The 63,884-nt window shown below is 43.8% G+C and overlaps 2 protein-coding genes and 1 long non-coding RNA gene across 9 annotated transcripts; 1 reads left to right on the top strand and 2 right to left on the bottom strand.

The window, feature by feature from the left end:
- Window positions 1–12,020: 12,020 nt before the first annotated feature.
- Window positions 12,021–25,902, bottom strand: LOC110536303 (elongation of very long chain fatty acids protein 7). Of its 3 annotated transcripts, none has more exons than XM_021622025.2 (8): window positions 25,725–25,902; window positions 15,875–15,963; window positions 15,028–15,218; window positions 13,913–13,993; window positions 13,391–13,447; window positions 13,097–13,202; window positions 12,726–12,862; window positions 12,021–12,559 (listed from the first exon to the last, which is right to left on the bottom strand). In XM_021622025.2, the coding sequence occupies exons 2-8, from the start codon at window positions 15,936–15,938 to the stop codon at window positions 12,284–12,286; spliced, it is 912 nt and encodes a 303-aa protein (XP_021477700.2). In that variant the 5' UTR covers window positions 15,939–15,963; window positions 25,725–25,902; the 3' UTR covers window positions 12,021–12,283. The 3 variants fall into 3 exon arrangements, with proteins under 3 accessions (XP_021477700.2, XP_036792114.1, XP_021477701.2); XM_036936219.1 differs by lacking the exon at window positions 25,725–25,902 and adding an exon at window positions 25,409–25,510; XM_021622026.2 differs by lacking the exons at window positions 15,028–15,218; window positions 25,725–25,902.
- Window positions 18,004–23,016, top strand: LOC118937381. The gene is made up of 2 exons (XR_005034729.1): window positions 18,004–18,077; window positions 22,107–23,016. It is a non-coding gene; the product is annotated as an uncharacterized LOC118937381 (long non-coding RNA).
- Window positions 25,903–40,128: 14,226 nt separating the features above from the next.
- On the bottom strand, window positions 40,129–61,633 carry ercc8 (excision repair cross-complementation group 8). Of its 5 annotated transcripts, none has more exons than XR_002475400.2 (13): window positions 61,234–61,633; window positions 59,956–60,051; window positions 59,602–59,703; window positions 59,388–59,511; window positions 57,257–57,338; window positions 55,797–55,865; window positions 55,245–55,311; window positions 54,345–54,448; window positions 53,925–54,049; window positions 50,234–50,248; window positions 50,051–50,150; window positions 45,996–46,085; window positions 40,129–43,015 (listed from the first exon to the last, which is right to left on the bottom strand). XR_002475400.2 is itself a non-coding variant. In XM_036936217.1 (13 exons), the coding sequence occupies exons 4-13, from the start codon at window positions 59,700–59,702 to the stop codon at window positions 42,953–42,955; spliced, it is 1,023 nt and encodes a 340-aa protein (XP_036792112.1). In that variant the 5' UTR covers window position 59,703; window positions 59,956–60,051; window positions 60,134–60,202; window positions 61,234–61,628; the 3' UTR covers window positions 40,129–42,952. The 5 variants fall into 5 exon arrangements, 4 of the variants coding, with proteins under 4 accessions (XP_036792112.1, XP_021477698.2, XP_036792113.1 ...); XM_036936217.1 differs by adding an exon at window positions 60,134–60,202 and having other exon boundaries at window positions 50,051–50,248; window positions 61,234–61,628; XM_021622023.2 differs by having other exon boundaries at window positions 50,051–50,248.
- Window positions 61,634–63,884: the final 2,251 nt, after the last annotated feature.

Raw genomic sequence — 63,884 nt, 5'->3', positions numbered from 1 at the left:
ACGACCCACCAGGGAGCAGGAGCATCGAGTCTGCTTCAACGCAGAGACTTCACACCAGTGACGACCCACCAGGAAGCAGGAGCATCGAGTCTGCTTCAACACAGAGGAGACTTCACACCAGTGACGACCCACCAGGGAGCAGGAGCATCGAGTCTGCTTCAACGCAGAGGAGACTTCACACCAGTGACGACCCACCAGGGAGCAGGAGCATCGAGTCTGCTTCAACGCAGAGGAGACTTCACACCAGTGACGACCCACCAGGGAGCAGGAGCATCGAGTCTGCTTCAACGCAGAGGAGACTTCACACCAGTGACGACCCACCAGGAAGCAGGAGCATCGAGTCTGCTTCAACGCAGAGGAGACTTCACACCAGTGACGACCCACCAGGGAGCAGGAGCATCGAGTCTGCTTCAACGCAGAGGAGACTTCACACCAGTGACGACCCACCAGGGAGCAGGAGCATCGAGTCTGCTTCAACGCAGAGGAGACTTCACACCAGTGACGACCCACCAGGGAGCAGGAGCATCGAGTCTGCTTCAACGCAGAGGAGACTTCACACCAGTGACGACCCACCAGGGAGCAGGAGCATCGAGTCTGCTTCAACGCAGAGGAGACTTCACACCAGTGACGACCCACCAGGGAGCAGGAGCATCGAGTCTGCTTCAACGCAGAGGAGACTTCACACCAGTGACGACCCACCAGGGAGCAGGAGCATCGAGTCTGCTTCAACGCAGAGGAGACTTCACACCAGTGACGACCCACCAGGGAGCAGGAGCATCGAGTCTGCTTCAACGCAGAGGAGACTTCACACCAGTGACGACCCACCAGGGAGCAGGAGCATCGAGTCTGCTTCAACGCAGAGGAGACTTCACACCAGTGACGACCCACCAGGGAGCAGGAGCATCGAGTCTGCTTCAACGCAGAGGAGACTTCACACCAGTGACGACCCACCAGGGAGCAGGAGCATCGAGTCTGCTTCAACGCAGAGGAGACTTCACACCAGTGACGACCCACCAGGGAGCAGGAGCATCGAGTCTGCTTCAACGCAGAGGAGACTTCACACCAGTGACGACCCACCAGGGAGCAGGAGCATCGAGTCTGCTTCAACGCAGAGGAGACTTCACACCAGTGACGACCCACCAGGGAGCAGGAGCATCGAGTCTGCTTCAACGCAGAGGAGACTTCACACCAGTGACGACCCACCAGGAAGCAGGAGCATCGAGTCTGCTTCAACGCAGAGGATACTTCACACCAGTGACGACCCACCAAGGAGCAGGAGCATCGAGTCTGCTTCAACGCAGAGGAGACTTCACACCAGTGACGACCCACCAGGAAGCAGGAGCATCGAGTCTGCTTCAACGCAGAGGAGACTTCACACCAGTGACGACCCACCAGGGAGCAGGAGCATCGAGTGTGCTTCAACGCAGAGGAGACTTCACACCAGTGACGACCCACCAGGGAGCAGGAGCATCGAGTCTGCTTCAACGCAGAGGAGACTTCACACCAGTGACGACCCACCAGGGAGCAGGAGCATCGAGTCTGCTTCAACGCAGAGGAGACTTCACACCAGTGACGACCCACCAGGGAGCAGGAGCATCGAGTCTGCTTCAACGCAGAGGAGACTTCACACCAGTGACGACCCACCAGGGAGCAGGAGCATCGAGTCTGCTTCAACGCAGAGACTTCACACCAGTGACGACCCACCAGGAAGCAGGAGCATCGAGTCTGCTTCAACGCAGAGGAGACTTCACACCAGTGACGACCCACCAGGGAGCAGGAGCATCGAGTCTGCTTCAACGCAGAGGAGACTTCACACCAGTGACGACCCACCAGGGAGCAGGAGCATCGAGTCTGCTTCAACGCAGAGGAGACTTCACACCAGTGACGACCCACCAGGGAGCAGGAGCATCGAGTCTGCTTCAACGCAGAGGAGACTTCACACCAGTGACGACCCACCAGGGAGCAGGAGCATCGAGTCTGCTTCAACGCAGAGGAGACTTCACACCAGTGACGACCCACCAGGGAGCAGGAGCATCGAGTCTGCTTCAACGCAGAGGAGACTTCACACCAGTGACGACCCACCAGGGAGCAGGAGCATCGAGTCTGCTTCAACGCAGAGGAGACTTCACACCAGTGACAACCCACCAGGGAGCAGGAGCATCGAGTCTGCTTCAACGCAGAGGAGACTTCACACCAGTGACGACCCACCAGGGAGCAGGAGCATCGAGTCTGCTTCAACGCAGAGGAGACTTCACACCAGTGACGACCCACCAGGGAGCAGGAGCATCGAGTCTGCTTCAACGCAGAGGAGACTTCACACCAGTGACGACCCACCAGGGAGCAGGAGCATCGAGTCTGCTTCAACGCAGAGGAGACTTCACACCAGTGACGACCCACCAGGAAGCAGGAGCATCGAGTCTGCTTCAACGCAGAGGACACTTCACACCAGTGACGACCCACCAGGGAGCAGGAGCATCGAGTCTGCTTCAACGCAGAGGAGACTTCACACCAGTGACGACCCACCAGGAAGCAGGAGCATCGAGTCTGCTTCAACGCAGAGGAGACTTCACACCAGTGACGACCCACCAGGGAGCAGGAGCATCGAGTCTGCTTCAACGCAGAGGAGACTTCACACCAGTGACGACCCACCAGGAAGCAGGAGCATCGAGTCTGCTTCAACGCAGAGGAGACTTCACACCAGTGACGACCCACCAGGGAGCAGGAGCATCGAGTCTGCTTCAACGCAGAGGAGACTTCACACCAGTGACGACCCACCAGGGAGCAGGAGCATCGAGTCTGCTTCAACGCAGAGGAGACTTCACACCAGTGACGACCCACCAGGAAGCAGGAGCATCGAGTCTGCTTCAACGCAGAGGAGACTTCACACCAGTGACGACCCACCAGGAAGCAGGAGCATCGAGTCTGCTTCAACGCAGAGGAGACTTCACACCAGTGACGACCCACCAGGAAGCAGGAGCATCGAGTCTGCTTCAACGCAGAGGAGACTTCACACCAGTGACGACCCACCAGGGAGCAGGAGCATCGAGTCTGCTTCAACGCAGAGGAGACTTCACACCAGTGACGACCCACCAGGGAGCAGGAGCATCGAGTCTGCTTCAACGCAGAGGAGACTTCACACCAGTGACGACCCACCAGGGAGCAGGAGCATCGAGTCTGCTTCAACGCAGAGGAGACTTCACACCAGTGACGACCCACCAGGGAGCAGGAGCATCGAGTCTGCTTCAACGCAGAGGAGACTTCACACCAGTGACGACCCACCAGGAAGCAGGAGCATCGAGTCTGCTTCAACGCAGAGGAGACTTCACACCAGTGACGACCCACCAGGGAGCAGGAGCATCGAGTCTGCTTCAACGCAGAGGAGACTTCACACCAGTGACGACCCACCAGGAAGCAGGAGCATCGAGTCTGCTTCAACGCAGAGGAGACTTCACACCAGTGACGACCCACCAGGGAGCAGGAGCATCGAGTCTGCTGTTGAAAAAAATGGTCCTGACAAGCTTACATCCTATGTTTTTGCTGTTATTGAGGACGCTGCAGTACGAGCATTCCTTGATACAGGCTCAGAAATCTCCCTTATTAGTGAGAGCCTCCGCATGTCAATCCCCTCACTTGGGAAGAATCCACTCCAAAAATCCCATGTGTTAGCACAGTCAGTGACTGGCGAGTGTCTTGATACCCTAGGTACCCTCTCCATTGCTGTTAGAATAGGAGAAGAAATGTTCACCCTTAATGTACTAGTCAGAAACTAGTCAGTCATTCATCCTGGGATGGGACTTTTTGCTCACATCACGCTGTAATAGATCTGGGTTCTCTCCCAGATTACGGCTGTGGAATTGGACTGGTCCCTTGCTGTGTTCTAGACACAATGCCCCACTCAGATGCAATGCATACTTTAGCTCCCCTGTGCATCCCCACCATGTTCCAGATGAACATTTTAGCTAAAGTACGACCCCCAACTGAGCATCAGTCAAGGTCCTCCAACTACGTTGGTCTACTTGAACCTGAACTTAGCAGCTTCCCAGATCTGTATGTGGCACATACTTTGTCCCAAGTCAAAAAAGGTGTCACATTCATCTGTGTAATAAACCCCACCAATGAGGAACGTCATATCCCAAGTGACACCTTGCTAGGAATACATTGTAGTTGAGACCGCCTTTAACAATGTGCAGGCAAAGCCACAGGTTCTTCTTAAACTTGACCTCCAGCACTCACCAGTGGACAGTTAGCAGCGCCAGCAGCTGGACAGCTTGGTGCACAAATACACTCTCTTCAGTGCTCATGATCAAGACCATGGACACAAAGATCTCATCAAACACACTATCAACACAGGAGACTCCCCGCCCATCCTTCACTGTGCATCCAGGACGTTGCCCAAAGTGAGAAAAGAACTGGACAGGCAAACTGAAAGCTGTTAGTTCCAGACCTTATTTAGGAGAGCAACAGCCTCTGGGCTTCTCGGGTTGTGCAAATGCCTTGATTTCAGGAAGCTGCCACGGACATCATCCCCTGCCACGGACATCAGATGCTTTGGACAGCTTATCAGGTGCATGCTGGTTCAGTATAATGGACTTATCTAGTGGTAACTGGCAAGTTGAACTAGCTAAGGAAGACAGATGACTGCCTTTACGACTGGCAGCTCCTTGTACCATTTTAAGGTCATGCCGGTGGGCTTCACGGTTGCTCCTCCCACTTTTCAGAGATTAATGGAGCTTGTACTCCGTGGCCTACATTTGAACATGTGTCTCATCTACCTTCATGTGTGGGCGGCAGGATAGCCTAGTGGTTAGAGCGTTGGACTAGTAACCGAAAGCTTGCAAGTTCATATCCCCGAGCTGACAAGGTCTGTCGTTCTGAACAGGCAGTTAACCTGTTCCTAGGCCATCATTGAAAATAAGAATTTGTCCTTAACTGACTTGCCTGGTTAAATAAAGGTTTAAAAAAAAAATAATGTTTGTTTTCAACAGGACCTTCATGGCACACCTACAGGACTCTGGAAGAAGTGTTGATCCGTGTTGATCCGGTTCCAAAAGGCTGGCTTGAAGCTCAAGACAAGCAAGTGTCATCTTGCTTACACCTAAGTCACAGGCTTGCAGCCTGACTGAAAGAACCTGGACAAGTTCAAAGACTGGCCCACACCCAGAATGTCTTCTGAAGTGCAAGCCTTCACAGCCTACTACACAAGGTTTGTTAAGAACTTTGCTTTCTGTTGTGCCTCCATCGAATGCTCTGACACAGAAAGGGGTTAGATTCCACTGGAGCTCTGAGTGTGAGGAAGCATTTCACACACTTAAAAACACTCTCACTAACCCCCCCATTGTGGCACACCCAGTGTTTACAGAGCCATTCCTACTCTACGCTGACACATCACAGGCTGCCGTTGGGGCAGTGCTTGCACATTGCCAAGACAACCGGGAGTGTGTCATAGCATACGCCAGTCACACCCTCTCATCATCAGAAATTTGGCCACCTATGACCGTGAGTTATGGGCTGTTGTGTGGACTGTCCGAAATGTTATGCATTTCCTGTCCGGCAGTTCATTCAGTTATAACAGACCACAAGCCTTTACTCAGCCTCAAGAAAAGTCCAGTGGATAGTGACCCCACAGGAAGGACAGGACATTGGATCTTGGAAATGGATGTGTATCACTATGTCATGGTACACAGGGAAGGAAAATGACGCGCAGACACCATGTCACGGAGACCTGAACACACACAAATCAGCAAAGAGGTACAGTGTTAAATCACTCACCTCAGCCCTGGGACTGAGCCTCCTCTTCCCTCCACTCTTCCTCCATCTGAGGCCCTATACACTCTGCTGCACACTCTGCTCCTATTTCAGACACTTCTGAGACACTAGCCATTGACTTGGAGGAGCTACGGCGACAACAGCAAACGAATGCGTGCCTCAGCACAGTAATGTAATTGAAAGACGCAGGGGGACATAGACCATCACTGGGGTACCTCAAACATTCCTCTGCAGCAATGAGGAAACTCATGCTTAACAATACAGAGTGGAGTCTTTTATGTAGGAAAGTCACAGCTCTCACTCAGAAAACAGTCATCTACCAGGTACTGCTTCCAAGGCACTCATCCCAAAAGCTCTGACTTTCCTGCATGGCAAAGTGTTCAGTGGAGCGTACTTTGCCGAGAGCTCGTACACTGTGTTATTGGCCCTACATGTCTCGTGACATTCACAAATATTGTGCAAACTGTCTCCCATGTCAGACCCGCAGCTCCCCAACTCCCACTTCGAGGGCCCCGCTGCAGTCCATCAATGCTGGGCGGACATTCCAGAAGGTCGCAGCTGACATCACTGACCTGCCCATCACCTCCCAAGGCAATAGGTATGTGTTAGTTGTAACAGACTTTCACACGCTTTGTTAATCTTTACCCCCTTAAAGAATGCCACTAGTGTAGCTTATTGCATATTTCAAGACTACATACGCCAGCATGGAATTTTTGCGTCCATTCATACTGATCTCGTAAAACTATTATGCAAACTACTGGGCATTGAAAAAACATGCACATCCCCGTATCACATATCTCTACATGTGATGGCATGTAGAGAGGCAGAACAGGACTCTGAAGGACCACCTTGCAAGTACATTAGTCAATACGGTGGGGAATGGGACAAGTATATCCCTCAGGTGGAGCTGGCCTACAATTCATGTGTGCACTCAAGTACAGGCTTCACCCCTTACTTTCTAGCTCGTGGCAGAGATCCTCGTCTGCCAGTGTCTTTTTTTTAAAACTGTAACTCCTCTTTCATAACCAACAGCCCCCACCACACCTGCTGCTTATGCCCAGGACCTGACCACACAACTCACACAGGCCCTCATATGGAGGAGGACCAGCAGTCTACAATGGCAAAACTGCAACAGAAACATCATTACGATGGAAAGTTGGTGTTCTTGCTTGTACAAGGAAGGAGATTTGGTTTTCTTGGATGACCCAGCCCAGCACATGAACAAACTTGCACAAAGATGGAAGGGTCCATACCAGGTGCTGACTCTATCCCTTTCCGGACTCTATCCCTTTCCGTGTGCTAGTGTATGCTCCAGCCCCTGTCCCTCCACCTGCCCCCCCTCACTTGCCCTCTGGGTATCAGGCAATACCTCCACCCTCCAAGGGTCACCCTAACCCTGCATATGACGCTGAATCCAAGTCCAGTTTTTAGGACTTTGCTACTTCAAATGATTAGGTTGACAGGGTGTTCTCAAGTTGTCCTTGAAATGGGGACATGTCCTTTTCTAGGGGGGACAACTGTAGCCTTTTGTTATGACTTTTATTTTGGTGTAATGTATTGAGGCACTTATTTTGTACCTTCCAGACTTTTATTTTGAAAGCAATAGTATTCCCAGGGCCACCTGCACCTGTCGGGTGAGGGTGGGAAAAAAGAAACAAACAAACAAAAGGCGCAGAGTGAATCTTCGTGACTGCTTGGCTGTATCTCTTGGTCCAGGAGAAATTCAACCACAAGTAATAGTTTTCCCTGTGGACACATTTTTTTAAAACGTGTTTTATGTGTTTCTGTCGAACCCACAAGTCCTCCGGTGGAGATAGTGTTAAATACCTACAACAAGAAATAAGGGTTAAAATTGCTGCTAGAACTGACACGTTAGTAAACCTGCTACAATCATGCAGTACAGTCAGCAAGAGTTCCAGTGTTGGATAGCTATAGCCAGCTAGGTAACATACCATCCCTCACTCTGCACCTTTTATTTCTTTCTTTTTTCCCACCCTCACCCGACAGGTGCAGGTGGCCCTGGGAATACTATTGCTTTCAAAATAAAAGCCTGCAAGGTACAAAATAAGTGTCTCAATACATTACGCCAAAATAAAAGTCATAACAAAAGGCTACAGTTGTAGCCAAGACAGTCGTGAAGAGTGCACGACAAAACCTATTCCCCCTCAGGAGACTGAAAAGATTTGACATGGGTCCTCAGATCCTCAAAAGGTTCTACAGCTGCACCATCAAGAGCATCCTAACTGGTTGCATCACTGCCTGGTATGGCAACTGCTCGGCCTCCGATCACAAGGCACTACAGAGGGTAGTGCATATAGCCCATTACATCACTGGGACCAAGCTCCCTGCCATTCAGGACCTCTATACTTAGCAGTGTCAGAAGAAGGCCCTAAAAATTGTCAAAGACTCTAGTCATAGACTGTTCTCTCTGCTATCGCATGGCAAGTGGTACCGGAGCTCCAAGTCTAGGTCCAAGAGGCTGAACACCTACTCAAATGACTACCCAGACTATTTGCATTGCCCCCCCCCCCCCCCCCCCCCCCCCTCTTTTACACCGCTGCTACTCTCTGTTATCATCTATGCAATAGTCACTTTAATAACTCTACCTACATGTACATATTACCTCAACTAACCGGAAGCACATTGACTCTGTACCGATACCCCCTGTATATAGTCTTGCTATTGTTATTTTACTGCTGCTCTTTAATTACTTGTTGCTTTTATTTCTTATTCTTATCTGTATTTTTTTTAACTGGAGTGTTGGTTAGGGGTTTGTAAGTAAGCATTTCACTGTAAGGTCTACTACACCGGTTGTAAGTAAACATTTCACTGTAAGGTCTACTACACCGGTTGTAAGTAAGCATTTCACTGTAAGGTCTACTACACCGGTTGTAAGTAAGCATTTTATTGTAAGGTCTACTACACCGGTTGTAAGTAAGCATTTCACTGTAAGGTCTACTACACCGGTTGTAAGTAAGCATTTCACTGTAAGGTCTACACCGGTTGTAAGTAAGCATTTCACTGTAAGGTCTACTACACCGGTTGTAAGTAAGCATTTCACTGTAAGGTCTACACCGGTTGTAAGTAAGCATTTCACTGTAAGGTCTACTACACCGGTTGTAAGTAAGCATTTCACTGTAAGGTCTACTACACCGGTTGTAAGTAAGCATTTCACTGTAAGGTCTACTACACCGGTTGTAAGTAAGCATTTCACTGTAAGGTCTACTACACCGGTTGTAAGTAAGCATTTCACTGTAAGGTCTACTACACCGGTTGTAAGTAAGCATTTCACTGTAAGGTCTACTACACCGGTTGTAAGTAAGCATTTCACTGTAAGGTCTACTACACCGGTTGTAAGTAAGCATTTCACTGTAAGGTCTACTACACCGGTTGTAAGTAAGCATTTCACTGTAAGGTCTACTACACCGGTTGTAAGTAAGCATTTCACTGTAAGGTCTACTACACCGGTTGTAAGTAAGCATTTCACTGTAAGGTCTACTACACCGGTTGTAAGTAAGCATTTCACTGTAAGGTCTACTACACCGGTTGTAAGTAAGCATTTCACTGTAAGGTCTACACCGGTTGTAAGTAAGCATTTCACTGTAAGGTCTACTACACCGGTTGTAAGTAAGCATTTCACTGTAAGGTCTACTACACCGGTTGTAAGTAAGCATTTCACTGTAAGGTCTACTACACCGGTTGTAAGTAAGCATTTCACTGTAAGGTCTACTACACCGGTTGTAAGTAAGCATTTCACTGTAAGGTCTACTACACCGGTTGTAAGTAAGCATTTCACTGTAAGGTCTACTACACCGGTTGTAAGTAAGCATTTCACTGTAAGGTCTACTACACCGGTTGTAAGTAAGCATTTCACTGTAAGGTCTACTACACCGGTTGTAAGTAAGCATTTCACTGTAAGGTCTTTTTTGAGTTTTTTGTTCAAAACTGTTCAACTATTGTCTTCTCTCGCCATGTCAACTACTCACCACTTTTCATGCAGTACCTTATGCTTTCAGTACTATATTCATTCTCTGGTCCTTTGATTGGGTGGACAACATGTTAGTTCATGCTGCAAGGGAGGTAAGGGAATGGCATGAAACCATGTGTTTGGTGTATTTGATACCATTCCGTAACAGCCATTACAACCAGACCTCTCCAATTAAGTTGCCACCAACCTCCTGCTGTGGGCAGAGACAAACACGAGCCTATTGGAGCATTCTAGCATGTATTTACGTTAGGGAACACCTACTCTGGGAAGTGCAAAGGGTAAAGTCTACAAAAATGTGTCCACTCTGTTCGTAACAGATTTTCATTTTAGAAACAACTGTATTGAGATCAAATGTTTCATCGATGAGAAGATTAGCAGAATGTCATTCATTCTCCCACTGCAGGCCACCAGCTTCCTCTCACCACCATCTTTGGTAGTGAGTGGAAACGCCAACTTTATACATCCGGTAAATTATCGGTCTCATTGTTCTGTGCTTCAGCCATTGAGGGAACACTCCTTTTGCAATACTGCCCGCATTGCGTCACGTCCAATGGCAGCGTCCAAACTCAAGGATCGCCAAGGTTTAATGCTCAATGGCTGGCATCTGGTGTGTCAGGTAGAATGTTGATAATGCTGCCTTGTAAAAGGTCAAGATTCACCCATTTTAAAGAGTTCTTACTACCACTAATATCTGTCCCGCTAAATAGACAGTTAAATATGCTCAAGCAAAGCCTTGAAGGGAATTTCTATCCTTGCTAGGAATTAAGCCCCAGGAATAGAAAAATCACACAGGTGATGTATAATAACAGTATAAAGAGCATTTATTTTTATCATAAATACAAATATTACATTTACAAATGACTTTTTATACAGAATTATTGTGGCATCATGTCTGGAGGACACTCATAACTACATCAAGGAGCTGGAGGGGCTCTGACAAAGGCACTGAACGGTACGTAACCCACATGGGTAACATCAGCAAATCATTTGCAGATCAGCTAGATCGCTGTTGCTTATTGGATTCAGCCTGCACCCAAGGCACTGGGGTTTCACTACACCTGTGGAGGCCCATCCTACACTCAGCTAATGCTGTGTCCTCAATCACCAGGGGAGCACCAAATATGAACACACAATGAGAAAGTCCACTTTAAACTGTCATAAGCATGGCATAGCAAGTCATAACTGAACTGAACTCAATTTGGAACAGAAGATTTAACGAATATGCATGTAGTGGTAAACAACGACTACTGTTTTTCAAATATTGTGCCATGCTTGTGACAGAGCTAAAGCTAAACTTGTGCTCTACTCCGGATCCTGCAAGAACAGTACTGCACCACCTCCTTCCTATCTGGCTTCAAATTCACACCGTCATTTCTGTTGGACATAAATACAGTTTTTAAAGTAGGCCAACAACTCATCAGGAGCAGGTTGGCATTGAACATTTCTCAGCACCAGTAGAGGCTGTGGCTCAAACCAGAGAGGTGGGTGAGGAATTTACAAAAGAGGGGGTCACCACGAATATGCTCCACTCAGTATACACGTAAACATCAGTTCTTACTGGCACAATGGTTTTCCTGTACCCCTCCACCATTACAGGTGTACTATGGGTAGGGCCCAGAGTTTTTCCCAGCCATGAGAACAGGCCCAGGAAATAATTCAGGCCCTTACTGGGAGATGGCCGATAGACAAAATCATCCTCAAGGCTAGACTCAATAACATAATACAGAAATGTTTATAATTAAATGTACAAACAAATGTATAAAAACTACAGGTATTGAAAAATAAAAAACAGCTGAAAGCAAGGTCACAAAGCTGAATCCTGCAGCCAAAACTAGAGAGCTTCAGCACCAATTCTAAACAGCAGGTCATAGGAAGTGTAGGTTATTCAGGCTGGTTTGACAGAACTAGACAAAGCTACTGAACGGTCTCACCATTGGCTAACCGAACACTTATCTAACATTCAAAATCTGTTTATTAAAAACACAGACTCACCCTGAACAGGAAAGGAAAGCACAGGTATAAAAATGGAAAATATGTAATAGAAAAGTACAGTACAGCTTTGGGTCAAAGCTTTGAGCAATTGCCTTGGCAGAGAGAACAGAAGAGATTGCCTTGGCAGAGAGAACAGAAGAGATTGCCTTGGCAGAGAGAACAGAAGAGATTGCCTTGGCAGAGAGAACAGAAGAGATTGCCTTGGCAGAGAGAACAGAAGAGATTGCCTTGGCAGAGAGAACAGAAGAGATTGCCTTGGCAGAGAGAACAGAAGAGATTGCCTTGGCAGAGAGAACAGAAGAGATTGCCTTGGCAGAGAGAACAGAAGAGATTGCCTTGGCAGAGAGAACAGAAGAGATTGCCTTGGCAGAGAGAACAGAAGAGATCAGAAGGTCCAGAGGGTTGGTGTCAATTATCTTTGAATTCAAAGGTGTGCTGACTTATATTGGAAATCCATGTCTAATTTCAGTTGCTGAATAGGCTGATATTCAAATGCATTCAACCCCAAATCCTTAGCCTGATTTGCTGGACACCCTGTCACTTATTCTTGTCGTGATGGAAACCATTCCCGTTGGTTATTTCACTATTGTATTGGCCATTAGTTTTATTGTAGGGGTGGGCCCAAGTTTTGGCTTGAAGGACTTTGGGCAGCCTCTTGCCCTTGGTGTAGGCGTGGTACCAGAAGTTGAGGAAGAGGAGGAGAAAGACCAGGCCGTAGAGGCCTATTATGTAGATGAAGATGGGGAACTGGTAGGGACAGTCCTTCATGAAGAAATACTGCCAGATGTGGGTGGTCACGATCACAAACTGGATCTGAGGACAGACAGGAAGGTTATATATTACTTGTTTTGAACATATAAGACCACCATCCCAAGAGGCCCAACAGAATATCCTTGTCCATAAAAACTTATGGGTGGCTCTCTCGTATTGGTTCAAATTCAACTCCCCCACTAGTGTAGTAGTGAAGTGCAGTACGAACCAGCTGAATGGTGGTGAGATACTTCTTCCACCAGAGGTACTTCTGGTAGGCGGGGCCCAGGGCAGACAGGCCGTAGTAAGAGTACATGATGACATGGACCACACAGTTCAACAGGGCATGGAACGTCCCCTGGCCACCTGGAGGACGACACCAGCAATTAGCAGTCATGGTTTGCTGTTCTATTGGGCAATGCTAACCCTAGATGGACAGGTTTCCAGGTTCCACTTCCTACAACAGCTCCTAAGGAAGATGACCTGCTGAATACTGACATTTTTCTGGGACAGTCAATCACTACATACATCTGGTAGTATGCCCATTTGTAAGTAGTTTAATACAGTCATGGGAGTAACTCAAGTTCTTGTCTACTGTACCTGCAGCGAAGCGGACACCAAACCACCAGGTAAAGGGCATTATGGAGTGATGGTAGACATGGAGGAACGTAATCTGGCTGTTCTTCTTCCTCAGAACAAAAAAGATCTGACAGGAGGGAGAATTCAGCCATTTAGAACAGAACAGGAGTGAAAATGACAGAAGGGAAAGGGGAAACCTAATCAGTTGTACAACAATGCAGTCAACCAAAATATGTCTTCCGCATTTAACCCAACCCCATCTGAACAAGCGAGACACAGATAGTCAGAAAGCTGTACTAAAAAGAACCAACTTACCGTATCCAACATCTCTATGAACTTTGAGAAGTAGTAGAGCCAACATGTCCTTGCCATCTAAGGAGAGAGAGGTTATTAGTGACAAGTATAACTACGTTACTTACAGATAAGCAAAGCGTGTACCTGTCACAGCACTGAACTTTTAAAGTAAATAATATGAGTTTCCTGTTTTATATGCATTTACACAATATGAGGTTAGAATAATACTGTGAAAATGACAATGCCCTTTCAGTGTAAGAGCTGTTTGAAAAGACTGCTGGAATAGTCAGCCTGCTTTGGTAGGATGGTGGCGGCCTAACAGGCCTCACCACACAACTAATGATATTATGCAACACAGGAAACGTGGTGTGAATCACTCCTATGGAATGACCTGCTCTCAATGCTTCTTTGTTCCAACAGCTTGTTGGCATGCTAGAGTCAGTGGGGGATTCCACAGGTGAATGGGTGCTCATAAGAGAGGAACGACCAGTAGTAGTTCTCTGCCTGTCTGTTGCAGGTAGAGTCACATTCCACAGCTCTTACCCTCACTGCCTGCGGCGAGTCCGAGTAGTCCACTAGGTCACAGTGGAACGTGTAGCCCGTCCCCCAGCCCGACATCACATACTACAGGAAGAAGAGGCAATGAATTAAAAACATACTCCAAATCACAACACACTAGTTGTTGCATGGCTCTCCTTTATGCAAACATTAAACATCAATAAAAATGTATCGTCTTCACACTGAAACTAAAGAAAGTATGACGACACCCCCCTCCCCCACACACGTTTCTTAATACCAAGTACAAGTTGGTGTTTGGTGACAACCATTAAACCTTGACAGTCTGACAAAAGAGTGGAACAAAAAATACATTTCACTATATGGCCTATGGATCATGACCTGCATTTCCTGCTCAAGACAGGTTCTGCACACCAGTCAACAGGGAGGAATTTGTCCCCAAAAGGCATCCTTTCCTGTTTCCTTGAGGTAAATCACTGATCTGTGCCCCTACAATGAACTAGTGTCAATGGAAAACCCTCAATCTACTTCCGTTTCACGCATGTGTTATATGAACTCAGAGGGTGGTGCAGTCTGCCCAACGCATCACCGGGGGCAAACTACCTGCCCTCCAGGACGCATATCTTTATGTACATATTCTTCATCCCTTTACACTTGTGTGTATAAGGTAGTTGTTGTGAAATTGGTAGGTTAGATTACTTGTTAGATATTACTGCATTGTCGGAACTAGAAGCACAAGCATTTCGCTACACTCGTATTAACATCTGCTAACCATGTGTATGTGACAAATAACATTATATTTGAACACAAGCATTTCGCTACACCCGCAATAACGGCTGCTAAATATGTGTACCGTATGTGATTTGATTTTGAAACATTGGTATAAAAACACCTTGCAAATAAAAAAGGCTCCAACTATTTTGAGATTAAGTTTGTCTTGCCGCTGACAATGTAATGATCAGAAGAAAGTAATTAAGTATGAAATGATGCATCATTGTGATCCTGAAGCATAGCCTTCTTCATATTAAACTTGAGAAATCCCAACTGCTTCATTTTTTTGCCGCTCGTCTCAGACTGTCCTGCTTGACGAGGCAGTATAAAACACTACAGCCTGTCAGAAGTCCATTGAGAAAGAGACCCACCTCATAGCACATGTAGAGGGACAAGGCAACGACGCTGAAGTTGTAGATGATGAGAACTTCTTTGAGGTGGAAGGCCTTGCGTTTCTCCATGAGCCTGGGCCCCAGCCGCGTCACAAAGTAGATGTACGCCACGATTACTACGGTCTGGGGGAGCGGCGATGACATGAGAAACCAGTCTTCTGTCCTGGGGTCTTGACAGCAGAGAAGGGTTGAGTATATGATTCAATAAAATAAATCAGTACATCATGCCATCTAGCCAAGCATTCAACTGTGATGCACCAACAATATGTTTAAGAGGGTAGGTTACAGTTGATTCTCATGGCTTGTAATGATGATGATCAGCGCTATTTCATCAACCCCAGAAGACCAACCTCGGCTAGATACACAGCCAATATCTGTCTACTTCCACCAAGGAAAACATAGGAAGAGAATGTTGCATAATGCTTTCATTCGTTATACTTTGGCTTCTACTGAAAACATACAAAAGTATATCCATTTTTTTTTATTTAACCAGGCAAGTCAGTTAAGAACAATTTCTTATTTACAATGACGGCCTACCCCGGCCAAACCCGGACGACGCTGGCCTACCCCGGCCAAACCCGGACGACGCTGGGCCAATTGTGCGCCGCCCTATGAGACTCCCAATCATGGCCGGATGTGATACAGCCTGGATTCCAACCAGGGACTGTAGTGACACCTCTTGCACTGAGATGCAGTGCCTTGGACCGCAGCGGCACTCGGGAGACCCATTTGCCTGAAACGTGTAGCCTAAAACCCATTTGCCTTTTTAATACCAAAACTCAATCTATTCATTGTTGCTGGACAGCAGTTAGTGATGGATCCTCACCTGCATTATTCATGAAGTTCCCATACCAGAGTCCGACCCTGGTCGTTAGATCCCTGAACTCCATGTCTCCCGGAGCTCCTTTAGCTGTCCTGGAGGAAACACTGGGGTCATAGGTTAAAGGCCCAATACAGCTGTTTTTCAAATAATTTATGGCTAACAGAAAATACATTAAGGTAAACCGTTACCTTACTGTGTTTTCAATTAAAATTGTCAAAAATAAACAAAAATGGCTTCTTAGCAAAGGGCAATTTCTCAAGCAAGAATTATTTTGCTTGGATTGTCTGGGAGTGGTTTGAGCGGGGAGGGGAAAAACAAAAATGAGCTGTTATTGGCAGAGAGTTCTTATTGGTCTATTTACCGCCTGGTGTCAAGCAGGCAGGCCAAAACTCCATCACACCAAACAGGCTGAAGTTTCAGGCAGTCTTTTCAAACCATTCTTACACTAAAAAGACCAGAATTTTCACAATTTCACAGTATTATTCCAACACAATTGTGGAAATAGATATAAAACACTGGGGGGGAAAAAAATCACATTTTCGACAGAGGTAATACAGAGCTACACATTTTAGGCAGTCCTACAGGGATGATCCACATGAAGTAACATCCCTTAATCTCAATCTTACACCCTTTTCTTAAAGGGATACTTCGGGATTTTGTCACCAAGGCTTTTATCTACTTCCCCTGAGTCAGATTAACTTGTGGATATCACTTGGAGGTAGTTTTGAGAGCCAAGGCTAACTAGCGTTAGCACAATGACTATAAGTCTATGGGTATATGCTAGCAGATACCCATAGACCTCCAGTCATTGTGCTAATGCTAATCAGCAACTTCCTTCAAACCACACGTATACATAAAAATGGTATCCACGAGTTCATCTGACTCTGGGGAAGTAGATAAAGGGCCCGATTGCCAAAATACCGAAGGATCCCTTGAAAACTGCCATCGTGTCCTAGATAACCCATTTGCCTCTTATAAATATACATATTCAAATATGGTGACCCAAAGTGGACGGGTCATATAACACAATATACCAGCCATGCGCGAAAGACTATTGTTGAAGTGAAAATAATCGGATCAGCATTTCTCTGCTTCTGTCAGTAGCTCAGAGGGAGACTAGGGAAGGAGTGTTGATAGTACAATGGCCATCAGTCAGGGTTCCGCACACATAGGGCTCTGGTCAAAAGTAGTGCACTAAATAGGGTGCCATTTGGAAACGCAGACATGGTCAGCATGCAGGGAGCAGCAAAACACTCATTGACTGGAGTGTGTGGCACACGTTCACATTGGGACAAAGTCAGTTTCACACACGCAAGTGTATTTTATACAACTCAGTTGAGTATCAGTATCACCCATGTATTCTACTCAACATTTTTCCCTTATTTAAGATGGCCTGTTTTCTAAATATCATTATAAAACTTTGAGCCACGTTTGAGCCATGAATTCTTATTGGCTGAAGGCCATGGTATATCAGACCGTATACCACGGGTATGACAAAACATTTAGTTATACTGCTCTAATTACATTGGTAACCAATTTATAATAGCAATAAGGCTCCTTGGGGGTTTGTAGTATATGGCCAATATACCACTCTGCGTTGTGCCTAAGAACAGCCCTTAGCTGTGGTATATTGGCCATATACCACACCTCCTCTGGCCTTATTGCTCAAGTATACCATTCCCAAGACAACATACCTGTTGCTAGGCAGGGGGAAGGTTACACACATTTCATTTGAGTAATTTAGCAGTTGCTCTTATCCAGAGCGATTTACAGAAGCAATTAGGGTTAATTGCCTTGCTCTTGGGTACAGACCCATTTTTCACGCAGTCGGCTAGGGGATTATTTTTGGCTACTGGCTCCTTGCTCTTAACCACTAGGCTACAGACGATAAAGACCACAACTGAATCGGTCAAAGAAAATTGTATTGGTTGCGTAAGAATATTTTGCAGATATAATTGCGGGTGTAGAGCTATACACACCGGTATTTATGCACGGACAGGTTTGTTTTTACTTTAGCTTCTATAACGGTATTTGAACGTTTGGTAAATGTGATACGCCGTGTGTAACGTCAATTTTTATAGTTTACTCCGGTACTTGAGTCATCCCTCTCCATGCGGCTTTCCACACAGACCCAGTCCCACCCGTCACTCAAAGGAGCGCATGTTGTTGTTGCTTGACCACGATACACTTTCGTTCAGTCGGCAAGGTAAATGCAGCACATGCAACCATCTTGATGACACCGATGTTTCCACTTTGATTTTAATATAAATCCCCAGCGTTCTATAATTACAAATAGTTTGTGTTTCTTACATCTGCAAACCGCTAATTTGTATTTTCTTAGCAAGTTACGCTAAATCGTGTTAGCCACTACTGCTAATCGCTGACAAGCTAACTGGCTAATAAAAGTACTGAGTCAGAGCAAGCGTAGCTAGCTAATACAGCCTGATACCAGTAGTGGTGGAGGATTAAATCAGCATGTTGTTTTTGCAACAGTATCTTCTAAGTCAAAGAGGAATAGGCGAAGCATGCATATGTTGGCTACATGAATAAATATTTAATGTAGCCAAAGATTATAGGGTTCCCTAGGAAACACTGAACATCAATTTGGTTCCTACCCTGTGACAGTAACGCATTCATGGCATTTTCATTAATTGTCATGTCAAACACTGTATTCAACGTGCCCACTATTATTTATATTCTAACTATAGAATTGTAATAAACGTTATATTTCCATGCTTCCAAAAGTTCACCCAAGTGTTTTGATCTACATCGCAATTGCAACATTTGGTTAAAAATAATGCCTCGTTGTTTTGCCCATATCGTGGCTGTGTGTAAATGATCTCAAATGAGTGCAGGAAATTATTTTAGGTTGAAATTGAATTGAACAGTATAAAACAATCAAAATGGAGAAAGACCCATAGAAATAATTTTGAATATATGTGTTGCCACCCTAGGGTCACACGTAGAACTTTTATTAAATCAAAAACATAAAATACTGTCAAACTTGAAAAATACCATACATGATATTTTGGCCATATCGCCTAGCCCTACGCGGGTGTAACGAAAAATGCTTATGTTCCTAGCTCCAACAGTGCAATAATACACACAAATGGTCTGTATAGACAGTATTGTAATAGTAAAAGGTGTATACAGCAGTAGTTATATAGGATGAGCCCAGACTAGAATACAGTATATACATATGAAGTGGGTAAATCAAGGATAGCTCCCTCCCTGTTAATGGGTAAGGATAAATGCCATGCATTTACAGAGAGAACAGCTACATGCGGCGAGCATTACTATCCTGTCATCATCTCTCTATTCAATAATACCACAGCCCGAAGACACAGAATGCCAAGCCATGGAAGAAAGCTGCATTGTATAACAATTAGGCCAACACTCAACACAACTGGATTGCTGTCTGACATGTTCACCATGTCCAAGTCAGATTTCCTTTCCAACTGTTTCCTGCATACTAAACCAGTAGATATCTAAGCCATCATGCCAAACATCTCAAGCAGGAGAGGATGGTTAATTTTATAAATGCTCTTCAAGATTCATCATAACATGTAGCCCAAGTAATGGCTAGTACAACAAGCCTGCATTTAGACAAACCACGTGAAGCAGTCGCTTTAAAATTCCTAGAGGGGTAGGGCTTTTTGAATAGGAACTTCAGTTTTCTTGATATTCACAAGTACGCAAAATTCCTCCCAGGCCATTCAAATTAACTGAATAATTGAGTTAAAGGTCTGATTTGTGAGGGGCATCAATAAGAGAAGACAAACGGAACCCATCACTGGGGACACCAAGAAACTTAACAATTCTAAAGATCCACACAGATCAAATCTGCCTGAAAACTACACATTGTCCTTTGGAAGTATTTGACTTTAAAGTATTCCAAAACACACAAACAACACACAATACATTTACTGAATACAGTATTGTGTACAGAAGAGACTCAAACGTGTAAATCAACATCACAGTATACAAGGTGGTTATGAAATCTAACAGACCCGTGTAAAGTTCCAGAGTATTGGATACACAGTGTTATCTGACAAAGCCTACCGCGTGAAACTACCTTAAGATAAGAACGTAAGCTTTAACAATCAAATGCTGTCTGACTGGTTTAAGGGAACAGTATACAGTAAGAGGAGAAAGGGAGCAGCTCCCATTTCAGCACAAACCTCAACCCTATCCAGGGCCTTCTCACCCAAGCAAGGGGATGCATGGAACATTCAAAACTAGATTTCCCTATATAAAACAGATCAGAGTACTAGTAAGTCTACAGGATATGCCTGAACTGGCATTAAGTGTTCAAGCACAGAGTTGCCCTCTATAAAACTCAAATCATATGAGTTGAGCCGAGGGCAAATGTTTATTTTTTATTTAACTAGGCAAGTCAGTTAATAACAAATTCTTATTTACAATAACGGCCTACCAAAAGGCCTCCTAAGGGGACGGGGGCTGGGATTAAAAATAAAAAATACATTTTATTTTATTTAAACTACCGCAAGCAATAGATCCAAACGCTGAACACATCATCATTACCTAATGGCAAAAGAAAACATAATCAAATAGACATGTGGACACCTCCTTGTCGAACATCTCATTTCAAAATCATGGGCATTAATATGGAATTGGTCCCCCCTTTGCTGCCATAACACACAATAGCCCCATGACAATAAAATAAAATCACATTTGCTAAAGTATTCAGACGCTTTACTCAATACTTTGCAGAAGAACCTTTGGCTGCGATTACAGCCTCAAGTCTTCTTGAGGGGGAGTTTATCCCATTCTTCTCTGCAGATCCTCTCAAGCTCTGTCAGGTTGGATGGGGAGCGTCACTACACAGCTATTTTCAGGTCTCTCCCGAGATGTTCGATAGGGTTCAAGTCTGGGCTCTGGCTGGGCCACTCAAGGACATTCAGAAATGCAACCCTAGCGTTGTCTTGGCTGTGTGGTTAGGGTTGTTGTCCTGTTTGAAGGTGAACGTTTGCCCCCAGTCGGAGGTCCTGAACACTCTGGAGCAAGGATCACTCTGTACTTGACTCCATTCATCTTTCCCTCAATCCTGACTAGTCTCCCAGTCCCTGCCACTGAATAACATCTCCACGGCATGATGCTGCTACCACCATGCTTCACCGTAGGGATGGTGCCTGGTTTCCTCCAGATGTGACGCTTGGCATTCAGGCTAAAGAGTTCAATCTTGGTTTCATTAGACCAGAGAATCTTGTTTCTCAGGGTCTGAGTGCTTTAGGTGACTTTTGGCAAACACCAAGCGGATGGTCATGTGCCTTTTACTGAGGAGTGGCTTCTGTCTGGCCACTCTACCATAAAGGCCTGATTGGTGGAGTACTGCAGAGATGGTTGTCCTTCTGGAAAGTTCTCCCATCTCCACTGAGGAGCGCTGTCAGATTTACCATTGAGTTCTTGGTCACCTCCCTGACCAGGGCCCTTTCTCCACCGATTGCTCAGTTTGGCCGGGAGGCCAGCTCTAGGAATAGTCTTGCTGGTTCCAAACTTGATCCATTTAAGAATGATGGAGGCCACTGTGTTCTTGGGGACCTTCAATGCTGCAGAAATGTTTTGGTACCCTTCCTCAGATCTGTGTCTCAACACAATCCTGTCTCAGAGCTCTACGGCCAATTCCTTTGACCTCATGGGTTGGTTTTTGCTCTGACATGCACTGTCAACTGTGTGAACTTATATAGGACATGTGTGTGCCTTTCCAAATCATGTCCAACCAAATTGTAGAAACATCAAGGATGATCAATGGAAACAGGCGCAACTTCAGGTCTCAAAGCAAAGGGTCTGAATACTTATTTTTATACAGTTACAACTTCTTTTTTTAAACAACAGTTTTCACTTAGTCATTACGATTTGTGTGTGGATTGAAAATGTTTTATTCAATCAGTTTTAGAATAAGGCTGTAACGTAACAAAATGTGGAAAAGTCAAAGGGTCTGAATACTTTCCGGATGCAGTGTAGTGTAGTAGGTGATTACTTGAGATAATACACTACATGGATCTACACATGGCACTTTAAAAGGTCAGATCATGCAAGTTATTCTTTTGACCAATAAGGCACGGTGTCTTGACTACACACAAGAGGATAGCACTCTAGTCGGAGTCATTCATAAAATGTGGGTGACATGGTGACCCCATTAGACGCACTTACGCACGCTTTGACATGTTTGTTTCAGTTTATGCAACTCTGACACACCTTTCCTGTCTGACAGCTCCCACACTGATGAAGACATCAAACATACCCAATTAAACTACAGTACTCCAAATACAGAAATGACTACGTCATGGCCGAAGAACACCAGAGGAAACACCTTGAGTTCTACTGAGGGAAGAAGTTGAAGACTACTCAGAACAGATTGACCATGAGCGAGAGCTCTGACTACAGTTTAAATACAGGACTGGGTTGGTGAAAGGAGGAAGCCTTAACGTTCAACTCTCCAGACATGTAAAATAAGTGATTACCTCAAGGGGGAATGCATTTTTAAAAGTATTCCAATGGGCCTTGAAGACCCCATCAATCAGGCTACACAGAGAGGATTTCAGTCAGTCATCCCGGAAGTAACTCATCAGTCAAATCTCATCACCACCCCCCCCCCCCCCCCCCCTCCCCCCCACTTGTTCTTCTCAGCTTATAGGAAAATACCACTCAAACTACACAACCAAAAGTATGTGGATACCTGCTCGTCGAACATCTCATTCCAACATCATGAGAATTAATATGGAGTTGGTCCACTCCTTTGCTGTTATAACCGCCTCCACTATTCTGGGAAGGCTTTCTACTAATGTAAACTCACTCACTTTTGGACATCGCCTTGGTCCGTACAATTGACCTTATTTTAGCGCCCCAAAAACGTAATACTTCCAGATCAACTGTAATGTCAATACCATTGTAAAGCAGTTTCTCCCCTTCCCAACATAATCAATTACATGACCTCTACGCTGCCCATTTCTGTATGATTCAAGAAGGCAATGAGCTCCGTTGGGTGTTTTTAAAAATGGTGGGTGGGGAAGCGAAACTAATGCGTGATAGTGAGGAGAGATGTGTGGGAAAACTTTTTTTCCCCACTCGATCTGTCCAACTTATCACCTTTAAAATATAAATAAAACACTATAAAGAGCTTATATAATGTGTCATTACATACCTATTTGAAGGTTTGTGTCGAATTTGAATCAGGTTTTTAGGGCGGTGCTAAAGTGATCTTAGAAGTAAACAGCGGCTTTGAGATTCATGATTGCTTGCAAAAATGACTAGGTATCCCCCCTTACCCCCGTACCTGTCAATTTCTTGATTTTAAACGATAAGAGAAGTGCTACACCTGGTGGAGAGAGATTGTAAGACAGAAATAGTTGCTTTATGCGTGCTGTACGTTACAGGATGACACGTCAAGATGTAACGGAGGGTCCGTTTTTTCAACCTTTCTCCAATACTATAGAGCCATTACCATGTCGATCAACGCTTGAATAGAAACGTAGTTCACACCCCAGATTTTGAAGTCAACACAGTCGCTACAGTCCAATTAGTTTTATTTGCAGCCTCGTTTGAATGTCGTGGTTGAGCACATTTGTACGGAATGGGTTGAGTTTACGTTAGCTGTTGGAACATTTATGTGGGGACTTGCTTCTTTTCAGCCACAAGAGCATTAGTGTTGATGTTGATTAAGGCTGTCTCGCAGTCTGCGTTCCAATTCATCCCAAAGGTGTTTGATGGGGTTGAGGTCAGGGCTCTGTGCAGGCCAGTCAAGTTCTTCCACACCGATCTCTACAAACAATTTCTGTACCTCGCTTTGTGCACAGGGGTATTGTCATGCTGAAACAGGTAATGGCCTTCCCAAACTGTTGCCACAAAGTTGGAAGCACGGAATCGTCTAGAATGTATGCTGTAGCATTAAGGTTTTCCTTAATAGGGGTTCTAGCCCAAACCATGAAGAACAGCCCCAGACCATTATTCCTCCTCCACCAATCTTTACAGTTGGCACTATACATTGGGACAGGTAGCATTCTCCTGGCATCCGCTAACCCCAGACTTGTCTGTCAGATGGTGAAGTGTGATTTATCACTCCAGAGAAAGCGTTTCCACTGCTCCTAAGTCTAATGGCGGCGAGCTTTACACCTCTAGCCGACGCTTGGCATTGTGCATGGTGATCTTAGGCTTGTGTGGCTGCTTGGCCATGGAAAACCATTTCACAAAGCTCCCGGCCAACATTTATTGTGCTGACGTTACATCCGGAGGCAGTTTGGAACTAGTTAGTGTTACAACCAAGCGATTCAGTACTTGGCGGTCCCGTTCTGTGAGCTTGTGTGGCCTACCACTTCATAGCCGAGCCGTTGTTGCTTCTAGACATTTCCCCTTCACAATAACAGCACTAACAGTTGAGTGGGGCAGCTCTAGCAGGGCAGACATTTGACCAACTGACTTGTTGGAAAGGTGGCATGCTATGACGGTACCACGTTGAGTCACTGAGCTCTTCAGTACAGGCCATTCTACTGCCAATGTCTGTCTGTGGTGATTGCATGGCTGTGTGCTAGATTTAATATACATGTCAGCATGGGTGTGGTTGAATTAGCCAAATCCACTAATTTGAAAGGGTGCCCACATACTTTTGGCCATGCTGTATCCAGACACTCCGCGGTATATCGACTAGTTGGGGAAATCACAGTACTTGGTCACATCTTGGGGTCACCAAGTTTGCTAAGCCATAATTAGATGCCACCTGCCAATAGGCTCTTTGGAACAGTTGCCAGAAAGAAAAACATTATTGAGAGGAACCAACAAAGGTAGCTTGTTAAACAGTATTGGCACTTAGACTGGAACCACTTAGACTGGAACCAGGCGCTATGGACATAATTTTATGAAACTAAAATAGAGGTCTTTGGGGGTAATCTAATCCATAAACATTGACTGAAGGATGTCAATCATCTGGGAAGATTCTGTATGGAGGAATGGCATTATGACCCACCCAAATGTGTTCTCCAATATTTATATAGTGCCATTTTCCTTGCAAGGAGAGGGTGCACAAAATATTGAAAAAAAAAAACGGGTACAAAGAATTGACCCTCATCTTTTTGGGAGAAAAGTATTACGTAAATATCTTTCTGAACAATTGTATTAGTAAATCTAAAATAATGATTATCATTGTTTGGAGAAAACAATATAGATCAGTATTTTTATCATAGGCCTAGTCTTTCTAGACAAGGAATTCGCAGCTAGACAGCAAGGTAAAACTAACAGCATGCGCAACACCTGAATTATAAAATTGACCTGAAGGCTTGAGGAGAAAATACCAATAAAACCACCGCTGATCATTTGGAATATTGCTCAACGTTTATCAAACTCCTAATTTACCACAGCAATGGGTTGTGATGAATTATGCGCCACACTCTCGACATTACATCTCAAATAAATTAGGGAAGCAAGATTACAAAAGTATTTAATTTAGTAAAATAAATGTTTCCTCCCTTATCGCCACCCCTGAAGACCAGGTTAGATTCAACAGCCGATTCAAAGGCACGATACCTGATAAAAACAGGAATCGATCAGGGCTGCAGCAGCACAGACCAGGCATCGAAACAGGTGCAAAGATGGATGCCGCATAACACGGACTTCAAGCAAATCCCTTCAACCTCAGTTTACACTTAAGAGAAAATGCCGGACAATGTGTGACAAAGGCAAAATAAATAAGTGAGGCGTTTAGCCTACTGTATATAGCCTACGTTAATATGACACCTTCATCCTGCTGAGACTGCGTACACAAGGCAGAAGTTATTATTCAGTGTATGAATAATGTAGAAAACACAATATGGTAAAAGCTACCGGAACACAATTCACAAACCTCCAATATTGTGAGAGAAGTATCCGGCTCAGCTTTAAGCAATTGACGACAGGTGTGTCAAATGTAATTTCCAGGGAGTCGCTTCCCTACTGTGCAACTGCCGTCCAATGAGTGAGTTATATTAACTTGAAGCGTGGGGCACCGGTCTTTGGCCCTTGACATGAACGGGCAAAATCGGCGAGGGAGGAGCGCCGCTCGGTCAAGATGGCAGCGTAGTACATATCGTCCAGAAACATAAAACATATATTTTCTAATTCGTTTTCATTGGGAGGCAGATAAAGCGTGTTCATCAAAAGCAATCACTGTTGTATGTGAAAACACACACATACACATTTAAAAAAATATATATTTCCTTTATTACCCTACAACGCCTCCCCCAATTGGAACAAACTAGTGAACAACAACACTTAGGCCTGTATTTCCAGTTTATACATACATTTGTATGGTCACAGTCTATTTTACAATAGTTTTTTAAATGAGTTTTATTTGAACTATTGTCCTTCCTCTACCCTCAACCTCTCCCATATATCTGTATGTATGATGTCCATCCGATTTGAGTTCCATTTGCCACATCTTTCAAACTGTACTCTTTCTAAAAAGTTCCTAACCTATATACGTTTTACAGGCACCGTATGTTTTATATTAGTTATCTTGTTATTAGTCTCAACCTTCAGCTCCATCAGTCCCTCCCATCTATCTCTTAACACCATCCATATTGGATTTCTATTTGCCTTTCTAGGGAGTTTTTCCTAGCCACCGTGCTTCTACACCTGCATTGCTTGCTGTTTGGGATTGTAGGCTGGGTTTCTGTACATTTGATTTGTATAATAATTTAAATGAAAAAAGTCCACGTTTGGAATTTGCCGTCGTTTTGCTTATCAGTTCATAAACCATGTACCATGGAATCGGTACGTCAAAAATCTCTTCCCAACTATTTTGCAATCTATATGGCACTGCTGTCCATTTTTTGGTCCTTCAATGAAACTGGTATACTTTTTTTATTTATCACAATTTTCTTTAACCAATTATGGCCTTTAATACAGGGCCGACAGACTTGTTCCCTCTTCCCCTTTCCTCTTCCAATTTTTGCGGTAATTTCGCAGTTAGTTGGTTGTAATAGTGAGAAGGGCAGACATTTCCATGTTTAAATTAGCTGCATGGATGACATCACTGCATGGACGACACCAGTCGTATTTATAACATCAATTACGAAAATTGTTTTTTGAAAAAATGTTTTAAAAAGTTTTTTTATTTTTATCAATTAGTATATTTGAGTTTAACCACAATATTTCTTGTATTATTTGTTTTTCTAGTGGATTAAATTGAAATTGCAATCAACTTTCTATGGCTTGTTTTAAAAATAGCGATATTTGGGAGATTACACCTACTCACTTTCAGTTATTTGAAAAGGAAATAATCTGAATAAAAGGAAAAATGCATTTCTTGAACATAGGGTGAAACATTCTTACTAATTTGCTAGAGAACCTGTTCGGATTGAAGTACCACTTTTGTATGACTGAACCCTTTAGTGAGAGGTCTAATGCTTTAATAATTTCTGCCCTCCGAATTCATATTTATTATGAACAGGCCCATTTAATTTTGTCTGGCTTGCCATTCCAAATAAAATGTCATCTTTTTTTCTTACATAATGAATAAAAAAACAGTTCACAGTTGTAACGGCTGTCGTCGGTGGAAGAAGGTGAGGACCAAGGTGCAGCGTGGTAAGTGTTCATGGTTTTTAATAATACTCAAAACTGAACACTGAATAACAAAAACAAAGAAACAACCGAAACAGTTCTGTCTGGTGCAGACACACAAAGACTGAAAACAACCACCCACAAAACACAATTGAAAACAGGCTACCTAAATATGGTTCTCAATCAGCGACAACGATTGACAGCTGCCTCTGATTGAGAACCATACCAGGCCAAACACAGAAATAGAAAATCATAGAAAAACTAACAAAGACAACCCACCCAACTCACGCCCTGGCCATACTAAAACAAAGACAAAACAAAGGAACTAAGGTCAGAACGTGACCAAGCAAGCAAGACCATAAGCAAATAGGTAAACTGGGTATTCACCTTTCCATGGTAGCAAGATCTTATCTATTTTTGCTAACTTTCTATTAAAATGTATGGAGTGAGATCATTTATTTATTTCAGGATACGTATACCGAGTATATCCACATCACCATCAGATCATTTTATTGGTAAACTACATGGTAAAGTAAAAGTAGTATTTTTTTTGTGATCCAATATGTAATATATTTATCATAATTTGGTTGTAATCCAGAGGTTAGAAAAATTATCTAGTGAGGGAAAAAAGTATTTGATCCCCTGCCGATTTTGTACGTTTGCCCACTGACAAAGAAATGATCAAGCTATAATTTTAATGGTAGGTTTATTTGAACAGTGAGATACAGAATAACAAAAAAATCCAGAAAAACGCATGTCAAAAATGTTATAAATTGATTTGCATTTTAATGAGGGAAATAAGTATTTGACCCCCTCTCAATCAGAAAGATTTCTGGCTCCCAGGTGTCTTTTATACAGGTAACGAGCTGAGATTAGGAGCAAACTCTTAAAGGAAGTGCTCCTAATCTCAGTTTGTTACCTGTTTAAAAGACACCTGGCCACAGAAGCAATCAATCAATCAGATTCCAAACTCTCCACCATGGCCAAGACCAAAGAGCTCTCCAAGGATGTCAGGGACAATATTGTAGACCTACACAGGGATGGAATGGGCTTCAAGACCATCGCCAAGCAGCTTGGTGAGAAGGTGACAACAGTTGGTGCGATTATTCACAAATGGAGGAAACACAAAATAATTGTCTGCCTCGGCCTGGGGCTCCATGCAAGATCTCACCTCGTGGAGTTGCAATGATCATGAGAACGGTGAGGAATCAGCCCAGAACTATACGGGATGATCTTGTCAATGATCTCAAGGCAGCTGGGACCATAGTCACCAAGAAAACAATTGGTAACACACTACGCCGTGAAGGACTGAAATTCTGCAGCGCCCGCAAGGTCCCCCTGCTCAAGACAGCACATATACATGCCCTTCTGAAGTTTGCCAATGAACATCTGAATGATTCAGAGGACAACTGAGTGAAAGTGTTGTGGTCAGATGAGACCAAAATGGAGCTCTTTGGCATCAATTCAACTCACCGTGTTTGGAGGAGGAGGAATGCTGCCTATGACCCCAAGAACACCATCCCCTCCGTCAAACATGGAGGTGGAAACATGCTTTGGGGGTGTTTTTCTGCTAAGGGGACAGGACAACTTCACCGCATCAAAGGGACGATGGACGGGGCCATGTACCGTCAAATCTTGGGTGAGAACCTCCTTCCCTCAGCCAGGGCATTGAAAATGGGTCGTGGATGGGTTTTCCAGCATGACAATGACCCAAAACACAGGGCCAAGGCAACAAAGGAGTGGCTCAAGAAGAAGCACATTAAGGTCCTGGAGTGGCCTAGCCAGTCTCCAGACCTTAATCCCATAGAGAATCTGTGGAGGGAGCTGAAGGTTCGAGTTGCCAAACGTCAGCCTCGAAGCCTTAATGACTTGGAGAAGATCTGCAAAGAGGAGTGGGACAAAATCCCTCCTGAGATGTGCAAACCTGGTGGCCAACTACAAGAAACGTCTGACCTCTGTGATTGCCAACAAGGGTTTTGCCACCAAGTACTAAGTCATGTTTTGCAGAGGGGTCAAATACTTATTTCCCTCATTAAAATGCTAATCAATTTATAACATTTTTGACGTGTTTTTTTCTGGATTGTTTTGTTATTCTGTCTCTCACTGTTCAAATAAACCTACCATTTCTTTGTCAGTGGGCAAACGTACAAAATCGGCAGGGGATCAAATACTTTTCCCCCCTCACTGTCGATCCTCTATGAGGCTATGGAATGATCCAAATTGTGGATTTAAAAGAACACGAATCATCAGTTTTCAATGACACCTTTGTTTTTAAGCCCTGTATTTCTAATCCCTTGATATTATTGTTGGATCTGATTTTAATAGCTAACATTTCGATGGCCATAATAAATAGATAAGCCGATAGTGGACAACCTTGTTTTACTCCTCTTGACGGTTTAATACTTTCTGAGAAGTAGCCATTATTTACTATTTTATACCTAGGGTTACTATACATGATCTTAACCCATTTAATAAGAGATTCTCCAAAATTGAAATGTTCCAGGCATTTATATATTAACTCCAGTCATACTTTATCAAAAGCCTTTTCAAAGTCTGCTATGAATAGCAGGCCTGGTTTCCCAGATTTTTCATAGTGATCTATTGTTTCTAGTACTTGCCTTATATTATCTACAATGTATGTCCATGTTAAACAAAAACGTACATTTTGCATCGCAACACTGAAGTGTAAGGGGACTCCAATTTTTTAAGTGGACTGATTCTTTATATATCCCACTTGTATCCTGTTTCAATAATAATGAAAATCAGACCTTCTTGGGTGTCTGATAATCTACCATTTACAAAGGAGTGGTTAAAACGGTTCTCACACCTCAACTGATATGCCATCCAGCCCTGGAGTTTTCCCAGACTTAAAGGCTTTAATTGCATCAAGAAGTTCATCCTCTATAATTTCACCTTCACATGAGTCTTTCTGTACGGCTGTTAATTTTACATATTTAATAGAAAGTTAGAGGAGATGGAAGAGACTGAAATGAAAACATATGGTTAAAGTGCTTTGCTTCCACTTTCAAAATATAATTTGGTGAATCATAGGTGATCCGTCATTTGTAACAAGTTTCAGTAAATTATTTTTGGTAGCATTTCTATGTTAAAGATTTTTTTTAATAATTTGGTGCATTTTTCCCCATATCCCATCCAGTTTGATTTATTATTATCCTCCATTTTTTTTGTTTTTCCTCTAACTTATTATTTGCCTCTATGGTACAGTTGTTATTGCTATCTATCTGTTCTATTAGACCTGTTTCCTTTGTTGGTATGGACTTCTTTGACCTAAATAGCTTTTGGTTTAGAGATGAGTACTGAATTGCATGACCTCTAAATGGACATTTAAAAGTGTCCCATACAATAAGCGGATTTGCTGTACCTATGTTAGAAAAATTCAGTTATAAATTCCTATGTCCTAGTTAAAAACAAGTTATCATCCAATAGGCTTTGATGACATTTCCAATATCCCTGCCCACGTGGAAATTCCGGTAGAGTAATGTATATGCCAATTATCTGACGGTCTGACTGCATTTTATCCCCTATCAACACTTTTTTCACTTTTGGTGCCAACGAGAATGACATAAGAAAGAAGTCAAGACGACTAGCTTGATTGAGCCTCAGCCATGTACTGTATATCTCACTTGGTCAGGATATTTAAGCCTCCAAATATCCACTAGTTCCAATATATCCATGCCATATTTTAACGATTTCCTTAAGAGCATGAGGGTGATAGTTTGTAGTGTGATTTCCTTTACGGTCCATTGAGGTATTTAAAACAGTATTATAATCTCCCACCATAATAATAGTCTTGTATTGCTTACAGGGTTGATCATTTATTATATATATTATGATATAGATTTTCAAATAAGTGTGGATCATCATTGTTTGGTCTGTAAAGGTTAATGAGCCATATCTGTTTATGGTCCAATAACATATTTAAAATCATCCATCTACCTTGCGGATCTGTTTGGACTATTTGCACATTCAGATCAAATTTACTCTTAATTATTTTCATCACACCTTTTGAGTTTCTTTGCCCACGGGAGAAGTATATTTGACCCCCCCCAGTCCATTTTCCACTCACCATCTAAAATTGTTGAAGGAGTTTCCTGTAAACAATATATATTATATTCCTTCTCTTTGAGGTAAATATTGATTTTATTTTCTTACTATCTGCTAAGCCATTACTATTATAACTGGCTAGACTTATTTCACCATAATGAGATATAAGATTCAAATCTATTCATCATAATATATGTTTGTAAATGTATCATTAAAAAGTACCATAGTGATTGAGTATCCATATAGCTGTACAATGATATTTGCAATGATACTAAGTAACCCTCCAAATGTTCTCCTCTACTCCACCCACCAAAGCCCCTCCCAAGTTGGGTTGTCATCCCAGTGACCAGCAGACTACACGTCCCCCCAGATCCCTAGGCCCTCAAAAGGCCAGGACCCATCCTTCGATAAGAGCACACTGTCACCCACAGAACAGAAGCTGATCAACCGCAAAAAGTATTTCCAATGACCTCACATCAATTTGCTTTATATATTGCTATTAGAAAAATATATACACAACTGTTCAAAAGTTCGGGGTCACTTAGAAATGTCCTTGTTTTTGAAAGAACAGTACATTTTTTGTCCATTAACATCACATTGATCAGAAATACAGTGTAGACATTGTTACTGTTGTAACTGACTATTGTAGCTGGAAACGGATTATTATTAATGGATTATCTACATAGACGTACAGAGGCCCATTATCAGCAATCATCACTCCTGTGTTCTAATAGCACATTGTGTTAGCTAATCCAAGTTTATAATTTTAAAAGGCTAATTGATCATTAGAAAACCCTTTAGCAATTATGTTAGCACAGCTGAAAACTGTTGTCCTGATTAAAGAGGCAATAAATCTGTCCTTCTTTAGACTAGTTGAGTATCTGGAACATCCGCATTTGTGGGTTCGATTACAGGTTCAAAATGGCCAGAAACAAATAACTTTCTTCTGAAACTCGTCAGTCTATTCTTGTTCTGCGAAATGAAGGCTATTCCATGCATAAAATTACCAAGAAACTGAAGATCTCGTACAACGCTGTGTACTACTCCCTTCACAGAACAGTGCAAACTGGCTCTAACCAGAATAGAAAGAGGAGTGGTAGGCCCCGGTGCACACCTGAGCAAGAGGACAAGTACATTAGAGTGTCTAGTTTGAGAAACAGACACCTCACAAGTCCTTAACTGGCAGCTTCATTAAACAGTATCCGCAAAAAACACCAATCTCAACATCAACAGTGAAGAGGCGACTCTGGGATGCCGGCCTTCTAGTCAGAGTTCCTCTGTCCAATGTCTGTGTTCTTTTGCCTATCTTAATCTTTTCTTTTTATTGGCCAGTCTGAGATATGGCTATTTCTTTGCAACTCTGCCTAAAAGGCCAGGATCCCGGAGTAGCCTCTTCACTGTTGACGTTGAGACTGGTGTTTTGTGGGTACAATTACTTTCTTAGTAACCCAAAACTTTTGAACGGTAGTATATATATATATATATATATATATTATATTATAGTTGAAGTCGGAAGTTTACATACACCTTAGCCAAATACATTTAAACTCAATTTTAATTCTAGTAAACATTCCCTGTCTTAGGTGAGTTAGGATCACCACTTTATTTTAAGAATGTGAAATGTCAGAATAATAGTAGAGAATTATTTTTTTCAGCTTTTATTTCCTTCATCACATTCCCAGTGGGTCATAAGTTTACATACACTCAATTAGTATTTGGTGGCATTGCCTTTAAATTGTTTAACTTGTGTTTCGGGTAGGCCAATTGACATCATTTGAGTCAATTGGATGTGTACCTCTGGATGTATTTCAAGGTCTACCTTCAAACTCAGTGCCTCTTTGCTTGACATCATGGGAAAATTAAAAGAAATCATCCAAGACCTCAGAAAAAAATGTTTTTTGAGAAAGCATGCAAGACTGAGCAAAAATGTGAGATTTGATTAACCATTGTCAAGTCCTAGGTGATGGAGATCAGATCCACCCCAATCTCCTGAAACACACACACACTGGTCCCCCGTTGTGACCATTTTCCCAAGCATCTCTATGCAGTCAGACATTTGATTATTTTGTGCCACCAGTGCCACAACAGTATGCCCCCTCTCTGATTGGAAACATAATCTTACTCATTACTCCAGGTGTTTAATAATCTAGCCTAGACTACATCACTTTTGTTTTGAGCCGACTTTGACATTGACCCGAAGCCAGCTCATGCCCGGAAGGCAGCCCAGTTCCAAAACAAATGCAATCGCTCTTCACGCGTTATAAACTCCCCTCATCGGGGTAACCTCAGCCAGATAATCAAATCCCTTCATTGATGGGAAAGGAGGGCAGAGACTGTGCCTGACTTTTGGTTTATTCTGGAAACATCGACGAAACAGATTGGCCATGTTCTAATTTATCACAAGAAGGTTCAAGAAAAAGGAAGAATACATTAAAACCAGAAGTTATCAAAGATTCTTAAATCGGTCCTGGCCTCCCGGGTAGGAGTAGTTTGCAATTAGTTGAAAAGTGATTGCATTTGTTTTGGAACCGGGCTGCGTCCTACGCATGAGCTGGCTGTCTCGTTCTGGCCGACGGCAAAATAGTCTCAAAACAAAATTGACATAGGTCAAAGATGTGGAGTAATTAGTAGAATAGGACTCTGTATTCAAATGCAGTGATTGCCTTTGGTAAAAACGCTTTATCTGCCTTGGCAATGAAAATTAGTTTGAAAATTAGAACATATATTTATGGAACTCCTTCAAGATTGTTGGAAAAGCATTCCAGGTGAAGGTGGTTGATAGAATCGGAAAGATATACGTTTGTCTCTGTGAATGGTTTGTCCTCTTACAAATCAACTGTAAATTTCTGTGTTCCTCATGGTTCCGTTTTAGGACCACTATTGTTTTCACTATATATTTTACCTCTTGGGGATGTCATTCGAAAACATAATGTTAACTTTCACTGCTATGCGGATGACACACAGCTGTACATTTCAATGAAACATGGTGAAGCCCCAAAATTGCCCTCGTTAGAAGCATGTGTTTCAGACATAAGGAAGTGGATGGTTGCAAACTTTCTAATTTTAAACTCGGACAAAACAGAGATGCTTGTTCAAGAAACAAAGAGATCTTCTGTTGAATCTGACAATTAATCTTAATGGTTGTACAGTCGTCTCAAATAAAACTGTGAAGGACCACGGCGTTACTCTGACCCTGATCTCTCTTTTGAAGAACATATCAAGACCATTTCAAGGACAGCTTTTTTCCATCTACATAACATTGCAAAAATCAGAAACTTTCTGTCCAAAAATGATGCAGAAAAATGAATCCATGCTTTTGTCACTTCTAGGTTAGACTACTGCAATGCTCTACTTTCCGGCTACCCGGATAAAGCACTAAATAAACTTCAGTTAGTGCTAAATATGGCTGCTAGAATCCTGACTAGAACCAAAACATTAGATCATATTACTCCAGTGCTAGCCTCTCTACACTGGCTTCCTGTCAAGGCAAGGGCTGATTTCAAGGTTTTACTGCTAACCTACAAAGCATTACATGGGCTTGCTCCTACCTATCTCTCTGATTTGGTCCTGCCGTACATACCTACACATACGCTACGGTCACAAGACACAGGCCTCCTAATTGTCCCTAGAATTTCTAAGCAAACAGCTGGAGGCAGGGCTTTCTTCTATAGAGCTCCATTTTTATGGAACGGTCTGCCTACCCATGTCAGAGACGCAAACTCGGTCTCAACCTTTAAGTCTTTACTGAAGACTCATCTCTTCAGTGGGTCATATGATTGAGTGTAGTCTGGTCCAGGAGTGGGAAGGTGAATGGAAAGGCTCTGGAGCAACAAACCGCCCTTGCTGTCTCTGCCTGGCCAGTTCCCCTCTTTCCACTGGGATTCTCTGCCTCTAACCCTATTACAGGGGCTGAGTCACTGGCTTACTGGGGCTCTCTCATACCGTTCCTGGGAGGGGTGCGTCACCTGAGTGGGTTGAGTCACTGATGTGATCATCCTGTCTGGGTTGGCACCCCCCCCCCCCCCTCCCTCCCTCCCTTGGGTTGTGCCGTGGCGGAGATCTTTGTGGGCTATACTCAGCCTTGTCTCAGGATGGTAAGTTGGTGGTTGAAGATATCCCTCTAGTGGTGTGGGGGCTGTGCTTTGGCAAAGTGGGTGGGGTTATATCCTTCCTGTTTGGCCCTGTCCGGGGGTGTCCTCGGATGGGGCCACAGTGTCTCCTGACCCCTCCTGTCTCAGCCTCCAGTATTTATGCTGCAGTAGTTTATGTGTCGGGGGGCTAGGGTCAGTTTGTTATATCTGGAGTACTTCTCCTGTCCTATTCGGTGTCCTGTGTGAATTTAAGTGTGCTCTCTCTAATTCTCTCTTTCTTTCTCTCTCTCGGAGGACCTGAGCCCTAGGACCATGCCTCAGGACTACCTGACATGATGACTCCTTGCTGTCCCCAGTCCACCTGGCCGTGCTGCTGCTCCAGTTTCAACTGTTCTGCCTTATTATTATTGGACCATGCTGGTCATTTATGAACATTTGAACATCTTGGCCATGTTCTGTTATAATCTCCACCCGGCACAGCCAGAAGAGGACTGGCCACCCCACATAGCCTGGTTCCTCTCTAGGTTTCTTCCTAGGTTTTGGACTTTCTAGGGAGTTTTTCCTAGCCACCGTGCTTCTACACCTGCATTGCTTGCTGTTTGGGGTTTTAGGCTGGGTTTCTGTACAGCACTTTGAGATATCAGTTGATGTACGAAGGGCTATATAAATAAATTTGATTTGATTTGATTTAGAATGCCAAGAGTGTGCAAAGCTGTCATCAAGACAAAAGGGTGGCTACTTTAAAGAATCTCAAATAACATATTTTGATTTGTTGAACACTTTTTTGGTTACTACATGATTCCATAGTTTTGCCATCACAATTATTCTACAATGTAGAAAATAGTGAAAATAAAGAAAAACCCTGGAATGAGTAGGTGTCCTAACTTTTGACTGGTACTGTACGTAAGCACGCACACACACACAATTACACTACTTTGTCTTCACTTTACCTTACCAATATGTCACAACATCAGCGTATGGACTGTATTATCATGTGAGTTTTGATGCTGAAGCATGATGATCATATTTTGCAATCAGACATACTTACATCCCAGTCATACATAGCCCCCATGACCAAAAGTATGTGGACACCTGCTCGTCAAACATCTCATTAGGGCCTTCCCCAAACTGTTGCCACAAAGTTTGAAGCACAGAATCGTCTAGAATGTAATTGTATGCTGTAGTGTTAAGATTTCCCTTCACTGCAACTAAGAGGCCTAGCCCGAACCATGAAAAACAGCCCCAGACCAGTATTCCTCTTCCACCAAACTTCACAGTTGGCACTATGCATTCGGGCAGGTAGCATTCTCCTGGCATCCGCCAAACCCAGATTAGAACGCATTTCCAATGGTGGCGAGCTTTACACCACTCCAGCCGATGCTCGGCATTTTGATCTTAGGCTTGTGGGAGGCTGCTCGGCCATGAAAACCCATTTCATGAAGCTCCCTGTAACGAATCTCTTCGTCGTCTGAGGAGGAGTAGGAAATATCGGACCAATATGCAGCGTGGTAAGTGTCCATGTTAATTTATTAGACGGAACACACAAAACAAAATAACAAAGTGAAATGGATGAAACAAAACAGTTCTGTCAGGTGACATACACTAAACAGAAAACAACTACCCACAAATCATAGTGGGAACACAGACTACCTAAGTATGGTTCTCAATCAGAGACAACGATTGACAGCTACCTCTGATTGGGAACCATACCAGGCCATAAGCAGAAATACAAAACATAGAACAAAAACATAGAATGCCCACCCCAACTCACGCCCTGACCACACTAAAATAGAGACATACAAAAGGAACTAAGGTCAGGACGTGGCACTCCCAACTAACAGTTATTGTGCTGACGTTGCTTCCAGGGGCAGATTGGAACTCGGTAGCTTTTTTTTCATTCTTTAAAAAAAATATAGATATTTCACCTTTATTTAACCAGGTAGGCTAGTTGAGAACAAGTTCTCATTTATACCTGTGACCTGGCCAAGATAAAGCAGAGTAGTGTGATACAGACAACACAGAGTTACACATGGAATAAACAATAAACAAGCCAATAACACAATAAACAAGTCAATGACACAGTAGAAAAAAATAAAGTCTATATACAGTGTGTGCAAAAGGCATGAGGAGGTAGGCAATAAATAGAACATAGTAGCGAAGAATTACAATTTAGCAGATTAACACTGGAGTGATAAATGAGCAGATGATGATGTGCAAGTAGAGATACTGGTGTGCAAAAGAGCAGAGAAGTAAATAAAAACAGTATGGGGATGAGGTAGGTAGATTGGGTGGGCTATTTACAGATGGACTATGTACAGCTGCAGCGATCGGTTAGCTGCTCAGATAGCTGATGTTTAAAGTTAGTGAGGGAAATATAAGTCTCCAGAGCATACAGGCCGCAGTAGTGGGTGGTATAAGGGGCTTTGGTAACAAAACGGATGGTGATAGACTGCATCCAGTTTGCTGAGTAGAGTATTGGAAGCTATTTTGTACATGACATCGCCGAAGTCGAGGATCGGAAGGATAGTCAGTTTTACGAGGGTAAGTTTGGCAGCATGAGTGAAGGAGGCTTTGTTGCGAAATAGAAAGCCGATTCTAGATTTTATTTTGGATTGGAGATGTTTAATATGAGTCTGGAAGGAGAGTTTACAGTCTAGCCAGACACCTAGGTATTTATAGTTGGAGACCACGGAAGGAGTGTGGGTTGGCATTGAAGCTTGTTTGGAGGTTAGTTAGCACAGTGTCCAAGGAAAGCCAGAAGTATACAGAATGGTGTCGTCTGCGTAGAGGCTCGGGCGAGTAGCTGCGGGGGGAGGGTGGAGCTGTTGGCCGGGGTTGGAGTAGCAAGGAGGAAGGCATGGCCAGCCGTTGAGAAATGCTTGTTGAAGTTTTCGATTATCGTGGATTTATCGGTGGTGACCGTGTTACCTAGCCTCTGTGCAGTGGGCAGCTGGGAGGAGGTGCTCTTGTTCTCCATGGACTTTGCAGTGTCCCAAAATGTTTTGGAGTTAGGGCTACAGGATGCAAATTTCTGCTTAAAAAAAGCTAGCCTTTGCTTTCCTGACTGACTGTGTGTATTGGTTCCTGACTTCCCTGAACAGTTGCATATCGCGGGGACCATTTGATGCCATTGCAGACCGCCACAGGATGTTTTTGTGCTGGTCAAGGGCCGTCAGGTCTGGAGTGAACCAAGGGCTATATCTGTTCTTAGTTCTGCATTTTTTTTGAAAGGGGCATGCTTATCTAAGATGGTGAGGAAATTACTTTTAAAGAACGACCAGGCATCCTCGACTGACGGGATGAGGTCAATATTCTTCCAGGATACCCGGGCCAGGTCGATTAGAAAGGCCTGCTCGCTGAAGTGTTTTAGGGAGCGTTTGACAGTGATGAGGGGTGGTCGTTTGACCGCAGACCCATAGCGGATACAGGCAATGAGGCAGTGATCGCAGATCCTGATTGAAAACAGCAGAGGTATATTTGGAGGGCAAGTTGGTCAGGATAATGTCTATGAGGGTGGCCATGTTTACGGATTTAGGGTTGTACCTGGTGGGTTCCTTGATGATTTGTGTGAGATTGAGGGCATCTAGCTTAGATTGTAGGACTGCCGGGGTGTTAAGCATGTCCCAGTTTAGGTCACCCAACAGAACGAGCTCTGAAGCTAGATGGGGGGGGGGGCGAGGAATTCACATATGGTGTCCAGGGCACAGCTGGGAGCTGGGGGGGTCGATAACAGGCGGCAACAGTGAGAGACTTATTTCTGGAGAGATTCATTTTTACAATTAGAAGTTCGAACTGTTTGGGCATAGACCTGGAAAGTATGACAGCCTGCAAAGTTCTATCTCTGCAGTAGATTGCAACTCCTCCCCCTTTGGCAGTTCTATCTTGACGGAAAATGTTGTAGTTGGGTATGGAAATTCAGAATTTTTGGTGGCATTCCTAAGCCAGGATTCAGACACGGCAAGGACATCAGGGTTGGCAGAGTGTGCTAAAACAGTGAGTAAAACAAACTTAGGGAGGAGGCTTCTGATGTTAACATGCATGAAACCAAGGCTTTTTTGATCACAGAAGTCAACAAATGAGGGTGCCTGGGGACACACAGGGCCTGGGTAGTGTTGTAACCGAGGACACGTTTCAGCACTCGCCGGTCCTGTTGTGTGGCCTTCCACTTTATGGCTGAGCCGTTGTTGCTCCTAGATGTTTCCACTTCCCAATAACAGCACTTACAGTTGACCGGGGCAGAAATGTTATGAACTGACTTGTTGGAAAGGTGGCATCCTATGATGGTGCCACTTTGAAATTGAAAGTTACTGAGCTCTTCAGTAAGGCCAGTCTACTGCAAATGTTTGTCTATGGAGATTAAAATTGGGCACACAGCAATGCAAACAACTGTCAGCAACGTGTGGGGCTGAAATAGCTGAATCCACTCATTTGAAGGGCTCCACAAACTTTTGTATATATAGTGTACAACCAACACCTCTGGGTGTCTCAAGCAGTGAAATTATATTATACATGCATGAGGAAAAAGTGTCAAATGTTCTACATAGAAGAGCATACCAAATCCTTGGACATAGTGTTTATAATACTATAATAAGCTTACATAATTGCTGTCACAAACGCCACACAGTTGTCACTGACTGGTTGGATATTTATATTAATTTATCAGTGAGCAAACAATTTCAGTACTTACAGCATTCATATCAATTCATTTAAAAATTCATTTCAATGTTTTTGGCGGAATATTTTTTATTGACATGTGAATAAAACCCATGAACGCAACCGTAGATCTGGTTATCCTGAAAAGAAAACTGTAAAACACTTAATTGTGAGGGTAAATATAAGGGCTACAGATAAATTAACGTCAGACAAATGAAAAGTTGATTTTTGCTGGAATCTCAGGACTGATAGGATTAATTGTAGGTAGGGTTTCCTAGAGGTTAAAAGTATCAGAGAGGTATCAAAGAGAGGCTATGCGTTCTATGGAAAATAATGAATGACGTGGAAGGTGTGTTCCATGCAGAGTGGAACTGACCTTCCACAGAGTTGTGTTATTTTCCAGAGAACGCATAGAGCCCCGAGTTGATTATCTCCATTATACCATGGCTATAATTTAACATATTTGTCGCTAGAAATGTGTTAATTTGCAGGTAGAAATGTGTACAACAGCCACTGAAGTAGCTGGCAAGTTTACTATAGCTAACCAAATCATCAGTCCTAGCTTGCCATTTGGAATACAACAAAATCAATGTTTTCAATTCGACTTTTGCCATAGAATGAACTATGGCCATTGAACCATGAACATTCTACCATGCAAATATGCCGTGAGTTATAGGGAAATAATGCCCTTCAAGCCAATCATATGTAAACATGAGGCTGCCAGTAGGAGAGAAAGTGAGTCTGATTTCAGTATCACGTCTAACAACAACAATACAGAGCTGGTTTTAGCAATGACAACAGAATAAATAATGCAAATGTAGGGGAGAAACAGAGAGACATGGCTGACAAATATTTATGTGTGAATTGATGACGGAAAGGTGGGTCTCTTGAACGTCATGTTCAAAGACGCTATGAGGAAAGGTTTGGCTCCAGTTCAGCTGGTTTTACCCTGGTCATCATTGGAATAATGGAAAGCTGATTTTAACACCATGTAAAGTACAATGTACATGTTGCGTCAAAGGCAGCCAATAGAAACAGATTATACAGCTCAATGTACAGTGCAGACACCCATCCATAGGTTTTAATGCACAAATCATCAACACCATACACTGAGTGTACAAAACATTAGGGACACCTGCTCTTTCCATGTCATAGACTGACCAGGTAAATTCAGTTGAAAGCTAAGAGCCCTTATGGATGTCACCTGTTAAATCCACTTCAATCAGTGTAGATGAAGTGGAGGAGACAGGTTAAAGAATGATTTTTAAGCCTTGAGACAATTGAGACATGGGTTGTGTATGTTTGCCATTCAGAGGGTGAATGGGGGAGACAAAAGATTTAAGTGCCTTTGAACGGGGTATGGTAATGAATAATTGATTGGAATTATATAGCGCTTTTCTACAAACAGAGTTACTCAAAGCTCTTCACATAGTACGGGGAAACTCACCTCATTTACCACCAACGTGTAGAACCCACCTGGGTGATGCACGGCGGCCATTTTTGTGCCAGAACGCGCACCACACATCAGCTGGAGAGGTGAGGAGTGATATCTGCCAATTAGGAATGAGGGGGATGATTAGGTGGGGCCAGGTTGGGAATTTAGTCAGAACAACAGGGTTAACACCCCTGCTCTTACGATAAGTGCATGGGATTTTTAATGACCACAAAGAGTCAGGACACCCATTTAAAGTCCCATCCGAAAGACAGCACCCTACACAGGGCAATGTCCCCAATCTCCCCTGTGGTATTGGGATAGATAGACCAGAGGGAAGAGTGCCCCCTACTGGCCCTCCAACACCACTTCCAGCAGCATCTGATCTCCCATCCAGGGACTGACCAGGACCGACCCTGCTTAGCTTCAGAGGCAAGTCAGCAGTGGGATGCAGGGTGGTATGCTGCTGGCAATATGCTGCTGACAGTATGCTGCTGACAGTATGCTGCTGGTAGTAGGTGCCAGGCACACCGGTTTGAGTGTGTCAATAACTGCAACGCAGATGGGTTTTCACACTTAACAGTTTCCCGTGTGTATCAAGAATGGTCCAACACCCAAAGGACATCCAGCTAAATTAACACAACTGTGGGTTGGAGTCAACATGAGCCAGCATCCCTGTGAAACACTTTCGACACCTGTAGAGGTGCCCCGACAAATTGAGGCTGTTCTGAGGGCAAAAGGGGATGCAACTGAATATTAGGAAGGTGTCCCTAATGTTTCATACACTCAGCGTAGATTTCCATTTTGTATATAAAATAAAAGATAAATCAGATATCACAACAGAGATTCAAAGTCTATTAAGGTTAATTCTCCAACTCCACAGTAGATGTTAAAAAAAAACTACAAATGCAGTTTATGTCTTCAGATGCAACATGAGATTCCTGAAGCTAGCACCATGTTGAGATTCCTGAAGCTAGCACCATGTTGAGATTCATGAAGCTAGCACCATGATAAGATTCCTAAAGCTAGCACCATGATGAGATTCCTAAAGCTATGTCCGATGGAGTAGGGCTGTACAGATGCATAATGTCCGAAGGAGTAGGGCTGTACAGATGCATAATGTCCGAAGGAGTAGGGCTGTACAGATGCATAATGTCCGAAGGAGTAGGGCTGTACAGATGCATAATGTCCGAAGGAGTAGGGCTGTACAGATGCATAATGTCCGAAGGAGTAGGGCTGTACAGATGCATAATGTCCGAAGGAGTAGGGCTGTACAGTTGTGCTTATGCTTCAGTCCTCATCACTGCTCCATGAGTCTTCAAAAGCAGGATTCACCGTAGCCTGGCTCCCACCCTGGGATGGAGAAATACATTCAGTAAAATACTCTCAACTCACTCTACTCTCTCGCTGTCATGTTGTTTTGAGTTAAAGTGATTGAGTAATCAGGAAAGCATTAAAAACATTTCCCAAGTGCAAGCAAGCAATTATTATTCCGTTTCCCAAACTAAATAGAACTGGTGAAGCTGCTTTTGGAGCTGGCTGAAGATGCCTATAGACATAATTTCATCAGCACTTGGGGAATGTAGCCAAGCTGAGCCAGCCTGACAGTGTGTGTACCGAGTTACCCTAGCAAGGTGCAGCACAAGCCACAACCCCTATGATCTAATTTCTGTGTGCACAAAAGCAAAGTCTGTCTGCCATTCCTCTAAAAAACTGTAGAAAAAGCTGTTGCGCAGCAACTCACTGCCTTCCTAAAAACTAACATTGTATACGAAATGCTTCAGTCAGGTTTTAGACCCCATCATCGCACTGAGACTGCAATCGTGAAGGTGGTAAATTACCCTTTAATGGCAGACAAAGGCTCTGTATCTGTCCCCGTGCTCCTAGACCTTAGTGCTGCTTTTGATGCCATCGATCACCACACTCTTTTGGAGAGATTGGAAACCCAAATTGGTCCACACGGACAAGTTCTGACCTGGTTTAGATCTTATCTGTCGGAAATATATTAGTTTGTCTCTGTGGATGGTTTGTCCTCTGACAAATCAACTATAAATTTCGGTGTTCCTCAAGGTTCCGTTTTAGGACCACTATTCTTTTCACTATATATTTTACCTCTTGGTGATGTCATTCAGAAACATAATGTTACCTTTCACTGCTATGCGGACGATACACAGCAGTACATTTTTACGAAACGTGGTGAAGCCCCAAAATTGCCCTCCTTGGAAGTCTGTGTTTCAGACATAAGGAAGTGGATGGTGGCAAATATTTTACTTTTAAACTTGGACAAAACAGAGATGCTTGTTCTTGGTCCCAAGAAACAAAGAGATATTCTGTTGGATCTGACAATTAATCTTGATGGTTGTACAGTTGTCTCAAATAAAACTAAAGGACCTCTGTGTTACTCTGGACCCTGATCTCTCTTTTGACAAACATATCAACTGTTTCAAGGACAGCTTTTTTCCATCTACGTAACATTGTAAAAATCAGAAACTTTCTGTCCAAAAATTATGCAGAAACATTAATCCATGCTTTTGTCACTTCTAGGTTAGACTATTGCAATGCTCTACTTTCTGACTACCCAGATAAAGCACTAAATAAACTTAAATTAGTGCTAAACACGGCTGCTAGAATCTTGACTAGAACCCAAAACTGTGATCATATTACTCCAGTGCTAGCCTCTCTACACTGGCTTCCTGTTAAGGCTAGGGCTGATTAAGGTTTTACTGCTAACCTACAAAGCATTACATGGGCTTGCTCCTATCTACATTTCCGATTTGGTCCTGCCGTACATACCTACACGTACGCTACGGTCACAAGATGCAGGCCTCCTTATTGTCCCTATAATTTTTAAGCAAACAGCTGGAGGCAGGGCTTTCTCCTATAGAGCTCCATTTTTATGGAATGGTCTGCCTACCCATGTGAGAGACGCAGACTCGGACTCGACCTTTAAGTCTTTATTGAAGACATCTCTTCAGTAGGTCCTATGATTGAGTGTAGTCTGGCCCAGTGGTGTGAAGGTGAATGGAAAGGCACTGGAGCGACGAACCATCCGTCTCTGCCTGGCCGGTTCCCCTCTCTCCACTGGGATTCTCTGCCTCTAACCCTATTATGGGGGCTGAGTCACTGGCTTACTGGTGCTCTTCCATGCCGTCCCTAGGAGGGGCGCGTCACTTGAGTGGGTTGAGTTTCTGATGTGATCTTCCTGTCTGGGTTGGCACCCCCTCGGATTCGTGCCGTGGGGGAGATCTTCGTGGGCTATACTCGGTCTCGTCTCAAGGTAGTAAGTTGGTGGTTGAAGATATCCCTCTAGTGGTCTGCGGGCTGTGCTTTGGCAAAATGGATGGGGTTATATCCTGCCTGGTTGGCCCTGATCGGGGGTATAGCCTGATGGGGCCACAGCGTCTCCTGACCCCTCCTGTCTCAGCCTCCAGTAATTATGCTGCAATAGTTTGTGTCGGGGGGCTAGGGTCAGTCTGTTATATCTGGAGTATTTCTCCTGTCTTATCCGGTGTCCTGTGTGAATTTAAGTATGCTCCCTATAATTCTCTCTCTCTTCTCTCAGAGGACATGAGCCCTAGGACCTTGCCTCAGGACTACCTGGCCTGATGACCCCTTGCTGTCCCCAGTCCACCTGGTCGTGCTGCTGCTCCAGTTTCAACTGTTCTGCCTGCAGCTATGGAACCCTGACCTATTCACTGGACGTGCTACCTTGTCCCGGAGCTGCTGTTTTCAACTCTAGAGACCTTGCTCTCTACCGCACCTGCTGTCTCTAACTTTGAATGATTGGCTAAGAAAAGCCAACTGACATTTACTCCTGAGGTGCTGACCTGTTGCACCCTCTACAACCACTGTAATTATTATTATTATCTGACCCTGCTGGTTATCTATGAGCGTTGGAACATCTTGGCCATGTACTGTTATAATCTCCACCCGGCACAGCCAGAAGAGGACTGGCCACCCCTCAGAACCTGGTTCCTCTCTAGGTTTCTTCCTAGGTTCCTGCCTTTCTAGGGAGATTTTCCTAGCCACTGTGCTTCTACATCTGCATTCCTTGCGGATTGGGGTTTTAGGCTGGGTTTCTGTACAGCACTTTGTGACATTGGCTGATGTAAAAAGGGCTTTATAAATACATTTGATTGATTGATCACTCCGGATAAGAGCGTCTGCTAAATTTCTAAAATGTAAATGTACTGGTACCAAATAAAAAGGGCCTACTAGATGCCTGTATATTAGTCTGGTAATGTGACAGCGTTTTAGAACAAGAACAGGGACCTGCGTATAATTACTACCCTCCAAATGTGCTTTAAATTGTTCCTGCTGTGCAGCCTCCTACCTTGACGGCGGTCCCTTCCTCCACGTCTGGTGGTCGTACAACAGGAACCCAGGCTAGGATGTTACAGTCTTTACCCCCGCTGTACAGCTCCTGGAAACACACAGAAAGGAGGAGTGATTTAGCCTGGGTCTCAATACTGTGCTCTTTACGTCCTGGCCAGAGCCATATATGTATCTATATATACACTACCGTTCAAAAGTTTAGGGTCACTTAGAAATGTCTGATTTTGAAAGGCACATTTCTTGTCCATTAAAATAACATCATATTGATCAGAAATACAGTGTAGACATTATTAATGTTGTAAATGACTATTGTAGCTGGAAACTGCAAAATTTTAATGGAATAATTACATAGGCGTACAGAGGCCCATTATCAGCAACCATCACTCCTGTGTTCCAATGGCACGTTGTGTTAGCTAATCCAAGTTTATCATTTTAAAAGGCTAATTGATCATTAGAAAACCCTTTTGCAATTATGTTAGCACAGCTGAAAACTGTTGTGCTGATTAAAGAAACAATAAAAATGTCCTTCTTTAGACTAGTTGAGTATCTGGAGCATCAGCATTTGTGGTTTCGATTAGAAGGCCAGCATCCTGGAGTCGCCCCTTCACGGTTGATGTTGAGACTAGAGGTCGACCGATTATGATTTTTCAACGCCGATACCGATTATTGGAGGACTAAAAAAGCTGATACCGATTAATCTGCCATTTATTTATTTTTCTTGCTCAGAACATGAGAACATATGAAAGCTGGTGGTTCCTTTTAACATGAGTCTTCAATACTCCCAGGTAAGAAGTTTTAGGTTGTAGTTATCATAGGAATTATGGGACTATTTCCCTCTATACCATTTGTATTTCATTAACCTTTGACTATTGGATGTTCTTATAGGCACTTTAGTATTGCCAGTGTAATAGAATAGCTTCCGTCCCTCTCCTCGCTCCTCCCTGGGCTCGAACCAGCAACACAACGGCAATTAGCGTGCACTAACTAGCTAGCCATTTCACTTCAGTTACACGAGCTTCATCTCGGGAGTTGATCAGCTTGAAGTCATAAACAGCGCAATGCTTGATGCACAATGAAGAGCTGCTGTCAAAACGCACGAAAGTACTGTTTGAATGAATGTTTACTCGCCTGCTTCTGCCTACCACCACTCAGTCAGATACTGGTATGCTCAGTCGGATTATATGCAACGCAGGACACGCTAGATAATATCTAGTAATATCATCAACCATGTGTAGTTAACTAGTGATTATGATTGTTTTTTACAAGATAAATGTAATGCTAGCTAGCAACTTACCTTGGCTTACTGCATTCACGTAACAGGCAGTCTCCTTGTGGAGTGCAACGAGAGAAAGGCAGGTCGTTATTGCGTTGGACTAGTTAACTGTAAGGTTGCTAGATTGGATCCCCCGAGCTGACAAGGTAAAAAGCTGTTGTTCTGCACCTGAACAAGGCAGTTAACCCACCGTTCCTAGGCCGTCATTGAAAATAAGAATGTGTTCTTAACTGACTTGCCTAGTTAAATAAAGGTATATAAAAAATATTTAAAAAATCTGCAAATTGGTGCCCAAAAATACCGATTTCCGATTGTTATGAAAACTTGAAATAGGCCCTAATTAATCGCCCATTCCGATTAAATCGGTCGACCTCTAGTTGAGACTGGTGTTTTGCGGGTACTATTTAATGAAGCTCCCAGTTGAGGACTTGTGAGGCGACTGTTTCTCAAACTAGACACTAATGTACTTGTCCTCTTGCTCAGGTGTGCACCGGGGCCTCCCACTCTTTCTATTCTGGTTAGAGAAGGTTTGCACTGTTCTGTGAAGGGAGTAGTACACAGCGTTGTACGAGATCTTCAGTTTCTTGGCAATTTCTCACATGGAGTAGCCTTCATTTCTCAGAACAAGAATAGACTGTTATAGATAGAGTTTAGAAAAGAAAGGTCTTGTTTCTGGCCATTTTGAGCCTGTAATCGAACCCACAAATGCTGATGCTCCAGATACTCAACTAGTCTAAAGAAGGCCAGTTCTATTGCTTCATTAAATCAGAACAACAGTCTTCAGCTGTGCTAACATAATTGGCAAAAGGGCTTTCTAATAATCAATTAGCCTTTTAAAATGATAAACTTGAATAAGCTAACACAACGTGGTTGGGCCTCTGTACGCCTATGTAGATATTCCATTGAAAATCAGCCGTTTCCAGCTACAATAGTCATTTACAACATTAACAATGTCTACACTGTATTTCTGATCAATTTGATGTTATTTTAACAGACAAAAAATTTGCTTTTCTTTCAAAATCAAGGACATTTCTAAGTGACCCCAAACTTTTGAACAGTAGTGTATAGCTCTGGTCCTGGCTGCTGTTTCTTTACCCATTTTGTCTGCACCTCAACTTCCATTTGGTTTAATCTCTGTGTCCCATATACACGTTAGCATTCAGTCCTAAAATAGCTAAGTTTGTCAAGTGGAAAGAAGCATGTTGGGGAAGTATCAGTGTTGATGGTGGGAGGAAGTACATAGTTATTACAGCAGTGTCTACCTTATGAAACACTAGACTCAAAACAATGACAATCATCATCCAGGAAAACAACCCATAGAAGTTCATAAAGTCCAAACGTGCCAATCATTTGAAGAGGTGTATTTTTGGGTGGCAGGTAGCCTAGCGGTTAAGAGTGTTGGGCCAGTAACCGAAAGGTCGCTGGCTCGAATCCCTAAGCCGACTAGGTGAAGAAGAAAAATATATATTATAATAAATTAAATTGGTCGATGTGCCCTTGAGCAAGGCACTCAACCCTAATTACTCCTGTAAGTCTGGATAAACGTGTCTGCTAAATGACTAAAATGTCAAATGTGGCATTAACCTACTTCAAAAGACAAGAAGCAAAAAGACATTCCAGAACTATGTGTTCTTTCCAATAAAAAAAAACTCAAAGTTGCTCTGCCACATTCGTACAGGTTTAATAAGTAGGACATTAGGCGGATTTACTCTAACAGCAGAACTAATGTCTAACACAAATACTACTGTGATATGAAAGGCGATGTGCATGAGTAAGATATGCATTACAATGAGATCTCTACGGAAACTGTATAATCATGTATTAGGGAATTTATTAGCCTTATGTGGTATAGCAGTTGGAGTGAAGAAAGGAAAGACCCGCCTTCGTAAAAGTAGATTATCGGATTATATGACATAGCACTCCCCCGTTCTTCAACAAACTTCCATTGCAGTACTTTGACAAGTAAACAAAACTCTCCATAAAAGAAAACAAACTCATTTCTGGCCTTCACCTTTATAATCATTAAGGCCCAATTGTTTTTCATACCCCTGTGACGAGGCCATGGCTAATGGCTTTACATGAGGATGTTGACTTTAATATATCATCTATTCAAGTGTAAATTACCTACTGTAGCCTACCTCAAATACACCCCCACTGCAACTCACAGATCTCGTCCTGCGCTACACAGATGTAAAGATCCAATCATTCGTCACAAATACTAACCTTAACCATTAACAGGAAAATGCAAAAGAGGGGATGCTGTCTCAATTCAGTATCTTCTTTGATTAACATTAGTGAAAGGCCACAGTGTTCCGTACCTCCCAAGGCAGGTTGTCATATCTGTGCCAACTGTACCATAAACTGACAATGCGTCAGCTATCTACGTGCAGGACGCTGGTAATGTGGGTAGAATAGGAATTTGTTATGATTCTCTGTGATGTACAGAAGACCCTTCAAGGCTACTGGTCTGCTAGGGTCATATTCATTGGGAACCAAACAGAAGCAAATGGGTCAAAACAGGGAGGGACCTACCGGGTTTTCCATTGCAAAACATTTTGCTATGGTTTGCTACAGTGTGCACTAATGAATAGGACCCACGTCTCAGAAACCTTGGTTCAACTTAGGAACACTATGACGTCACATGAGCTGATTTACATGAACATACGTAAGGTATTGATAATGAACAAACATAAAGATGTTAATAACACTGTAATTTCTTATTAGTCTATAGCCATAAAGGATGGACGCACCTACAGACAGACAGAGACACAGTCAGTCACCTGGTAGTCGGGGTGGAACTGGCAGCAGTCCACGTTGTTGTAGTGTCCCCTCAGCATGGTTACGAGTTCCCCGGTGTGTAGAGTGTACACCGCCACTGAGCTGCCACAAGGTACAAACACAAACTCCGGGCTACAGCTACGAGACACTGTGATCTTTAACCCTTTACGGCTTTCGTTACTCACCTTCCCATAATTCACCTGAGAGACAGAGAGGAGTTGGGAGGGTCAGTTGGACGGATGACCAAGCTAACAGTAGAACAGCACTTCAACTATCAACCTGCTACAGAACATTATGTAGAGTGGTGATAAGCATGGAACAATTCAGAAACCAGGTTAAATATACACCTCAACATGTGTTGTACTGATACGGACCACGCCAGCTAAAGTGGGCTTCCCTCGGATTTGTCGAGATTAACTGTTTAAAGATGTACTGTATAACTCATTTTAGGCAGAAGATGTGGCATGTCACTTGTAAAATATAAGGCAATGTTTATATGACACCCTTTCATACAGCCCCTTACTTAGCATTTATTTTCAGGTATACCCCTTTTATAAATATAAGTGGGAGGTGTGGGGGGTGTTGTTAAACCATGGGACCTGAAAATGCAGGAATCATGACTTGGTCTTTAGCTAGCTTTTATCTGTCCTTGTTTTTACTCCTTACCCCTTTCAGACATACCAACATGTGGGATTTTAGTCTGTGTGTAAAAGGGATATATGTCTTCAAGTCATCAAGCAGGCAAACTGTTTCTCCTAACCCAAAGCAGCACAGGACCATTATGTGAAGGCTTGAGGCCTTCACCTGCAGACCCAGTTAGCGAGGGGAAGTTTATGTATGGAAGTTAATGGGGCTAGAGGCACAATGATGTCCCTTAGTGCTGGAGGTCGCTGTCACAGAGAGGGATGGCTACTGATCATTTAGGGCACATATGTCAGAGTCAAGGCCCGCGGGCCACATCCGGCCCGCAAGAAGGTTTTTTACGGCCCCTGGGATGATCTTGATTTATTATTAGAACCGGCCCGCAGCAAGCCGGCAGCCCGCAGATCTTTTACACGCACCAATACTACATTTCCCACAATGCAAAGGTGACGCACCGAGCAGTAGGCTGCTTCATTTCAATATTTATTGGCACAGCAGTCGTCAGCATCACAGTAAAATTAACTTTCAGATACCCATCAAAAATGGCAAAACGGAAGGTGGATACTGAGAACCGGGGGTTTCAAACAAGGTGGGAGTCGGAGTATATGTTCACGAAGGTAGCTGGAAAACCTGTGTGTCTTCTGTGTGGAGAAAGTGTGGCGGTACTGAAAGAGTATAATCTGAGACAACATTATGAAACGAAACACGCGGACAAAAACAAGAATATGGACATGGAACAAAGGCTACAAAAGGCAGAGGAATTAAAACGAGGCCTCAAATCTCAACAGGCTCTGTTCAAAAAAGCCAAATCACAAGGCCAGGCTGCTGTCAAGGCCAGTTTTATTTTGGCAGAAGAGATCGCTAAATCAGCCCGGCCATTTACGGAGGGGGATTTCATCAAAAACTGCATGATTAAAGTTTGTGACGAAGTTTGCCCAGAAAAAAGGCAACTCTTTTTAAATGTGAGTCTGAGCAGAAACACCATTGCCGAGAGAGTAGACCAGTTGTCCATCAATCTAAAAGAGCAGCTTGTGAAAAAGGGAAAAGATTTTATTGCATATTCCTTGGCTGTGGATGAGAGCACCGACATTTCTGACATTGCCCAGTTGTCAATTTTCATCCGCGGAGTGGACTCCAACCTAAGCGTGACAGAGGAGTTTTTGGCTTTACGTCCTATGCATGGCACAACTACGGGGCATGATTTGTATGAAGAGGTGTCAAGATGTGTAAATGAGATGGAGCTGCCTTGGGAAAAACTCGTGGGTTTGACAACCGACGGAGCACCTGCGATGTGTGGACACAGGAGCGGACTGGTGGCGAAGATACGGGAAAAGATGCAAGAGGAAAACGCGACAGGTGAGCTGACAGCTTATCATTGTATCATACACCAGGAAGCGTTGTGCGGTAAAGCCTTGAAAATGGAGCATGTAATGAGCATCATCACGCGCACAGTTAACTTTATCAGAGCCAAAGGTTTGAATCACCGCCAGTTCAAGGCATTTCTGACGGAGTTAGAAACGGAGCATGGTGATTTGCCTTATCACACAGAGGTGCGATGGCTAAGCCAGGGAAAGGTGCTTCAAAGATGTTTCGAGCTTCGTGAGGAGATTTGTCTGTTCTTGGACAGCAAAGGGAAAGACACAACACAACTCCGAGACGAAATGTTTCTGTGTGAAATGGCTTTTCTGTGTGACATTACGAGTCATCTGAATGCAATAAACTTGCAGCTGCAGGGTCGGGATCGTGTCATCTCTGATATGTACAGTACAGTGAAGGCATTTAAAACCAAACTGACTCTGTGGGAGACGCAGATGCGGAAAGAAAATTTGAGCCACTTTCCCAGCTGCCAGACCATGAAAGAGAAGCTCTCTACCAGTGCGTTCCCGAGCACACAGTTGGCTGATAAAATAGGTATGCTTGCCGCTGACTTTCGACGCCGATTTGCTGACTTTGAAGCACAAAAAAGCAGGTTGGAACTGCTCGGTAACCCATTTGCTGTTGACGTGGAAAGCTCACCACCAAACCTCCAAATGGAGTTGATTGACCTCCAATGCAATGATGCACTGAGGGCAAAATATGCGGCAGTGGGTGCTGCGGAGTTCGCCCGTTTCCTCCCCGGCACAATGCCCCAGCTGCGCATCCAGGCTGCTCAAACGTTGTCTATGTTTGGCAGCACATACCTGTGTGAACAACTGTTTTCTTTGATGAACCTGAACAAAACATCACACAGAAGTCGACTTACTGCTGAACACCTCCACTCAATTCTGAGGATTTCTTCAGCTCAGAGCCTTACCCCGAACATTGATGAACTTGTGGAAAAGATGGGACACCACCAAGTATCACCCTCAACCTCAAACAAGTGAACATTACTGTGCAATCACATATTTAGAGTTTTTACTCAGTTCAAGTTTAAAAGTTAAAATGTAATATTTGTTTTCACTGCATGTTACTTCTCCTTAAACAAAGTGTTGTTTTTGATTAATAGATTTTTGCACTTTATTTTTTTGTATTTCAATCCAATTATATTTTTAAAATATTTCAGTTGAGTGGATGATAGAAAATTGCTATTATTGTTTTTTCTTTGAAGTAAATTTAGCCCACTTTTGCTAAAATAGAAAATATAGTCTACTGATGGTGCCTTGAATACCGGTTTCTTTCATTTAATGTTCATGTTATGGGGATATTTATATAAAGGAAATTTGTCTTTTGTGTCTGTTGAAAATTAAAGATTACTGACAGAGCCATAAGAAAATATTGCTTTATTTATCTGATCATATTGTAATATATTTGTTAGGTTTTCAGTAGGTTCAATTAGGTTCACTAGACTATATGCGTCATTTAAAAATTTTTCAATGAACATTCGAACAGTCCGGCCCTCGTCTTGTAGCTGATTTTTTTATTTGGCCCTCCGTCCATTTGACTTTGACACCCCTGATTTAGGGTAAGGCCTGGAAGAGTCACACACGCTATGTTATGTGTTCCAGACAAGGACTCCAGGGATGGGCAGGAAATGTGCATACACACAAATATGCACACTCGGACAAGGCCTCGGGGTAGAGCCTAGTCCTCACCCTCATCCATTGGATCCCCGCCAGACACATTTTTTGACCCTCACTCACTCTCTGCATCTCACTCGCTCGCTGTAACCCTCTTACACACACACACACACACACACACACACACACACACACACACACACACACACACACACACACACACACACACAGAACCTACCAGTGTGTTTTTTCCATTGGCACTGTTCCACAGCCTCATGCGGTCGTCTGTTCCCGTGGTGAGAAGGTAGAGGCCGTCGACCGTGAAGCAGAGGCCATTTACCCTTCCATTATGGGCTGTGTTCACTGGCAAACACACACACGCGTCATTAAATGCCAATGAGATAATATACTATTGTTTAAGGGGAAAGGACACTCAACCCTTTATCTCTTCTCAGGACCCCGTTATCACGATGCTTTCACTATCATGTAGACATCTTCTCAGGACCCCGTTATCACAATGCTTTCACTATCATGTAGACATCTTCTCTTGACCCAGTTATCACAATGCTTTCACTATCATGTAGACATCTTCTCTTGACCCCGTTATCAGGGGTGGGGGGAATCAGGGAGAGGGGGAGGTGTGACAGTGTGTTCCTACCTGCCTCTGACGAGGCCTTGGACTTGTCCCCGTTGTGTTGATCCAGAGAGAACAGGCTCCCTGAGGCCCGACGCACATCCCACACCAACACCCTGCTGTCAGTACTGAGAGAGAGAGAGAGAGAGAGATCGAGAGAGATCGAGAGAGAGAGAGATCGAGAGAGAGATCGAGAGAGAGAGAGAGAGAGATCGAGAGAGAGATCGAGAGAGAGAGAGAGAGAGAGATCGAGATCGAGCATGACAAGCCAAAATCAACAGCCTTCCATCCCTCAGGGGACATGTGTTAGTGCCCTGGGGCCTTATAAGGATATATAAATGAACCTTACATAAACGTCCCATAATTGGTCTGCAGATGAAGGTTCACATCACTGGGCATCAACAACGTAACACTACAACAACGCAACACAATCCCTTAAATTATCCAGCTATAGAATAGTGCCTCAAATTTCCACAAAACAGTCCTCCATATAAAAAAAAGAATTTCAGTCCATACTAAATGTTCAAAGACAGTGTGCTTCACTGTCCAATTGCCCATGTTATCAGTAGCAGTTGAAATGCTGCTCAGTTGTTTTTCAAATCACTTACAGCCCAAAGGGACAGTGATTTGATCCCAATGGGTTAATTAGCAGATCTAATTTGGCATAAACCAGCAGAGTACTCTCTCCCTGCCATATGCTGCATTGTTATTCCCAGGGAATAGAGGTTGGTTCAGTCTCTCTGTGTGCCAATGAGTTCAGGTGACATACTGATACAGTCTAGTTATGGTAATAGAAAGTAGAATCCCTTTCACTAGCTAGATTGGAATTTCTATGATACTTGGGCGTGAAATGAGGGAGGGACATTTATCTAATGGCCCTTCAAGGTAGTTGTATCTCTCCAGGTTTGGTGTAGGTCGGCCTACCTGGCTGTAGCTAAAATGTGCTCATATCTTGGCGACCATCGAACAGATAGGACCTCACCTCTGTGACCTGAGGGATAGAAAGGACAGTCAGTGGAAGTGTGTGTTAGTGTAGACACGTTTTACTATACTTGTGAGTACCAGACGTCCTCACAAGAAAAGTAAACCAAATAAAACTCAGAAGTGAGGACATTTTGCCAGGCCTCACTTGTAAAAAGGCTATTTTAGGCTTAGGGGTTAGGTTTACGCTCCCGAGTGGCACAGCGGTCTGAGGCACTGCAATTCAGTGCAAGAGGCGTCACTACAGTCCCTGGTTCAAATCCAGGCTGTATCACATCCGGCCATGATTGGGAGTCCCATAGGGCGGCGCACAATTGGCCCAGTATCGTCCGGGTTTGGCCGGGGTAGGGAGCCATTGTAAATAAGCATTTGTTTCTTAACTGACTTGCCTAGTTAAATAAAGGTTCAAATTATGTTTAGGGAAAATAGGATTTTGAAGTCCTCACAAGTATAGTAAGACATAGGGGTGGGTGGGTGTGTGTATGTGGCTCTCACCCTGCAAAACCTGGATGCGTGAGCCAGACTTCAGGTCACAGAGCTGTACTTTCTGGTCTTTGGTACCCACTGAGAACACACAGATCAATGGATTACTTGAAAGGTTACATACAGTACGACTATCACAAATAAAAACATCTCTACTTTCACTGTGTGTGTTAATGCTTTGTGACAGAGGAGAAACTGGAGGCCCTGGTTCTCTCAGATAAGATAGGAATGTATAAGAGAGCAGTTCTACTCTTGGATAAACATGAGCTAATAACACACATCATTCACATAGGGGATGAGAGCTGACAGGGAGCTAGAGCTGACAGGGAGCTAGAGCTGACGGGGAGCTGACAGGGAGCTGACAGGGAGCTAGAGCTGACAGGGTGCTAGAGCTGACAGGGAGCTAGAGCTGACAGGGAGCTAGAGCTGACAGGGAGCTAGAGCTGACAGGGAGCTAGAGCTGACAGGGAGCTAGAGCTGACAGGGAGCTGACAGGGAGCTAGAGCTGACAGGGAGCTAGAGCTGAGAGGGAGCTAGAGCTGACAGGGAGCTAGAGCTGACAGGGATGGACAAAAAATAACCCAGGTTGAGTTAATCTGTTAGAAACCCGACACAAATTAAATTATAATTCTGGTTCGCCTGACAAATTCTGATCATTCTAGCACCACCAGAACTTTCCAGAAAAAGGTTGATTGTGCTTTTAGTAAAATGTGTAATTGAAAGACTTCATGGCATTTTGTTTTGAGTTTGGGAAGAATCTCAGAGAAACAAAAAACAACAGGGCGAGTGAGAGCAGTGTGGGTGATTGGGAAGGTATGTGTAACCAGTCTGTCCTGCTCTGTCAGCAGGGGGGCAGAGCCTGGATTCCTGTCATGTCTCCAGAACAGCACGTCTCTCTAAACTCTTCCTGAGTCAGTTCCAACCCCTGACACCGCTAGGGGCATAGACTCTGTACCACACAGCTGTTTCACAATCAACATTTTAATTTTGTTTGATTTACTGAGGCCTCATATGTTCATTCTTAGATTATATCAATAAGACATAGACAGTAAATCATATTTTAAGAGCATGACACACATACAATTTCACCCACAGCCAGTTCACCCGTGATACAAGCCAGAATTCGACGTCCATCCATGTCTAAGGACGTCAGGAGATGATGTGGAAACCGGCCACTAGGCTTCAAGAAGGTTTAGGTGTTGCTAAGGCATTGTGGACAGAGATGAGGGATGCTGGATAGGCGTAAGCATCTACCTCTGGTGCTAAAGGTTGCATGCTCAAATCCAGCGACAGAAAGTTGTTTTTGAGATTTTGTTTTTTAAACCTATCCCAAATCTTAACCCTTACCTTAGGCATTAACTCAAAATGGTTAACCATAAAACGTAACCTTAAAAACACTTCAAAATGTGATGTTTAAGAAACATAGATGAATGTCTAATTCTGATGTGAGACAGAGCTTGCTACACACACACCTGCGATGAGGCTGTGTTTCCTGGCAATGGGGGACATGTGGTGACAGTAAACGTTTCCTTCAAACTGGAACACTTCAGCGGGCTACAGACACACAAGGAGAAGGAACTTCAGACTCTAAACTTTATCAGCTTTAGTTCAACATGAACATTAACTTGATATGTCTGTGCTGTACAGAGACAACACTACTACATGGGAAGAGCAAACATGTATAGAAATCCACTGTTCAGTCAGTCGGTCAGCACGATAGGAAAGAACACTGTCGTGACTGACTCACACAATGGGACCAGGAGACAGAAATGAGGGATGCGGCTGTGAGACTGGGAGAGGAATGGAGGGGAGTGGAGGAGAACAGAGCAGGGGGCTAGGAAGCTGGAGGAGGAGAGGAGTGGAGGGGAGTGGAGGAGAACAGAGCAGGGGACTATGAAGCTGGAGGAGGAGAGGAGTGGAGGGGAGTGGAGGAGAACTGAGCAGGGGACTAGGAAGCTGGAGGAGAGGAATGGAGGGGAGTGGAGAAGAACAGAGCAGGGGACTAGGAAGCTGGAGGAGAGGAATGGAGGAGAACTGAGCAGGGGACTAGGAAGCTGGAGGAGAGGAATGGATGGGAGTGGAGGAGAACAGAGCAGGACATGGCAGTGTGGGAGAACTGAGCAGGGGACTAGGAAGCTGGAGTAAGAGAGGAATGGAGGAGAACTGAGCAGGGGACTAGGAAGCTGGCGTAAGAGAGGAATGGAGGGGAGTAGAGGAGAACAGAGCAGGGGACTAGGAAGCTGGAGTAATAGAGGAATGGAGGGGAGTGGAGGAGAACTGAGCAGGGGACTAGGAAGCTGGAGGAGAGGAATGGAGGGGAGTGGAGAAGAACAGAGCAGGGGACTAGGAAGCTGGAGGAGAGGAATGGAGGGGAGTGGAGGAGAACAGAGCAGGGGGCTAGGAAGCTGGAGGAGGAGAGGAGTGGAGGGGAGTGGAGGAGAACTGAGCAGGGGACTAGGAAGCTGGAGGAGAGGAATGGAGGGGAGTGGAGGAGAACAGAGCAGGGGACTAGGAAGCTGGAGGAGAGGAATGGAGGGGAGTGGAGAAGAACAGAGCAGGGGACTAGGAAGCTGGAGGAGAGGAATGGAGGGGAGTGGAGAAGAACAGAGCAGGGGACTAGGAAGCTGGAGGAGAGGAATGGAGGAGAACTGAGCAGGGGACTAGGAAGCTGGAGGAGAGGAATGGATGGGAGTGGAGGAGAACAGAGCAGGGGACTAGGAAGCTGGAGGAGAGGAATGGAGGGGAGTGGAGGGGAACAGAGCAGGACATGGCAGTGTGGGAGAACTGAGCAGGGGACTAGGAAGCTGGAGGAGGAGAGGAATGGAGGAGAACTGAGCAGGGGACTAGGAAGCTGGAGTAAGAGAGGAATGGAGGGGAGTAGAGGAGAACAGAGCAGGGGACTAGGAAGCTGGAGTAATAGAGGAATGGAGGGGAGTGGAGGAGAACTGAGCAGGGGACTAGGAAGCTGGAGTAAGAGAGGAATGGAGGGGAGTAGAGGAGAACTGAGCAGGGGACTAGGAAGGTGGAGTAAGAGAGGAATGGAGGGGAGTGGAGGAGAACTGAGCAGGGGACTAGGAAGCTGGAGTAAGAGAGGAATGGAGTGGAGGAGAACTGAGCAGGGGACTAGGAAGCTGGAGTAAGAGAGGAATGGAGGGGAGTAGAGGAGAACTGAGCAGGGGACTAGGAAGGTGGAGTAAGAGAGGAATGGAGGGGAGTGGAGGAGAACTGAGCAGGGGACTAGGAAGCTGGAGTAAGAGAGGAATGGAGGGGAGTGGAGGAGAACTGAGCAGGGGACTAGGAAGCTGGAGTAAGAGAGGAATGGAGGGGAGTAGAGGAGAACTGAGCAGGGGACTAGGAAGCTGGAGTAAGAGAGGAATGGAGGGGAGTGGAGGAGAACTGAGCAGGGGACTAGGAAGCTGGAGTAAGAGAGTAGAGTGACAGTTACAATGCAAATCCCTCTGCAAACAAGTTGCTGTCCCCTAGCCGACTCTGAGGTAACCATGGCACAGCGTGATTCTAGCTCATCACAGAGAGCACCATATGGCCATAAAAGGCAAAGAGTGCGAGAGAGAGACTGAGCTAAAAAGAGTATGTAAGGTGTACCTTTAGTGTCTCAGTGTCCCAGACCTTCATGGTTTTGTCAAATGAGCTGGAGACAAACATGCCTGTGTCGTGTGGGTACCACTGCACTGTCTCTACACTGAACCTGTGGACATACCGACTGGACCTGCAACACAAACAGACTAACAGTGACCACACACACACACACACACACACTGCCATCTAGTGGATGCCATCAGGTATGTGAGCCACACACCTGCCTACAGTGCAGACTGCTTTACAGGTGTATTGGGGTTTCCTGCTGTTGTTCTCCAGGTCATACACCACAATCACCCCATCTGCCCCTCCAGATAGCATGCTACAGAACAGACAAGAGGACAGGGTTATCTCCAAATGAGATAGCACCAGAAGGATTCTAAAAAAGTGCTATACAGGCAACACATGTCTATGTTGAATTACAGGAGGTTGCTTATGTATCACGTTATGTTGAAATCAGGTAATGACGGAACTATGCATTAGGTTACATGTTATAGGCCTAGGCTATATGGTAATCATAACAAATTATGTCATCAATTGACATATTGTCAGACCTACTACTAATGATACTTACTATCTGCCCTCAATGACTTCAATGTCTATGGTGTTTACGCCATTGCTATGGATTCGATCCACATCTCTGTCATGATTCAGCTCTAAATTGAGGACCCTTAAGAGAAAACAAAGAAGACAGAGTCATGACGTCAGTGATCTTCAGGTCGGAAAGTAGGAGCTGCCCGAGTGATACGAACCTTGTTTCAGCAGGATGTTGTATCTATACCTTATGTCATGCCTTATTGGAATGGATTTATTGAGAATATCTGTTAGAAAAAAGTTTGGATGTTGCCACACACATACCTACTTGTTAACAAAATTAAGGAAGTTTCCTTTAAAATTATTCATAAATATTATCCTGCCAACCACTATATGAAGAAGTTTAAGGAAAACATCAACTCAAATTGCTCCTTTTGTAATGACCACCCAGAAACAGTTGTGCATCTTTTTTGGCATTGTATGCATGTAAGAAAACTGTGGCAAGACATCAGTAGGTTTATAATTGAACACATTTATGAAGATTTTACACTATTGTGGAGAGATGTACTGTTTGGATTCTTTACATACAATAGAAATAAGTGGAATCATTTTTATGTATTTAATTTCATTATTCTTTTGGCCAAATTTCATATACACAAATGTAAATTTACAAACAGAAAACCACATTTTCGTACCCTACAAAAAGAAATTGAACTGTATTTTAAGACAGTTAAATGCTCTACTAACAAAAAAGCTGTTAGAATTGTAAGTATATGCATGTCCCTTAAGGTCCTTGTGTAATTGTAATGTGATATTGTACCCCCTAGCTCGATTGTCTATTGTTTGTAATCTATGTATGCTTGTGTTCCCTCATGTGCTTTATGTATTGGATTTGAAATTAATAAATAATAATTAAAAAAAAAAAAAAAAAATAAAGAGCTGCCCGAGGCCCCAAAATGGAAGTTGGAATGTCGTTCAAAATACTTTTACCGAATTCCTAGTTGCGATGAACGCACTGAAGTCGGAGATTTCCGAGTTCCCGGTTGTTTTGAATGCGTCATAACACCCACACACCAACATGGATGCCAACATAAACCCCACCTATGTCTACAATATATCTTCATAAAATTGTATTTTAAACCTAGACACACTGTTGACCTTATGCCACTCTTTAAATTAAGATCCCAAAGCAAATAGTTGTTTTCATACATTTTTACGATATAGACCATTTTTGACTGTGACAACTAGTGATACCGACAAAACACTGGTAACAGTAACGTTAGCGTTCCCAGGAATAATATGGCCAACTTCCCCTCACCTCCGTGTTGACTCTGCCCGTCTCAGACGAAGTGGGTCGTCAAGTCCAGCCTGTCTTGCTGTTAGAAAACCCAACATCTTCCCACAGTAAATTAATCTTTCAATTTCGTAGCTAGCTAGCCTTAAAGAAATGTTTGTTTGTTCTCAAGCTAGCATAGCTAGCTCGAGGGTTGGTTACCCATCTATCTACACGTTCAATATCGTTCGCTACTGAACTCGTTTTTCAAACGCTTTGTGTGCACAATACATATTTGTGATCTGGGATTGATAAAATCCCGATCGAATCATTTTATGCCACGGTCTTATTTAACATAATTTAGCAAGCTAGCTCCCAGTCAACAAGGGACGTGTGGGTGGCCATGTTGTTACGTCAGGATGTTTGAACACCTCTCTGGTATAACAAGCGCACTCATTGGTTACTCAGATTCAGTCATCCAATCAAAACATATCTTACTGATATCTGTTTTTAGATTGCGTAAACAACAAATCCAATTGAATATGCGTTGATGGGACTGGTTGTATGGTGAAGTATACGAGAACGATAGCTGCATATATCTGTTACGTTCCCCAGTTTATGTGTTGTAGTTTGTGTATTAGCACGTGTTTTATTTCAGGAAAAGGCTTCCTGAAATCCCTCAAGCAGCTGATTGGTCGACTCCAGGGCTAATTGGAGAGCTGACCCCGCCCCCTCGTCAAGACACAGCTGTCTCCAGTTACACATTCATTCAGAAGATATATAAAAGCCAGTGTTCTGTTCAGGAGAGAGAGATTTTTGGAGGTAGGGATTGCAGAGAGATTTTGGAGGTAGGGATTGCAGAGAGATTTTGGAGGTAGGGATTGCAGAGAGATTTTGGAGGTAGGGATTGCAGAGAGATTTTGGAGGTAGGGATTGCAGAGAGATTTTGGAGGTAGGGATTGCAGAGAGATTTTGGAGGTAGGGATTGCAGAGAGATTTTGGAGGTAGGGATTGCAGAGAGATTTTGGAGGTAGGGATTGCAGAGAGATTTTGGAGGTAGGGATTGCAGAGAGATTTTGGAGGTGGGGATTGCTGAGAGATTTTGGAGGTGGGGATTGCTGAGAGATTTTGGAGGTGGGGATTGCTGAGAGATTTTGGAGGTGGGGATTGCTGAGAGATTTTGGAGGTGGGGATTGCTGAGAGATTTTGGAGGTGGGGATTGCTGAGAGATTTTGGAGGTGGGGATTGCTGAGAGATTTTGGAGGTGGGGATTGCTGAGAGATTTTGGAGGTGGGGATTGCTGAGAGATTTTGGAGGTGGGGATTGCTGAGAGATTTTGGAGGTGGGGATTGCTGAGAGATTTTGGAGGTGGGGATTGCTGAGAGATTTTGGAGGTGGGGATTGCTGAGAGATTTTGGAGGTGGGGATTGCTGAGAGATTTTGGAGGTGGGGATTGCTGAGAGATTTTGGAGGTGGGGATTGCTGAGAGATTTTGGAGGTGGGGATTGCTGAGAGATTGGAGGTAGGGATTGCTGAGAGATTTTGGAGGTAGGGATTGCTGAGAGATTTTGCTAGAGAGATTTTGGAGGTAGGGATTGCTGAGAGATTTTGCTAGAGAGATTTTGGAGGTAGGGATTGCTGAGAGAGACTTTGCAGAGGTCATTGCAGAGTGATTGTTTGTGATAGAGTTTTGCTGGAGGTTGATTTGCTGGGAGTACATTGCTGAGAGTTGGTATGTTCTCTGAGTTTGTTGCTCAGGTAGAGCCTATTTGACGTCCTCTGTTTCTTAATTTGTTTGTAAAATTGTGTAATATTCTGTTTCATTTGTTCCCAGGGGGGGAAGGGGAAGGCACCTTGGGAGTGCTTAGGCAAGAGGCCCGCGGGCATACATATACCCATAGTATATTCACTGTCTAGGCACACTAGGTAAGACCTGGGCGGACCACTCCCTGTATTTTGGTTAGGGCACCAGGTGGTGCTAAATTAGGTAAGTAGTGGGTAGGCAGGTAAAATAGGAGAGGGGGGGGCTTTGAGATTTATTTTCTTTGCTTTGGTTCCGTCCAGCCCCTTTTCCCCATATTACCGTGTACAGGAATAAAGTCCATGTAAAACGGTACCACATTCTGTCTGTCATCCTTACTCACACCTACGGTCCATACCTCTTTCACTTCACAGGGAATTTAGTTGTAGCAGGGTGTTGCGTTCCCTCTTCATAGAGGCGTGCGTAACAATATCATATATTCTCAATATGAGCAGGATCGGAGGTCTATTACGCCGGACCTTTGGGGTGATAAAAGAACATGTGGGCACCGACCATTTGGGAAATAAATACTACTGGCAGCCAGAGGAAAATACTTAAGTGGCTAACGTTAACATTACCTCATCCCCTGTATAAACTTTGACCTAGATGAACGCCTCTGTTTTGTCAAACATAGATAACGTTACTTCTAACTAGTCTAGTAGCTACTCAGTTATCTTCTATAACTGTCCGATTTTATTACTAACGAAGTTATGCATTTTCGCTACCTAGCTAACGTTAAAGTAAATGTGTGCAGACTGTAACAGTAGCTCGCAAATATTAATTTCAATATTAGAAATATAGCTAAAACTGTGACCAAACGTCCTACACAATGATGCTTTAAATCAAGATGATCACATTGTCTGTTTGTTACAATGTTGAGATCTTGGCTGTCACT

This window comes from Oncorhynchus mykiss, chromosome 11, assembly GCF_013265735.2.
Source record: "Oncorhynchus mykiss isolate Arlee chromosome 11, USDA_OmykA_1.1, whole genome shotgun sequence".
Lineage (NCBI taxonomy): Eukaryota > Metazoa > Chordata > Actinopteri > Salmoniformes > Salmonidae > Oncorhynchus > Oncorhynchus mykiss.
The sequence above is the reverse complement of the archived record's forward strand: the minus strand, read 5'-3'. Positions and strand labels throughout refer to the sequence as shown.

Coding starts and splice junctions, on each gene's coding strand:
- LOC110536303 (XM_021622025.2), bottom strand. CDS start 15,938: ATGGAGTTCAGGGATCTAACGACCAGGGTCGGACTCTGGTATGGGAAC. Junction 13,994..15,027: donor CCCTCTACATGTGCTATGAG/GTGGGTCTCTTT, acceptor TTCTTCCTGTAG/TATGTGATGTCGGGCTGGGG. Junction 13,448..13,912: donor ACTCGCCGCAGGCAGTGAGG/GTAAGAGCTGTG, acceptor CTCTCTCCTTAG/ATGGCAAGGACATGTTGGCT.
- ercc8 (XM_021622023.2), bottom strand. CDS start 61,310: ATGTTGGGTTTTCTAACAGCAAGACAGGCTGGACTTGACGACCCACTT. Junction 57,339..59,387: donor GGGACACTGAGACACTAAAG/GTACACCTTACA, acceptor GTGTGTCTGTAG/CCCGCTGAAGTGTTCCAGTT. Junction 43,016..45,995: donor AGGAAGGGACCGCCGTCAAG/GTAGGAGGCTGC, acceptor TCTCCATCCCAG/GGTGGGAGCCAGGCTACGGT.